At 44.1% G+C, this 71,661-nt stretch overlaps 2 protein-coding genes across 4 annotated transcripts; one reads left to right on the top strand and one right to left on the bottom strand.

The window, feature by feature from the left end:
* Positions 1-1,375: 1,375 nt before the first annotated feature.
* On the top strand, positions 1,376-15,823 carry Gusb (glucuronidase beta). The gene is made up of 12 exons (XM_059249600.1): positions 1,376-1,617; positions 3,535-3,720; positions 3,921-4,102; positions 4,598-4,740; positions 5,168-5,355; positions 6,101-6,244; positions 6,476-6,654; positions 6,739-6,885; positions 8,809-8,893; positions 11,291-11,467; positions 14,529-14,664; positions 15,156-15,823. The coding sequence occupies exons 1-12, from the start codon at positions 1,408-1,410 to the stop codon at positions 15,326-15,328; spliced, it is 1,950 nt and encodes a 649-aa protein (XP_059105583.1). The 5' UTR covers positions 1,376-1,407; the 3' UTR covers positions 15,329-15,823.
* A 7,139-nt stretch (positions 15,824-22,962) lies between these two features.
* Positions 22,963-66,514, bottom strand: Vkorc1l1 (vitamin K epoxide reductase complex subunit 1 like 1). 3 transcript variants are annotated; one of them, XM_059249766.1, is made up of 3 exons: positions 66,312-66,514; positions 27,432-27,541; positions 22,963-23,699 (listed from the first exon to the last, which is right to left on the bottom strand). In XM_059249766.1, exons 1-3 carry the CDS (start codon positions 66,503-66,505, stop codon positions 23,473-23,475), a joined length of 531 nt encoding a protein of 176 aa, XP_059105749.1. In that variant the 5' UTR covers positions 66,506-66,514; the 3' UTR covers positions 22,963-23,472. The 3 variants fall into 3 exon arrangements, with proteins under 3 accessions (XP_059105749.1, XP_059105750.1, XP_059105751.1); XM_059249767.1 differs by having other exon boundaries at positions 66,450-66,514; XM_059249768.1 differs by lacking the exon at positions 27,432-27,541.
* Positions 66,515-71,661: the final 5,147 nt, after the last annotated feature.

Raw genomic sequence — 71,661 nt, 5'->3', positions numbered from 1 at the left:
ATGTCCTCCTCTGGCTTTGCAGATGCATGTAAGCATATCTATGCACACACATAAAATACATTTTAAAAAGCATAAAAAGAAAAAAAATCATCTATAAGAGCACATAGATACTCCTTTCACCCCTTCGCTTTTTAAAAATTAATTAATGGCTTGGTCGTGATTATAATTATTTTTATAATGCATTTTTCATTAGGAAAATTCAAAAAATATGGGTAGCAAAATGACAGCAATCTCTAACTGCAATCATGTAGTTTTTTTTGTATATTTGTATATACTATATATACTTTTTTAAATTGTTTTGTTGTTTGGTTGCTTCTTGAGACAGGGTCTCATGGTACCCATAGCCTAGAACACGCTTTGTAGCCTAGGTGGACCTGGAATTCTGAGTAATCCTCCAGATTACTGGCGCCTGCGAGGCAAAAAGGGAACTTTAGGTTTCCGGGCAGAGTTGGAGTATCCACACCGAAGTTCAAGACGCTTGTAGAACTGACACCATCGGGCCTGAAAGAAATGTCTTCTGTGCCTGTGCCGTGTCATCGAGCGAAAGGTGCTGGTTGCGATGGGTGTTCCGCAGGTCACATGACCTGCAGAAGCTGTTCCCCTCTCACCCGGGTCCTCAGTGGTCTCCACACCGCCCCACCCCCATCCACACTCCAGTAGCTAACAGATTTTTCAAGTCCTCAGATTTCTCACTTGGGCGAATGAATATACATCTCAGCAGGTATTGATGGCCACACATCTTATTCCCCTCCCCTCGCCCACCCCTTCCCTGCCTTCTGCCTGGGCATCAGGAGAGCTTGGCTGCCAGCTTGTGCGGTGAGACCACCCCCTTCCTCAGGGACCTACAAGAAGGGACTCTCATTTCTGGCACTGGGACCCGAACTCTCTTGGGAGTCCCTACCTCGGGAGGTTGTCTATGTGTCGTTTCCAGGCCTTAAGACACCCCTTTCATAAACTCCTAACCCCCAACAATGCTTCTTAGTGTCTCCCTTGAGCCCTTCATCCGGGACCTTTCACAGGAGTGGTGAAGAAATGCTGGGGACCAGGACTTCAAGGAGTCTCCCGGAACTTAGCCTAGTGGTCCTGGGAGGCACAGCCCCAGAGAGTGGGGGGCTGCCAATGACTGTGAGACTGGCAGGGACCTCTGGCCTTCCTAGGGGAGGACGACTCGGGACTTCATGCCTTTGGGGAATATGAGAGTTTTCTCTCTCTCTTTCCAGAGATCCTAGCCCGGGGACCTTTGGATGGTCCTGCCCCAGCCTCTGGACAGGCACTTACTTGCCCTCAACCAAGTTGGCGCCGGCGGCTTCACTCAGGACCATGTGACGCTCCCAGAGCCCGCCCCCGCCCTCTCCGGGAAGGTCAGGCTAAAAGCCCAGCCGCTGGGCGGTGGGCAGCCAGGCCAGCATGTCCCCAAGGCTGAGCTCGTGCTGGGTGGCGCTGGGTCCGCTGCTGTGCAGCTGGGCGCTGGCGCTGCAGGGCGGGATGCTCTTCCCCCAGGACAGCCCGTCTCGGGAGCTCAAGGCGCTGGACGGACTGTGGCGCTTCCGCGCGGACTTCTCCGACAACCGGCTGCAGGGATTCGAACAGCAGTGGTACCGGCAGCCACTGCGGGAGGTGCCCGCTCCCGGGGTGGGGTGGGGGGAACCCCAGGTCTGGAAGTTTCTGCAAGCCAGGGGATGGGTGGAGGGGTGCCTGTACCTGGAGATCCCCTTCCCTTGCGCGGGTCTAGAAGAGGTTAATATGGGTTTGCAGGCTGGGGTGGGGAGCGGCCGGAGCAGGAAGTGGGGGGAACTTGCATGCCCAAGAACCACTTGAACTCCAGGGCTTCTGCCAGGCGAGCGCTGCCCCAGGCAATGGATTTTTTTTTTTTAAACTTTTCATTTTATTTCAAAATGCTGGGGGGTTGAACCCAGGACCCTGTGCGTGCATGTCAGTACTGAGCCTTTTGTTTTTGTTTTGAAACGAAAACAAAATTCTGTAATCCAGGCTGGCCTGGATATCCCGGTGAACTTTCTTTTTTGGTTTTTCGAGACAGGGTTTCTCTGTGTAGTTTTGGAGCCTGTCCTGGATCTCGCTCTGTAGACCAAGCCGGCCTCGAACTCACAGAGATGCGCCTGGCTCTGCCTCCCGCGTGCTGAGATTAAAGGCGTGGGCCACAGCGCCCCCCCCCCCCAAAAGAAACCCTCTTGCTCCAGTTTTCCCGAGCTAGAGTGCATGTTTGTGCACATTGCCTCCTGCATGCTCTTTCACATCTAGCGAGCAGCAGAACCCTAGCAGTGTACAGAGGGGATGCTGCCCACCACAAAGATTTCGGGGTGGGAGTAGAGGAGGGGACCATGCGGGGTTCGGCTCAACCAAGAGAAGGGCCTTGGGGTTGCAAGATTCAGATAAAGGACATGACAGCTAGCAGAGGTCTCCATCTCCGCTCTCCCTTCCTAACTGGGTAGGGTTGGTGCAGTAGCAGGGTGAAGAAAACCTGTGTGCTCACAGCCTCCGCCTCGCCCGGATTCATTCATTCATTCATCCATCCATTGTCCCTCACTTCCTCTTCCCCTCTTTCTCCCTTCTTTGTTTAACGTTTCTAACATTCATTTGTGTGTGCATGAGTGTGAGCACCCGTGTGCCACCCAGTGCACGTGGAGGTCAGAGGGCACCTCGCTGGTCTCTCCTCGGTCCCAGGGATCTAACTCGGGTCATCAGGCTTGGTGACTATGTAGTGCCTTAAACCCAGAGGCATCTCAGCAGCCCTGTGTGTGTGTGAGAGAGAGAGAGAGACAGACAGACAGACAGACAGACAGCTTCTCACTCGGGCCCACACTGGCCTCCACCCCGTAACAATCCTGCTCCCTTAACCTCACAGGTACCAGGGTTACAAGCTATGGGCCAGGGCCACCGCACCTGGTTTAGCCACTCAGCTTTCAGCCGCACTGCCCAGCATTCAGCCCAAGAGGAAGTGAGGAGGAGACAGCGCCTCACATGTCTTCTCTGTTTCCTCATCTCAGGGGCCCCTGGGCCCTGCTGTTGGCCTTCCCCCTGTGGCAGTGGCCATCTGCCTCTTTGTCAGGCTCTGGTTCTTCCTGTCTTAGGCGGGCTGGGCTGTGGCCCTTGGCTCACCCTTTCCATGGAAATCTCGATCCTGGTGCCATCTGTCCGGTGGAAGAATTGGGTTTCAACAGTCTTTTGTACAAACTGCCCAAGCAGCCAGTGTTTACCGAGTCCCTCCTCTGTGTCCCTGTGCTTCTGTGAGGCGCTGGGGTTGGGGTGCAGGCATGAAGCACAGCCCCGATTCTTGCCCTTTGGATAGAGTCTCATGTATCCCCAGTTATGCGGTAGAGCAGAGGATTTAGCCAGGGTGTGACCTTGAACTCTGATCTTCCTGGCTGCACCTCCCAGGTGCTGGGATTACTGGTGCACACCCCCATTGGTTTATGCCGTGCTGGAGTTGGAACCAGAGGTCCCATGCATGGTAGGCCAGCATGCTACCAGCCGAGCTACATCCCCAGTCCGTGACTCCAGCTCTTCTTTCCCCAGTCGGGCCCAACCTTGGACATGCCGGTCCCTTCCAGCTTCAATGACATCACCCAAGAGGCGCGGCTTCGGAACTTTATTGGCTGGGTGTGGTATGAACGGGAGGCGATCCTACCACAGCGATGGACCCAAGACCCCGAGATGAGAGTGGTGTTGAGGATCAACAGTGCCCATTACTATGCTGTTGTGGTCAGTGTAGGGAGTGGCTGGCCCAGGGGGAAAGCAGTTTAGGCTGTTGAGAAGGGGTCTGTGCCATGGGGTCGGAGAAAGGGTGGCTTCATGGGCTCCATTAGAACGCCATTCTTCCATCAGGCTTATGGCAGGACCCGCTTCTGGAAGGGGGTTCCCTTTGGCCCGTTGCCCTCCGCTCATATTTCCTGTGTCTACAGTGGGTGAATGGGATTCACGTGATGGAGCATGAAGGGGGTCACCTCCCCTTTGAAGCTGACATCAGCAAGCTGGTCCAGACTGGGCCGCTGACCACCTGCCGGATCACCATCGCCATCAACAACACACTGACTCCTCATACCCTGCCACCAGGGTCCATCGTCTACAAGGCCGATACCTCCATGTGAGCAGCATCCTCCCTCTTCCCTCCCCTCCCCTGTCCAGTGAATTTCCACACAGAGAGAGTGACTTTAGCCCTGGATCTGGGGAGACCAGGGGACACAAGCTAGTTAACCTGAAAGGAGGCAGAGGGCCGGGCAGATGGCTCAGTGGGTAAAATACTCACTGTGTAAGCATGAAATCATGAATTTGAAGTCCAGGCTCCCATGTAAGGATGGATGCAATAGGCTGGATCTGTAATCCCAGTGTTCTTGAGTGCTACTGTGTCAAGGTAAGAGGTGGAGATGGGATTCCTGGAAGTTCTCACGCCAGCTAGAACAAGGGACCCTGTCTGGAGGTAGAAGGCAAGAATCAGTACCCAAGGTTGTCCTATGATCTCCACATGTGCACTGTGGTGTACACACACACACACACACACACACACACACACACACACACACTGCATGCACAATTTAAAAAAAAAAAAGACACAGGAACAATCGACCTTCGTTTTTCTTAGGTATCCCAAGGGTTACTTTGTCCAGGATATAAGCTTTGACTTCTTCAACTATGCGGGACTGCATCGGTCCGTGGTCCTCTACACCACCCCCACCACCTACATCGACGATATCACTGTGACCACTGGTGTGGAGCAAGACATCGGTGAGGGCCCCTGGCGGGAGGTTCTGTGCTAGGCTGGGCCCAGTTTAGTCTCAGTTCCCAAGAGGAAATAATGCCGAAGGCAAAAGGCTTCGGGCGGTCTTGTAACTGTCACCTGCTTGATCACTCTCAGAAGACAAGACCCAGACTGCCGGAGCCAACAAGGGCTTCAGAACTCACCCATCTGGTGGACCTCACTTTGCGAGGAAGTGAGGACCAGTGGGAAGTGGGGTCTTGGCTCAAGATATTGAGTCACATGGCTCTTCCCCTATTGCCCCACCCCCAATCTCTCCTCCCTGAACAATAAGCTGAAAAAAAAAAAAAAATCAAGCAGCTGTTTGCTAGGGTCTGGGAGCCTGAGAGGACTTCCGAGAGAGTGGTATGATAAAGTCCTCTGTCTGTTTCTGTGCCCATCTCTCGTTTCCCACAGGGCTGGTGAATTACTGGATTTCCGTCCACGGCAATGATCATTTTGAGCTAGAAGTGCGTCTTTTGGATGAGGATGGCAAAGTCGTGGCCCAGGGAACAGGGCACCTGGGTCAACTTAAGGTGCCCGGTGCCAACCTCTGGTGGCCTTACCTGATGCATGAGCATCCAGCCTACCTGTACTCCTTGGAGGTAATGGGGAACTTGAGCTGGTGCCAAGGAAGGTCCTTTGCTGCCACCTGGTGACTGTAGTCTCAGCAGGCATTCCAGGACAGGTGTGGCTTGGCGGGCACTGTCCTAGATTCCTAGCTTTTCTGTCCCTCGGTGGAAAAGTCCTGAGAGTATGTTCTTCCTAGAGACAGAGACTGTAATTTTGGCATCTCCGCTGAAGCCTTGTGAGATACATAGGTCCTTTTTAGTCAGGCCCAAGGGGTATGGGATAATAGGACCAAATAAGTATAGAAGTTGATGTCAGCCTGGTCTACCTAGTGAATTCCAGGACAGCCAGAGCTACAAAAAAAAAAAAAGAAAACAAAACAAAAGAAAAGAAAAGAAAACAAAACAAACAAAAACCCCAAGCTAGCTAGGCATGGAGGTGCACACCTGCAATCTTAGCACTTGGGAGGTCTAGGCAGGAGAATCAGGAGTTCAAGGCCATCCTTAGCTACAAGTGAGTTTGAGGCCAGCCTAGGATATATGAGATCTGACTTAAAAAGAAAAGCTGGGCGGTGGTGGTGCACCTCAGCACTCAGGAGGCAGAGGCAGGTGGACCAGGCCAGCCTGGTCTACAGAGCAAATTTCAGGACAGCCAGGGCTACACAGAGAAACCCTGTCTTGGGGGAAAAAAAAAAAAAAAGCTCCTTCCTGTTGGGTGACTGGTGACATGGACGGGGCTCAGTCTACCTGGGTGCTCTTGCCTGGCACATTGGTCTCCTAGGTGAGGATGACAACAGCTGGGCCCGTGTCTGACTTCTACACCCTCCCTGTTGGGATTCGAACAGTGGCTGTCACCGAGAGCAAGTTCCTCATAAACGGGAAGCCTTTCTATTTCCATGGCGTCAACAAGCACGAGGACTCGGATGTGAGTTGTGGCTGTGGTATCCCCGGGGGTGGGAAGGGGATGTTGGGAGTCACTGGTCTCTCCTTCCCCTTCCTGAGTGCTCTGAAGAGGCCATCGTGGGCTGGGGTTTGTGAGTCAAGCCTAGGTGGGGAGTGGGGGGAGGGGGTGGCTCTGTAGGGGCTGGGGCTTCAGAAGAAAGTGGGTGTTCTCCAGCGACAAGGGCAGAGGCCACACAGCCCTGCTGTCCCCTAGATCCGAGGGAAGGGCTTCGACTGGCCACTGCTGATGAAGGATTTCAACCTGCTCTATTGGCTTGGTGCCAACTCCTTCCGTACCAGCCACTACCCCTACGCGGAGGAGGTGCTTCAGCTCTGCGATCGCTACGGAATTGTGGTCATCGATGAGTGCCCTGGTGTGGGCATCGTACTGCCGTGAGTGCCCTTGCCGCCCGCACTGCCCAACTTGCCCAGCTCTTCTCAGAACCTTTGGTGACCCTTTCCTTCCTGGCTCCGCAGCCAGAGTTTTGGCAACAAGTCTCTCCGGCACCACCTCGAGGTGATGGAGGAGCTGGTGCGCAGGGACAAAAATCACCCTGCGGTTGTGATGTGGTCTGTGGCCAATGAGCCGTCTTCTGCTATGAAACCTGCTGCTTATTACTTCAAGTGAGTACTACCCTTCCTCCCCTGGGCTGAGTCACACCTGTGGCCTTTAGTCCTTTGGCCTGCCTCAACCTCTATAGGCAGCCAGGAGTGTGGAGGTCAGCCTTGAGGGGGTGGACGTATGCTCTGAATGCCACTGTTCCCTCCTGGTCCATCACTTCTGGGAACCCAAATCAGCCCACCCAAATGGTGGTTTTTCCACCCATTGAGATCCTTCTAGTCATACCTGAAAGGAAATCCAGAGTTCCCTTTGATACATAGAACTTCAGATTTTTATATCACATTATCTGTCTATCTATCTATCTATCTATCTATCTATCTATCTATCTATCTATCTATCTATTTTGAGGCAGGGTTATCTATCTATCTATCTATCTATCTATCTATCTATCTATCTATCTATCTTGAGGCAGGGTCATCCATCATCCATCCATCCATCCATCCATCCATCCATCAATCTTAAGGCAGGGTCTTGCTATGTATTCCTGGCCGGCCTCAAACTGGCACTGATCCTCTTGACCCTGCCTTCTGAGTGCTGGGATTATAGGCATGATCCACCAAGCCTGACAATTTTTTGGTTTTAGATTTCTTTTTAATTCGTTTATTTCTGTGTGTGCTGTGGCATACACATGGAGGTCAGAGGACAGCTTGTAGGAATTGGTTCTCTCTTTCCACCTTGGAAGTCCTGGGGCTTGAACTTGAGTCACTGGGCTTGGCAATAGGTGCTTTTAACCACCGAGTCATTCTCCAGACCCTTTTCTGATTTTTTTTTTTTTTAAAAAAAAAACAAGGTTCCCAAATAGTGCATGCTGACCTCAAATTTGTTATATAGCCATAGCTGGTCTTGAATTCCTAATCCTTCTGTCTCTACTTTCTTCTTGGGGCAAGGATTACAGGTGTGCTCCATCACACCTGGCATTCATTCAGTCATTCATTCTAGACAGAAACATATGTGGAAACCACTTTGTGATGTTTTGGGTTCATCTTTATAAAACCAGTTTACCCAGGCATGTGAATATAAATGGGATTTTAAATTGTTTTGTGTGTCTGGGTATTTTGCCTGCATGTATGTGTATTTGCTGCCTTCAGAGGCCAGAAGGCATCAGATCCCCAATAATAACTGGAGTTACAGCTGGTGTAAGCCACCATGTGGGTGCTGGGAATTGAACTCCAGTCCTCCGGAAGACAGCAACCACTGGGCTCGCTCTCCAGCACCATAAAAGGGGATTTTTTTTAATGACACCGAAAGATGTTAAATGTACTTTCCAGTGTTGGGGATCCAATCCCAGGCCTTATCTATGCATGCTAGGCGAGTGCTCTACCATTGAGCTCTATCTCCAGGCCCATTCCTTTATCTGTCATGAGACTGTCACTTAGTCTTTAGGGTGAATTATACTGCTCATCATCTGTAATGAGATCTGGCACCCTCTTCTGGCCTGAAGGCATACATGCAGGCAGAACACTGTACACATAAATGAATAAACCTTAAAAAAAATTGCTTTAAAAAAAAAAGATATAAAAGAAAAAAAAGTCTTCAATGGTGAATGATAGTGATCTGTGCTGTGGAGGTCAGGAATAGGTCCCAGGTAACAAACCCTAGGCCCAAAACTAGTCCTTCCGTTCAGCTCTCTCCTCTCCATTCCTCATGAGTCAATGGGATTCACACAGCACAACAGTCATTACTTAAATTTAAATCATGCCCGCCCCCCTCCCCCCAACCGCCTCACAGGGTGCTACACTCCCCTTCATTTCTGCCGCCTCTTGGCATTTCAGTTTGTACTCACCTCTGCTCTTGTGGCTCCGTGCAGCCATGGCCTTAGCTGGGAGCCACCACTGATGGGGGAGCTGGGAAGGAAAGGGAGAGAGAGGTGTCTGAGAGCCCCTCCCCACCTGACAGCCTGCCTCCCTTCTGCCTTCCATGGACAGGACGCTGATCTCCCACACCAAAGCCCTGGACCCCACCCGTCCCGTGACCTTTGTGACCAACGCCAAATACAATGCAGACCTGGGGGTGAGCCTGGGGGCCGGGTGGTCCCCACACTGCCTCTGCTCTCCTGTGCTTGGTCTTTAGTCTTGTGCTTGCTCACATGAACCAGCAGTGGCCAGTCCGGCCATTTTCACGAGTGGTTAAAATGACTAACTTCCTGCTTATCCCCTAGGCAGTGTGGCTTCTAACCCCAAGAAGGCTGGGCTATAGTCAGGACAATGTACCTGTTTCATTGTAGACTTGGGCTTTTCTAAATTAGCATCATTCATATATATATATATATATATATATATATATATATATATATATATATATATATAGTAGCTTTATTTTACTATATTTTCCTATGTATAGTGTATTTTGATCATAGTTATACCCATTTCCCTCCCTTGCCCATCTCATACTCCCGCTTTTCCCAACGAGTCTCCCTTCGACTTTCATGGTTTTTGTTTGCTTCTTTGTTTTTAGACAGGATCCCACTATGTAGCCTATAGCCCAAGCTGGCCTAGAACTCAAAAATCCTCCTGAGCCCTAGGATTACAGGTGTGAGCCATCATGTTGGACAGACTCAGCCTCCCCACCCCCCATTTTTTTTTTTTTTTGTAAATTGTATGCCTTCAGTGCGTATCAGCAGGCAGGCATGGTACTGGAGCAGTAGCTGAGAGCTTACATCTTGAGACACAACCACATCTGCATTCTGCTCTGACCTTGAAGAGGCCCTGAATGTGAGAGGCAAACTCAGTTGGCTACTCTTGTCCCGGGCCCAGTATGTGGACTGATCTGGGTGAACAGCTACTTCTCTTAGTATCATGACTATGGGCATTTGGAGGTGATTCAGACACTTGGAGTGAAACCTCTAAGCCCACCCCCAATGACACACCTCCCCCACAAGGCCACACCTCCTTATCCTTCCCAAACTGTTCCACCAACTGTAGACCAAGAATTCCGACATAAGAGCCTATGGAAGCTTTTCTCATTCAAAGCACCACAGTATGAGCTCCTAGCCAGAGCCATCCCTTCAGCATCTATCTCCCCCTCTTATTTTTTGAGACAGGGTCTTGTTAAGATAGTCCTCATGGATAATAAAGCCTCATCAGGGGACTGGAGTGATGGTTTATTGGTTAAGAGCACTTGTTGCTCTTACAGAGGACCAGAGTTAGGTTCCCAGTACCCACATGGTGGTGGCTCATAACCATCTTGTTCCAGGGGATCTGATACCTCCTGATGCATATACAAATATAGAGGAAAAACACTCATTTATAAATTAAATACCTAAAAATAATTAACAACAAAAGTCTTCTTAGCCCTGGCTTCTCTATATCTCTAGAGCCCACCTTTCAAAAAAAAAAAACAAAAACAAAAAACAGAGTTTGCACTGAGGCCCAGGGAGGCCCAGGTGTGGGCCATTCCAATGCTTGCCCTATCTTCTGTGAGGACGGGGAAGACTTTGCTGGGTGCCCCATGCCTAGCCTCTTTACCTGGAGTGTGCTTTATGAAGTGACACTACGTGATCCTTCACAGCTTCCTGCAGCTTGCACTTTCCCGCCACCACAGCCTGGAGAGGGTCTGGGGTCCCTTGGGAAAGACCTCCTCATTCCAAGGGCAGCTTTGGAGCCGAGCAGTGTGACTAGAAAGAGACATGCCTGTGTGATTCTGGAGGCTAGCCAGCTAGACACAGAACTCTTTCCTGTTGGTTAGACGCATTCCTACCCCTGCTCCGTGGACACCTCATCACTGCCTAGGAAGAAATCTCGCCAGTCTATCACTCACAGCAATTGTGCCTTCCCAGTTGTGGATCAGAGGAGACCCTGTGAGAGGCTGGTGACGTGGCTCAGTGGTATAGCCTATGCTTAGCACATACAAGCCCTTGGGTTGCATTCCCAGCACCTCCCCTCACCAAAAAATGAGCAGGAGGTGTAGCTTAATAGTAAGAGTGTTTGCCTCAAATTCCTGAAACCCTGGACTTGATCCCCAGCAAGGCAGAAAACTAGGTATAAGTATACCTGCGATCCCAGCGCTTGGGAGGTGAAGGCAGGAGGATCATCAGTTCAAGGTCAGCCTTGGCTACATTGGGAGCTTGAAGCCAGCTTGGGCTACGTAAGTCTGTCTCAAAAACTGAACTGTGGAGAGAAAAAACATCCGCTCTTCAGGTTGGGTCCTATCTCCAGGCAAGGCCACAGGAGACCAGTGACAGGAATAGAAAGGAGTGAAGTCCAACAAGGTCAGGAACTGATGGCAGCCTGCTTTGCTTCCAGCCATGACCCAGTTGGGAGCCTCTGCCTAGCGTTACAGACTAGCCCCACTTGGCTTTCTTTCCCTTCATGTTGGGTGGGGTAGCCTACGTCATCTGCCTTCTCTTCTGACCTTGAAGAAGAGGTCCTCAGTGTTGGGGGTAAACTCACTTTACCGCTCTCGTCTTAGGCCCCCTACGTGGACGTGATCTGTGTGAACAGCTACTTCTCCTGGTATCATGACTACGGGCATCTCGAGGTCATTCAGCTGCAGCTCAAGAGCCAGTTTGAGAACTGGTATAAGACTCACCAGAAGCCGATTATCCAGAGTGAATATGGAGCAGACGCCATCATGGGGCTTCACGAGGTAAACAGTGTAGAATGTTTTATCGTCACTTACCACAGTGGTGACGTTATTTGTCTCTCTGGGCTTTCCCTGCCCTCAGTTGGACCAGTGACCCAGCCTTAGCTCTCAGGCACCTGCCCAACCCTACACACACTGTGGCCCCCGCACACAGGCCTCTGCTCGGCTTGTGTGGGTCCCAGAGGCAGCCCCACTTTTGTTGTCTCATCCTCCCATCCCCCCAACCTGCTATCCACATTGTTTTTTGTTTTTCTAAAGAAGATCTTTGTTTGATGCCCAGGCTGGCCTCATACTCACAATCTCCCTTAGCCTCTTGAGTGCTGGGATGACAGGTGTGTGCCTCTACACCTGGCCCTTTTTTTTTTTTTTTAAACGTTTTTCAAGAAAGGACTTTTCTGTGTAGCCTTGGTTGTCCTGGAACTCACTCTGTAGACTAGGCAGCCACCCTCGAACTCACAGAGATCTACTTGTCTCTGCCTCTCAAGTGTTGGGATTAAAGGCTTTTTAAAATTCTCAGCCTCTGGGCTGGAGAGATGGCTTAGTCGTTAAGAGGATGCATTTGCTGCCCTTCCAGAGGACCTGTTTGGTTCCCAGCACCCACATCAGTAGTTTACAAGTGCCTGTAACTCCAGTTCCAGAGGATCTGATAGCCTCCTTAGGCCTCCACATGAACCTGCGTGCCTGTACTGAACAGACACAATTCAAAAAATGAACAAATCTTTTCTAAAAGTTAATTTTCAGACCGGGCAGTGGTGACACACGCCTTTTTTTTTTTTTTTTTTTTAAAAGATTTATTTATTTATTTTGTATACAGCATGTATGACCAGAAGAGGGCACCAGATCTCATTACAGATGGTTGTGAGCCACCATGTGGTTGCTGGGAGTTGAACTCAGGACCTCTGGAAGAGCAGTCAGTGCTCTTAACCTCTGAGCCATCTCTCCAGCCCCGACACACGCCTTTAATCCCACCGTTCAGAAGGCAGAGGCAGGTGGATCACTATGAGTTCGAGGCCAGCCTGGTCTACCGAGTGAGTTCCAGGACAGAGAAACCCTGTCTCGAAAAACCAAAAACCAAACAAACAAAGTAACTTTCAGCCTGGGGGGAAGGTAGCTCAGCTGGCACAGTGCTTGTCCAGCACGCATAAAGCTCCACATGCTATGCCTGCACCAGACAGAGCAGGTGTGGCAATGCATGCCTGTAATACTTGCACTGGGAAGCGGGGGCCAAAGAATCTGAAGTTCGGGGTCATCCTTGCCTACATAAGGAGTGTGAGGCTAGTTTAGGATACAGAAAACCCTGTCTCAAACAAAAATTCTCCTGTCGAGTGTTCATAGCAACTAGCCATGTAACAGCTACTGAGATTGAGATGTGGATAGTAGACTACGTTGGTTTGGTGTTATCCTAATTTAAATGGCCACACGTGGCTGGAGCTGCTGTATTAGTGTGGGTCTGTTTCCATTAAAGTCATGGTGGGCAAGGTGTCCCAAGTCTGTTCCACCACTTGAGTTCAAGGCTAGCCTCAGCTATATATTGAGTTGCAGGCCAGCCTGGGCTACATGAGATGACTCAGATAAAGTGCTTACTACACAAGTGTGATGACCAGAGTTTAAATCCAAGGAACCCACATAATGCCAGGTGTGGTGGCACACATCTGTAATCCTAGTTCTACTGCAAGCCAAGACTCAGAAGCAGGACCCCTGCTAGCTGTCAGGCCACCTACCTGGTGTATACGGTGGTGAACAAGAGACCTTGTCTCAAACAAGGTGGAAGGCAAGGACTGACAGGCTGTCCTCTGAACTCTACATGCATGCACCCATGCACATACACATACATATACCTACATCATACACAAGATTTAAAAAAATTTTTTTTGATGATTCCTCCTTATTTTTTTTTATGTGCATTGGTGTTTTTGCTTGCATGTATGTCTGTGTGAGGATATCAGGTCCTCTGAAACTGGAGTTACAGACAGTTGTGAGCTCCCATGTGGGTGCTGGGAATTGAACCAGGATCCTCTGAAAGAGGCTCTTAACCTCTGAGCCATCTCTCCAGCTCCATGTACAAGATTTAAAAAAAATTTTTTTTAAATTAATGCGCATGTCTGTGTGTCAGGGTACCCACTGAGGCCAGAGGTGTCAGAGTCCCCTGGAGCTGGAGTCACAGGTGATTGTCAGCCACCTGATACAGGACTGAACTTGGGTCCTCTGCAGTAACAGCACACTCTTAACCACCATGCCATCTCTCTAGCCCCTTATACATATACTTTAAAATAACAACAACAAAGGTCAGTTTCACATGAAGGAGTTGCTAAGGCAGGGTGACTAGTAGTCTAGGCCCCAGCCAGGCTGTGTGGTAAGGCCCTACCTTGAAAACAAAAACAAAAGCCACAACAAATTTTTTAGAGTTGAGGTAAACATATTTTTTACTTCCTAAGTCCTTTGGCTTAAAGAACAGCTAGAGATGGGGGTGGTGGAAGTGGCTTCAGCAGGGAAAGCGCTTGTTCTGTAAGGAGCAAAATTCAGATCCCCACCACCCAGGCAGGCTCCAGGCTGGAGTGGCAGGCTTCCTGTAATCCTGGTACTCCAGTGGTAGAGATGAGATTCCCAGAGCAAGATTCCTAACCAGACTACCTTGAATGCAAGAGACCCTGACTCGATTTTCTAAGGTAAAATACAATGAAGGATCACCTGACTCCCAACACATGCAAATTGGAGAGAATGAATACACACTGCTCAGTTAACCTGAGCAGTCAGGGTGGTAACAGCCCAGATGTTTGGGAAGCTGAGGCAGGGTAGCAAGCTCAAGGCCAGCCTGAGCAGTTTAGAGAGACTCTGTCTCAAAATTGGATTGTTTTGTTTTTGTGAGTCAGTGTTTCTCTGTGTAGCCTTGGCTGTCCTGGAACTCCATTTGTAGACCAGGCTGACCTTGAACTCAGAGATCCACGTAACTCTGCCTCCCAAGTGCTGGGATTAAAGGCATTCATCATGGTCACCCTGCTGGATCTCTTATTTTTATCTAACACTTCAGTCCCAACTCTGACATTCCCTTTGCCTTGAATCCCAGGACCCACCTCTAATGTTCAGTGAGGAGTACCAGAAAGCTCTCCTGGAGAATTATCATTTGGTTTTCGATCAGAAACGAAAGGAATATGTGATCGGAGAACTCATCTGGAATTTTGCTGACTTTATGACCAACCAGAGTGAGTGTCTGTTAGGCGTATGGATTTTTCTCAGATTGGCTTTTCCAGTTCTGAGCTTTTGTAAGAATAGTGGAAACAGGGCTAGGGAGATGGCTTAGGTAGTATTTGCTTTGGTCTATTTTACAACAGTTAAAACTGGGTCAGTTTACACCCTCAACTTTTGATAGGGTCTCACTATGCAACTCTGGCTGGCCTGTAGACCAGGCTGTCCTGGCACTCAGTAATCCAGACTGCCTCTGCCTCCTGGGTGCTTGGATTAAAGGTGTGCTCCTCCATAGTATTTTAAACTTTATTACATTTTTATTGTGTGGGAGAGCGGGGTGTGTGTGCATGCCATAACACATAGGTAAAGGATAGACAGCTTTGGGAAGTCTGCTTGTTCCTTCCACTGTGAGGGTGTCTGTGATTGAACTTGGGGTGATTTGGTTTAACGGCAAGTTCCTTTACTTTGTGAGCCATCTTATCAGCCCCCCTTGTTTGTTTTTTTAAAGCACCACTGAGAGTAGTGGGGAACAAAAAAGGGATCTTCACTCGTCAGAGACGCCCCAAAAGTGCGGCATTTATTTTACGAGAGAGATACTGGAGGATTGCCAACGAAACCAGGCAGCATCACCATTCAGTGCCAAGAACCCAGTGTTTGGGAAGCAGACCATTCACATTCTAAAGCTAGAACTACCCCACTGCAGACGCGACCTCTGATGAAATGAAGGACGTTCTCAACAGAGCAGGTGTCCTCAGACAGTTCCTGGCACCAGAGTTTTTTGACTTTGGATTTTGTGATCTGCTAAAAGGGGACACTGAAAGTGACAATAAAGTTTTTCTTGTATGGGAATAATGACTTGCTATGAATATCTGAGCTTAAGCTGGGTAACATGTCGTGCTGAGAAGTGTTTGAGGTCCTTTCTGCCTCCTCGGTTTTTGGCCTAGCTTTGTGCACTCTTGAAAACCTGTGTGTGGACACTCACACTTCCTTAAGGGATACTGGTGAAGGGCTGGAGAAATGGCTCAGAGGTTAAGAGCACTGACTGCTCTTCTAGAGATTCCAAGTTCAAGTCCCAGTACCGACTTGGCCAACTGCCATCAGAATCTCCATTTCCTAGGTGATACCAACGCCCTCATTTGACCTCTGCAGGCACCACATGCACGTGGTGTATAGACAGACGGAAATTATTATGGGGAAAATAGCCATACATGTAAAATAATAAAAATTCAAATTGTTTTATTTATTTATTATTAGTTTTTCGAGACAGGGTTTCTCTGTGCAGCCCTGGCTGTCCTGGAACTCTCTCTGTAGACCAGGCTGGCCTCAGATTCAATAGAGATCCTCTTGCCTCTACCACCTGAGTGCTGCGATCAAAGGTGTATGCTATTACCCACCCAGCTAATTTTGTTTTAAAGTACTACAGGTGACAGATTGCTCACTGCCCCAAGACACCCACGCTTGGGCATCAAAACTGGCTAATCTTGACCCAGTAAGAGTCAAAAGACTCAGCTGGGCAGTGGTAGCATAGCATGCCTGTAATCCCAGCACTCGGGAGGCAGAGGCAGGAGGATCTCTGTGAGTTCGAGGCCAGCCTGGTCTACAAAGAGAGTCCCAGGACAGTGAAGGCTGTCTGCAAAAACAAAAAACAAAAAGAGTGAAAGACTCACTCATTAAACCCCAGAGGAGCTGGGTGTAGTGGCACATGGCACATGACTTTAATCCTGCACTGGGGAGGCAGAGGAGGCAGAGCTGTCTCAAAACAAACCCCCTACAGATTAGCCACAGACCCATGGGGATTCACATACATAGACAAGTCCTATATAGTGCAGCGGCTGACAGACCACTTTCCATGGTTGAGATGACATGTTAAGGTTCAAATACCGAGTCTCTGAATTGTGAACTCCCAACTCCAGCCTAGTCTTTGGGTTTATATGCATGCTCGTGGAGGCCAGAGAACCACCTCAGCAGCTATCCACCTTTGTTTTTGAGACAGGGTTTCAGATTAGGGGAGAATTCACCCAGTTTAGGCTGGTTGTCTCTGCCTGTCTCTACTTTCCCAGTGTTGAAATTATAAGCACATGCTATCAGTCCCAGACCAGCTCTTAAGTATGAGTTCTGAGGACTGAACCCAGGGTCCTTATGCATGTACCACAAGCACTTCTATAGTTCAAACTTGACAGGATAGTTTTGTGTAAAAGCCTAATGGTTCTCAGCAGTGCCACTGACTAGGACCTGCCTCTTTAAACAGGGCCTGTATAAACTAGTGTTCTGTGGCTGGTACCTCCAGAGTGATGACCTGTTGTCTTGCTAAATCTTTCCCTGGGGATTTGTCCCTGGATCCCTGGTCCAGACACTCCATTGAAGCAAGGGTATATACAGCCCGGTATTCTTCTGAAGATCAACACTGGTGTGGGGATGATGTTCTGAAAAGGGCTTCTGAGCCGTCCAGTCAGGTGGAAGACAAGGAGCCATGTGCCGTGCTGGAGACGAGTGGCCTCTTCTCAGGGTCAGGTGCATGCCTCTATACACATCCCTTTCCAGTCTTCCTTCCCTAGACCCACGGAAAGAAGAGAGCGCCTCTTCCTGCTAGCTTGAGATAATTTAAGACAGACTCTTGGGGGACCCTAGGATGACTGTGGCTTATAATAAGTTTTGGTTTTACTCAACTACTGGGCAAGTCTCAATCAAACGTTTCACTATTAGGATAAGAATTTATACTGTATCAAGCTGATAATAGAAAAATAAATAAATTTTAAAAAATAAAAATTAAAAAAAAAGTTATTTGTTCAAGTAGGAAGGGATTTTAGGAGAGCTGTATTTCATGTCACCATGGACCTCTTAAAAATTTCAAAATTTTTGTCTTAGCTTATTATAAATTTTATTAATATTTTAATAATTTACTTTCTGTGTATGAGTGTTTGGGTACCATGTGCATACCTGGCCTGGTGCTGGTGGAGGCCAGAATACATCAGATCCCCTGAAACTGGTGTTATAGGTAGTTGTGAGCCACTATGTGGATGCTGGGAATTGAACCCCAGTCCTTTGGAAGAATAGCTAATGTTATTAACCAATGAGCCATCTCTCCAGTCAGCCCCTAGTTTAAATAAAGTTTCTTAGGTGACAACATGCTAAATGGAAGATATGCAAATGTTTTACAAATTAGAGATGAGGTATGATTCATAAGTCCGAAAATGGTCTTTTTGCTTTGTTTTTTGAAACAGGATCTCATGTATTCCAAGTTAGTCTCTCTTTTTTGTGGTTTTGAGACAGGGTCTCTCTGTAATCCTAACTGTTCTGGAACTCGATACGTAGATCAGGCTGGCCTTGAACTCAAGAGATCTACATGCCTCTGCAAGGATTAAAGGAGTACACACCACACCTGGCTGGGCTAGTCTTTTAAGTTAGTATTTAGGAGAAAATGACCTTAAACTTTTAAAATTAATACAGTCCACGTGTGGATGTCAGAGGACAACTTGAAGTAGGTAATGTATGTTCTTCTTCAACTGTGTGGGTCCTGAGGATAAATCTCAGGCTGCCAGGATACGGCAAATGCCCTAACTCACTGAGCCTGTCACTGGTCCGACCTTGAATGCTTTGCCTCCTGCCTCCACTTCCAAAGTGCTGGGATTACAGGTTCTCAGTATCAGTCCCAGTTTATACCAACCTGGGGCCTTATACATCCATCCATGCAAGCTATCAACAGGACTATATCCCCAACCCAAGTCCTAAAGTTTCATGTAAACCATGTTTTACTCAGTGAAGGATGGTTAGATTTTAAACGGACTAATCTCCGTTTTAGTCTTTAGAGGGCTGTAGGAATGGACAATTCAAAGAAAACTATGGAAAGATATCTTAAGATACTCTATGTAACATCTATGGTCAGTCCTTCCCTCCCTTTTTAGGTGTATGGATGTTTGCCTCCATGTCTGTCTGTACACCACTGTATTTGCATGCCTGCCTGGTTCCTAGAGCATCAGATCCCCTAGAACTGGAGTTACAGATGGTTGTGAGACACCATGTGGGTGCTGGGATCCGAACCTAGGTCCTCTGCAACAGCAGCCAGTGCTCTTAACTACTGAGCCATCTCTCTAGCCCCTATCTTTTTGTTTTTGTTTTTTTTAAAGACAAGGTCTCACCAAGTAACTCTGGCTGTCCTAGAAATTCATTATATAAACCAGGCTGGCCTTGAACTCACAGAATTATGTCTGCCTCTGCTGTGATTAAAGGTCTAAGCTACTACAGCACCCAGCCTTGCCATGGATTCTCGACAATCACATATGTAACAAACCCACAGGAACCCAAGAACATCACCCCTAAGGAATCTGTATCATCTCTAAGTTACCTGGGATTTAAGAGAAAAGGCTCCAGATTAGTGCCTGTAGGGGCCGAGTTACAGTACCATGGATACGCACGTTCTTCCTGACTCTAGACTTCATCTCATCCACCTTCGTTTGAAGACTCCACACTGAAGTAAGAACAATGGCAGCACAATGTCCACAGGTAACGTCTACATTTATTTTATACCAAAAAAGTTATGTGCAACAAATAAACATTCTTACATATTTACATCGGTTTTTATTTACCAGTTAGCAAAATGGTATCCTAAATCTGATAAAGAATATTTCTATCTATATTAAAGAGGGAATCTTCCCAGTGAACTCCTTTTTACATGAATGTTTACTCAATAGCTTTCGAAGCATGAGTAATATTTTAGATGGAACAGACTTCACAGGTCATATACACCTATTATTTAGGCCATGCTCAATACAGCTTCATAACATTTCACCTCTTCCGGGCCAATTAGTTTAAAAAGGGGGTAGGGGGGTGTTTGATCAAGTTGCCTGGGATCCTACTCTGCCCCTTTGATTGTAGGGTTGTTCTCACACATTAGGATTCATAAATGTGCTGCCTAAAATGCTAAAAGGGGTAGAGGGGCAGGTTCACTGATGGATGCCGAAGGAAAACACAGGGGTGGTTCCTGGAAATGACAGTGGGGAGCTTTGCTGACATTTCTCTGACTTTTAAGGTAAAGCTACCACCTGTCAGTAGTCATCAGAACCAACTGCTAGTGCCAACTATAGCTTAGGAAGTCATTGCTGAGCAGTTTTTGTGTTTTTAATTTTGCTTTTGAGACAAGGTCTCATATAGCCGAGGTTGGCCTTGAACTTCTGGTCCTCCTGCCTCCACCTCCCAAGTGCTGGGATTCTAGGTGTGTGCTACCATGCCTGGCTGCACTTTACTGTAGTCTTTTGAAAATAATTATAAATAAAAACAAAAAAGCAGCAATATTAATTTATTGTTCTCTATCTTACCTCATAGGTAAAGGGTACTTTGTACCAAATGAAATACTTTTATATGTGCATGGGTGTTTTGCCTGCATGTATGTCTATGCACCATATGCAGTGCCCTTGGAAGCCAGAAGAGGGCATCGGATCCCCTGAACTGGAGTTACAGATGGTTGTTAAGTTGACATGTGGGTGATAGGAGCTAAACCCAGGTCCTCTCCAAGAGTGACGAGTGGGCTTTGTCTCTTTATATGAAAAAAGTCAATGTCTTTCAACATCCTTCCGTATAATGAATTTGAACCACTCATTCTAGCACTTGGGAGGCTAAGGCAGGAGGAATGCCAACTTTGAAGCCAGCCTGGGCTATGTACTGAGTTCTAGGATAGCCTAGCCTACAGAATGAGATCATCTGTCTCTTTAAAAAAAAAACAAAAACAAAAACAAAAGAACAACAACAAAAGAGTTGAAGGAGAGGCTACATATATGAAGCAAAAATAATTCCTGGAATGCAGCTAGTGCAACTTGTTAAACCTGAGTTGTTCCAGTTTACCCTCCCTGGTAGAAACCAGCTGTGGGGAAGGAGGACCAAGGGAACTCGCACAGGCCGACCACAGTCCCTGGAGCACGCCTCGCCAGAACTTCTCTTACTCCTTCAAATCTCATCACTACCAAGTGAAAGGCTTCACAGAACTACTGTAGGAGTCATTTCCCCCTAGTCTGCCCGTCCACAGTTACTGTTAGTCACGTTCAGTGTTTGCTGTTATTTTGTGGGGGGGCTTTTTGAGACATATATATTTATATTTATTTCACTATATAACCCTGGTTGGCCTGGAGCTTACTCTGTAGACCAGGCTGGCCTCCAACTCAGAGATCCACCTGCCCCTGCCTCCCAAGTGCTGGGATTCAAGGTGTGTGTCACCATGCCCAGCCAAACCCTGCTTCTTCAGTGTTTAAATATTCAGTCTGAAACAGTCATAACAATATTAGCAGTTTTATAACACAGTATTTTTCTCCCCCATTCTACTAGGTTTAATAGAATTTCCTCAGGGCAAAAACTACCAAATAAAACACAACAGGGTTGCTTACTGAGAATATATTTTAGCAAATGCTTTTTTCTTTTCTTTCTTTTTTTCTTTTTTCTTTTAAAGACAGGGTCTCCTGTAGGTAAGGCTGGTCTCCAATTTGCTATGTAGTCAAGGATGACCTTGAACTCCTGATCCTCCTCTTCCTACCTCCCAAGTGAGGGGACCACAGGCAAGTGTGAGCACAGACGCTCTTATTTCAGACAGCACCTGTTAACTCTCAGTGAGAAAGGGGTATACACTCTATTGGGTCACAGGAATGTAGTAAACAAAAAATCAATACAATCTATAATGGTGGTACTCCCAAGACTTAGGAAAGCAAAGGGAAGCTATGAAGGGTCTGGTGGATGGAATACTCTCACCTTTTCCTGGGTAAGTGTTGAAGACAGCTGTACTGTCAAGACACGCTTTAACGCCACTCTGCTGAGTGATAAAAGACACAAAAGTTCATTTGGAATTGGGATCCAAGGGACTTGTTTAGCACACCCTTGATATGTAAGTAGCAGAAGTCTTGGCTATTAGCCATTTCCACTGCCTCGGGAGACCTGGACGAAGGGCTACGAGATGACCTCACTGTACAGTTCTCTCATGAGGACTTGGTTGTCCTAAATACCATTCAGTACTTTCTAGAAGTTCTTTAACTACTTCAGAAGACAACAACAATGCATACATAGACAGTCATGGAAATGTTCACATTTGTGGGGCAAACACAACCTTTGATGAAATCAGAATTAAGCTTTTTTTTAAGAAACTGGTGAGAGAAAAAAAAAGAAAGAAACTGGTTAGAACCTACTAAAAGGGCATTACAATTCCTATTTTATACCTGCCCTGGGCCAGAAATCCTATGGTGCATAAGTTGTGACTGAAGGTCCTAAACCACTCAACGATTGCTGACCATCCACGTTCTTTACAAAGCAAAGCTTGTTTCCTCCCTCCAAAAGAAGGCAAATAAAAGCTCTCAGAATTTGCCATCTAGTTGCCTATTTTTAACATAATCATTAATCAAATCGTAAATCAGAACATTGCCACTACTTCTCAACCCAAGGAATAAAATGGCCGCACAGCCCCTTCTGGTAGAAAGCAAATTCTCTGTTTCATGGTAAGGAATGAAAGGAGGGATACTTTTGCCCCGGTTCAACACACAGAATGATTTGGTTTGAGATTGAAGACAGAAGGCACTTTGAACATCTCCTGTAAGATGCTAACCAGAGAAACACAGTAAACCATGCCATCGGGTTTATTCAGATCACCTCTGGGTTTCTTCTCACTGCTTCTGTGTGGCTACTGGAGTGGGAAAAAGTTTCCATGTTTCATTTCACTTCCAAGTCTTTCTATGTGTTGTGTTTCTTCTGAGTCAGCAAACTGGTCCTCGTGTCAGCCCTAAGGTTTACAAATTCAATATGTAATTGTGAAACACTTACTGACAATCCTTAGTGCAAGAAGAAACGAGAAAGGAAACACCATGGACCGACCTCGGAGCACAGGGTTATGCAGATTTCAGTCCTAATACTGTCGAGTTGACTGGCACCAGGATCAAGGGAACACATCTGTATTGAAAGGTCAGCTACTGGTTAAGAGGCTTTGCCCAAAAATGCCATAGTGGTTTGTTTACTCCAAAGACTACATCCATTTCCTACCATCAGTGTCCCAAGAGCCTTGGAATTACAGGTCTGGTCACATGACATCCTAAACCGTTAGGATTCATCCAGTTTTATGACTAGTCAAACTTGACTGGGATGTTCAGATCTCGCTTCTTCCTCTCAGAGGGGGAGGTGGAAGGGAACCAAGCCCCCTACTGTTTCTGCTGTCAACCCTGCACCAGGACTGTCAGCACGTTTCCCAAGATGATCTGTTGCTGTCTACTCTCTCCACTACTCACCAGTCACACTGAGCTGACAACTCTTCATTACTACACTTCAACTAAACTGTACAGTAAGTTCTGCAGGGGTGGATCCAATGTTTCTACCTTTATTTACAAATATCACACGAATGGACTCTAATTGAATCTACAGATTTAAATCCATCAGCTAAAAACATATTACATATTGTAAACATGGCAATATTTAATACAGTATCTATTCTAAAATATTTTCATGTTCATGATCACATTTTTTATACCTGAAATTGAATTTATACACATTAAAGAATTACTAGCAATGGCTGCTCACTTTACGGTTGAGGACCGGGGGCTAGGGCTACATTTTATTATCTCAGAAACATCTTCAAGGTAAAGTTAAAGCTTGTCTTTGATTGGCTCGGCGTATCCTTTTTTGTATCCGGATTTAAAATGAAGATTGACACAGAAAATAGCTAGGGCCCCTTCTAATTTACAGTATTTTAAAAAATCAGTTTAAGATTCTCAGGGAAAGTGTCTGTTGTGAATTAAAAAAAAAAAAACTTGCAAAATAAACTTAATGAAAGAAGTGTCTGAGACAGTTGGGTGGGAATCCGCCAGCCGTCAGTCTTCCTTAGGCTGCAGCTGTCGCTTCCAGGCCTCATTCAAGTAAACTAGTCGTTTGTAATTGATGATGAGGAGAATGAAGTTCAGCACGTATGTGGTGACGCAGATGATACAGAACTCCTTCAGCACAAAGTACAGAATGTAGGCCAGGTACAAAGAGCCCACCACGGACACGATGGAGGAGGTCATGAGGACAAGGGCCGCAACTGCACTGGCCGTCATGCCTGCAAGAGAGAGACACGGCTGGGTCAGGGCCTGGCCTGGACAGAACCTCTCAACTGACAAGTGACAGGCTGTAGCTAAAAGCAGTGTGGATCAATACTGACCTTACCTTCTTGACTCTGAAAACAGGGCAAAAGCCGCCCGTCTGTTTAACACTAAGCAGGCTGAGTTTCACTGGACGGGTTCAGAGCTGCCAGGTTTCTGACCTGTTACTATTTCACGAGGATGTGTGCACACGACTATGCAAGCTTACAATCACTTTAGGCAAAGATGCTGACAGTCTCCTAATGTGCAGAGGAACGAGGGCTGCAGCTTTCCTTCCAAGCCACACCTCCTGGGGTAAGACCCTCCCCTGGTGTTTCACTATAGGTTCCCTATCTGGGGAGAATGTTTTCATAGTTAGATCAAATTTACCAAAAACCCAAACCTGGTGATGCCCTCGCCAACACTGTGCTGAAGAGGAAAAAAAAAAAAACAAAATGCTGAAACACTTTAGGATGGCTAACTGGTGGATAAGGGCAACTAGAGCAGGCCAGTAGCCACATGTGCAGCAAAACAGATGAGGAAAACAGGCAGTCTGAGCCAGGTGTGGTGGCAACACGTCCATAATCCAGCACTCTGGGGCTGAGGCAGAAGGACTAAAGACTGAGCCTGTCTGGTTACAGTAAGACCCTGTCCCAAGGTGGGGGGAAAAGAAGTCAGGTATTAGAAGCCAGGGCTTAGGACAAAAGTGTGTCTGGAGTCTTGACTGCCTTCCCATGGACTGTTCTGTGATTCCCCAATGCCAGTGACACAAAGACTATATACACTCGTTTTCAAGGTCAGAAAAGGGCAGAGCTTCTTCAACTCTCTGCCTACCCAATGGCTAGTGGGCTAGCAAAGCCTAGACTGTGCTCAATGTAGTCAACTAGCACTGCCCTCACCGTGCTACCTACCTATGCTGAAAATCTAAGCCTGAATAATGAGTGCTGACACCTTAACCTCCTCATACAGTTGAAAACGATGCAAGAACCAGGCATCGCGGGCCACTCCAGAATCCCAGCACCCAGGAGGCTAAGGCAGGTGGTCATCTGTGCATCTAAGGACAGCCAAGGCTGAGTTCCAGCCTGGTCTGAGATATGTACATAAATAAATAAATATTTTGAGAAATGATACTGGTAGGCTAGAGATGAATTTCCGCAGCAGCTTTCTTGTCATCTAGATGTACAAGGGTTCTAGATGCATGGGTTCAATCCCCAGCGCTGCAAGCAAACAACCAGAAAAATAAAATGATATGTAAACTATCTACTGTGCTTTTCTCCTCTCAGATTTCACTAGCAGACAGTACACCAGCTACCTCCTCAGTCTGTTGTGAAGATTAAGTGAGCTTAGCTAAAGCTGGACTATCTGGGCTACAGTAAGGTGCTCAGAGTGCCCTGGAAGTGCTGCTACTGTATTAACGGTGGTGTATGCAGGTACTTGTGATTGGTGGGAAAACTGGATTTTATAATGGGCCATAACTCTAACAATAAAATATTTTATAGCTGTGAAAAAAAATAAAAACAATGTATCCACATAAAAAAATAAAAAAGCGCCGGGCAGTGGTGGTGCATGCCTTTAGTCCCGGCAGAGGCAAGCAGATCTCTATGAGTTCAAGGCCAGCCTGGTCTACAAAGAGAGTTCCAGGAAGGCCAGGGCTATTACATAGAGAAATCCTGTCTTGAAAAGCAAAATAAAACAAAACAAATAAACAAAAATATATATATAGAGATAATTAAGATAAATCATAGACCAGTCAAGCAAAAAATAAATAAATAAATAAAAAAGAATAAAAGGGGGAGAAAAGAGCGCTGTAGCACAGGGAACACAGCATTTACTTTTTGTGTTTTAAAAGAAAAGATTAGACCATTTGTTTGTATTTTTTATATATGCAAAAACACACCAGAACCATGAGCTGGTGGGGGTGGGGCAAAGAAGATAAAACGAACTGGAACTGAGGTAGGATTGCTTTTCACCACACAGTAGCTTGTTTTTTTAACATTTGAACTATGTTTAAAATGAACTATCATTTGAACTACCATTTAAAATGATGATGGTCACACAGTCTACCGAGGGAATGAGGTGACAAGCTCTGGATGTGTTAGCTGATTCAAAAGAACTGACATTACAAAAGCATGTGGAAACTAACAAGTCAGGAAATGTGAGTGGAAATAATACACACGATGAAATTATGCACATGAAATGGAACCAGTACATTAATATTATAAATGGAAACCTGTCTCACCTCGATTTCCCACATAAACATGGATGACTTTTCTCTAAGCACTTTCCTATGAAGGGGAAGGAGCTGCTCCTGAGTTGGAGTTTGTACTTTAGAAATCCCACAGAACCAATACACTCGAGATGAGCCTTCCCCTCCAACCACAGACCCCTCGCTATGCTTTCCCACGCACATACAAACATGACCACCCTAGACTTTAAGCCCCATTTTGCTTGTTCTTCTGGACAGCATCCTAATCTTCTCCCACTCACTTTTGCTTTAATGGCTATACGGAACTTTCCAATGTGGACACGCCCTTGTCAGTTCAGCCGTTACTGACAGCTGAACCCCCAGTGATAGCTCTGCTATTTTAAACTGCACTATCATTTCGTCTACACCTTCCTATTTCTGCAGGGTAAGTATGTACATTCAGAATTGGGCAAACCTGATCAAACTTTTTAGAAAAAAATCATATTCCAAATGTGAATCACAGCAAGTCAACTGCAGACTTAACCAGTCACTGCACAGAAGAGCTGACAAACAATGAATAAAACATTAGAAGTTGAACCGCAAAGCACTAGACCCCAAGCATAACCACAAAACCAACATTTCAAAGGATAAAAGAATTATCACAAATAAGCTTAGTGGGCAGTAAAAGGTCATTAAAATACAGTAAAATTACAAAGATGGCTACTGATACTTGATAACTAGAAAATCTGACAAAAAAAAAAAAAAGACACCCTTTTAAAATGAAGATTAGATGGAGACCAGACGACTGGGAGAGGGGAACAACAATTTGGCATAACTGTTAAAATCCATTAAAAAATATTTTTTGACTTATTAACCTCATACCCGGAAATTTATTTCAGGGAAATAATTCAAGGGAGGCAATACTTTAAAGAAAATGGATCCCCGTGGCATTATTCACATCATATAAAAATGTGAAACTGAGATGTCCACAGACACTTAGGACAATGATATTGAAAATACAAGGCCATAAGACTTTTTTCTTAAAAGCAAAAGGCAGGGCTAGGGATGGAGCTCAATTATACGATTCTGGGTTTGATCCCAGCACCACGGGGGACAAACAAAAGACCCACAAGACAGGGAAACAGTAGATACATAAAAGTGATGAAGTTATGGCAGCTTTCTGCTACTGTTTACTTAATATGTGCTATTTTAAGATAGCCAGAGTCTATAATATAATTGTAAAAAACAAGCTTACAAGGAAGACTGGAGTAATAATTTCCATGGATGGGGCTGGGTTTCTGGACATCATGACACACTGCTAGCATGACTAAAGGTCCACTGATACCAAGGTCAGCACATCATAAAAAGCAGTGAATCACATTTTCACAGGACAAAAATGTGCTGCCCCCTAGTGGTGCTCAATTATTAGCACGTGCTTTTCACTATGAAGATACACTTTAGGGCGAAGACACAAGCACTGAATGGGGTAACAAGCTTATTTCTGTATCTCTGTATAAATACTTACCAAGTAATAACTGTAGTATATAAAATATAAGTCCAAAGACACTGTTTGGCTGGTTTAATACACCATCTTTTCCAAAAATGGAACCCAAAAGACCAAATCCTCGACCCCATCTGTAAAATAAGGAAAACCAGTAACCCTATATTTGAGATTCCCTAAATTTTAAAATGTAAAATTATTTGAGAATGTTATCCAATTCCAAAACCAACTACGTTGACAAAACGCTTAAATATCTTTTGTTCCAAGGGTGATTTACGCACGCACAGGGGAAGGAAGGCCGATCACTAAAGTCCTGTATTGTGTCTGATTTAAAATGATGGTTTAATACAAACAACCCTAAAAGCTCTGTATCTCCATCTAAGACTCTCCACGCCACTTTCTCTTTTCCTTAGGTAGGCAAAGGTTTCTTTACTGACAGAACTCAAGAGAAAGGCTCTCTCAATTCAAGTCACCCTCTCAGACCTTTCCAACTAGCTAATTCTTTGACGTGTGGGCTGTTCTTGCATCCCAGTGTTTAACAAGATCCCTGGCCTCCACGCACTCCATTTCCCACTCTCAGCTGTGACCATTAACCAAAGCCTTCAGCCACTGCTAAGTGCCCCCAGATGAAAACTGGATGTGGTCCGTTCCACAGCTGTACTCAAAATCAACAGTAAGAATTGCTTACTGGAAATTTCACCAAGGTAAGCCTGAGGGATAGATACCTCGGGAACAGATCTTTGAATGCAGAGCAATACCGGAAACATAGGTCTCTTCTAGAATCCTGCTTCCAAAGTAAAAAACTGATACTTCACATTCCTTTATCTGTTTATTTAAAGTTTAACTTTAAAATTTGTATGTGACTTCACATTTTCAGAAGCTCTTAAAAGTAACTTTTATTGAGTTTGTTCTTGGACAATTTTATACATGTATAAAAGTTCATTCTGTCCACCTCCTTTAATATCTTTCCCACCTCTATCACCCACCCTAGAATCCTCTTATTTAAAAAAAAATCATTATTAAAATCAGGATTGAATAAGATAATACAAACAGACTAACAACTGGATAAAAACCTTAAGAGACTTCAGCTTGAACTCAGAAGGACAGTCTTTCTGAATACAAAAAGGAAATAACCATAGAGTTTAGTGGGGTACACTAGAACCACCACCTCAACTTTGCTGTAAAGACAAACATCTGAAAATGAGAATGAACGATCGAGTCACACTGATTTAAAGGAATTCATGCCCAAGCAAGAGAACAAAACCCCTTCACACTGATGTCAAAACAGTAACCGCCCCAATCTTGGAACTGGGAACTACCAAGGATTTTTATTACACAGACTTACACATTCCAAACCACAAAGCCAGTCCTGTTACACGCATGTATTCTCTTCATTCATCAACTGCTTACTGAGTAGTCCAGGCACTGAAGGACAGCACCCAAGAGACAGCACTGCCCTCATGGGACTTACATTCTAGTTATGGCCACAAAAATAAAAATAAAAATACACATAAGAATGGGTGAAACATTTCAGGTCAGCAATTGGTAAAATGAAGTCACCTCGTGGGGACTTGTCAAAATGCAGATTTTGCTTCAGTAGGCTGGCAGTGGGGCTAAGACTGCATTCAACAAAAGGAGCTGAGGCTGGGTGCATTCTGTAATTCCAGCACTCTGGAGGCTGAAGCAGAAGAATTATCATGAGTGTGAGGCTAACCTGAGCTACACAGTGAGTCCTAGGGCAGCCTGGGTTACAAAATAAGACCCTGTGTCAAAATAACAACAAAAATAATCAACTAGAAATAGACCTCCCATTGGACCCAGCTGTACCATTCCTAGTTATTAATGAGAATGGCTCCAAGCTTGCACATCGATGTTTCCTGCATGTTGTGGATATTGAGTTCAACCCCTGGAACTCACATAAAAGTGGAAGGAGAGAACCGACTCCACTATGTTGTCCTTTGACTTCCACATGTGCCGTGGCCATCCACCACCATCCCTGTCCACATCATGTATGCACATCTATATATAATAATAATAATAATAATAATAATAATACATTTTTTAAAATGTAGGGCCAGTGAGATAGCTCAGGGAGTAAAGGCCTTTGTCACGAAGCCTGATAACCTGAGTTCAATTCTCAGGACTTACTATGATGGACAGAACCAACCCCACAAGTTGTCTTCTGACTGGTTCACGCACGCCATTAAAATGCACACACACACCCATTAGTAATCTTGTGTGAAGAACAGCCAAGGAGCCAGTATGGATAGAACATACTGAGAAAATAATTTAAAACATTTTTTAAGGTCTCACTGTGTAACCCTGACTATCCTCGAACTCATTATGTAAACCAAGCTGGCCTTGAACTCAAAGACTTACCTCTGCCTCCTTAGTGCTGGGATTAAAGGCGTGAGATACCATGCTTGGCTTTACCCCAGTGTATATTATAAAAAGATTATTTTGAAATGGGTATGGAACTTAAGTAAAACATAGCTCTCTGAATAGATAGGTCTCTTCTGTATCCCAGAATCTAATCAATATTTATATGTATAACTCAGCTATCATTTGGCTTAAAAGGGCTTATTGGGAAATGTTATCATTTATACTATTTTCTACAGAGAAAATATTTTACTGTTTAAAATAACCCTGAACTTTTAAATTAAATTATAACCTGTTTTTATGTTCAGGCTATCTGAGTATTATTTCTCCTGCAGTTGTACATAAAATGTTTTCGCATTTAAAAAAAGGACAAATACTATAGAATTGTATTACATGAAATATATGGAATATACAAATTTATAGAGACAGAAAGATTAGATGTTATCTCAAGACAGAGAATAAAGGAATATAGAGCAATGATTTCATAAGTAAAGAATCTCTGTTTTGTGTGTCCACAAACGAACAGTAGTATCGACATAATATCATGAATGTAATAAATCAATTCAATTAATGAATATCATAAATATAATTATTGAGTGAAAAAAAAGAAATGGGTATGGTTGTATATCTCTATAATCTCAGGACTTGAGAGGCTGAGGCAGGAGGAGGATGAGAAACTGAGGCCAGCCTGGGCTACAAAGCAATATTCTGTGTCCAAAAAAAACAAAAACAAAATCATTCTAGAGGGCTGAAAGATGACTCAGCAGTTAAGAGCACACACTGCTCTTGAAGAGGACCTGTGTTCAGATCCCAGACCCATGTCTGGTGGCTCACAACTGTTTGTAACTAAAACTCCAGGTGATCTGACACCTTCTCTGGCCTCCTTGAGTGTTGAACTAACATGAACACCTACACACACACACACACACACACACACACACACACACACACACACGCGCAAACACACACTAAAATAAAAATAAGCTGGAGGCAGAAGAAATGGCTCACTGGTTAGGAGTGCTGGCTGCTCTTCCAGAGGACCTGGTTTGTGTCCCAGTGAAACACAGCATCTCACAACTGTCTATGGCTCCAGTCAGAGGATCTGACTCAACTCCCTCTTCTGGCCTCCTCAAACACCAGGCATGCATGTGGTTCACAGACATACAGGTAGGCAAAATAGCCATACACACAAAAACACATAAAATAAAAAATGTTTTAAATAAAATAAAAATAAGCCAAGAGTAGTGATGCATGTCCTTAATCCCAGCACTCAGGAGGCAGAGGCAGGTAGATCTCTGTGAGTGTGAGGCCAGCCTGGTCTACATAGCAATCATGAAGACAGACAGAACTACAATAGGGAAACCTGTTTTAAAAAAATAAGTAAATAAACAGATAAAATATTTTAAAAATTTGTTTAAAAAGGCATTCTAAGCCGAGGAGTGGTGGTGCATGACTTCAATCCCAGCATTGGAAAGGCAGAGGCAGGCGGATCTCTGTGAATTGGAGACCATCCTGGTCTACAAAAGTGAGTTCCAGAACAGCCAGGACTGCTACACAGAGTTGTCTCCAAACACAAAACAAAATAAACAAACAAACAAACAAAAATAAATAATAAAAATAAAAAGGCATTTTAGCCATGTTGGCCAAATGCTGAGATATGCTAGATCCAGGCTATTTGGAGGGTGCAGCTCCCAGAACTTGCACACACACGGAACATACATGAAGTATGACACAAAGAAATGATGCAACACTGAGGACTTTGACTTGAGCAGTGGGGAAGAGAAGCTGCTCAAGTCTTCTGAGCTAGGAAGGCTATGATCAGAAACTGAGCTTTGGACCAGGTTTATACTGCCTTTATGCATCTACATAAGGTGACAGATAAGCAACGAGATGTATGAACTTGCAGTGTAAGCTAGAGATAAATTTGGTGGCAGTCAGGGTATGATGACATCAACAACAACCTTTGATAAATTAATGGCATCAGAGATGGAAGGGTGAACATGTGGCTGAGGACTTTGGTGACTTATGCTTGTGTTTACACGAAGCACAACTGTTCGTTTCAGTTGTCAATCCTGTGCCTTCAGATAGTCTCAGATGCTACAGTTCAGTAAAACACCACCCGGCCAACATTAAAACACTCGAAGTTTCCTCAACTAATTCCAGATTTGGTGGCCTAAGTTTCCTCAACTAATTCCAGATTTGGTGGCTTTCCCTTTAACTGTCCTTGAAATGGAGGCCAGAGATGTCTCGTCAAAATGTGGCTGAAGGGATGAGGAGATGGCTGATTTGGTAAAGTGTTTGCTATATAAGCAAGGAGATCCAAGTTCAAGCCCCAGAACTTATGTAAAATGTTAGGTGTGATGGCATCTGTAATCCCAGCCAGGGGATGGGGAACAGGCAAGTGAATACCTGGGATTTGCTGGCTAGCCAGCCTAGCCAGATCAGGATGTCCCCGACCAGTGAGAGACCTTGTCTATCCAGATGGCTCAGTGGGTAAAGGCCCTTGCTGCCAAGCCTGACAACCTGAGTTCAATCTTCAAGACCCACATACATGGTGGATGGAGAGAAATGGTTACTGCAAGTTGTCCCCAACCTCCAAATAATTCTGTGGTGTATATACAAAAACACACATAAATAAATAAAATAACTAAAAAATAATAAGAAGGAAAAGGAAATCAAGGAAGTCATTCAACACTGACCTGCCTCCACATGCACTGGGTACACACACACACACACACACACACACACACACAAAATCTGGCTGAGAAGCATTCTGTGGACTCATCTGAGGTCATTCCACTCATTTCTATGGACTTTACCTTTTTTTCTTTAAGGTTTTGATACCAGATCTCTCATTCTGTAACCTATACTGGCCTAGAACTATGTAGCTCAGGCTGGCCTAACATGTGACAATCTTCCTGCCTCAGCCTCCCAAGCATGATTGCAGCCGTGAGCCACTATTCCTGGCTGAGTTTTACTCAGCCGTAAGCACCAGAAAGCTGTCTTTGGACAACACTGTCTTGTTTGTTTTTCAAGACAGGGTTTCTCTGTGTAGCCCTGGCTGTCCTGGAACTCACTCTATAGACCAGGCTGGCCCCAAACTCAAAAGATTTACCTGCCTCTGCCTCCCAAGTGCAGGAATTAAAGGCATGCGCCACCACCACCCAGCTGCACTGTCTTTTACATACAACTGCTTCTTGTCTTTTTTTGTTTGTTTGTTTTTTGTTTTTCGAGACAGGGTTTCTCTGTGTAGCTTTGCGCCTTTTCCTGGAACTCACTTGGTAGCCCAGGTTGGCCTTGAACTCACAGAGATCCACCTGGCTCTGCCTCCCGAGTGCTGGGATTACAGGCGTGCGCCACCACCGCCCGGCTTGATATCATGTCTTAACAACTACTAAAGGGAACATGCTTATGAATACTTCATTTGCTAAAGGAATGTTGCCAAAACACCTACAGCTATATATTTTTATGTTACACTTTAAAGGAGATTAATAACTGATGGAGAGAGACGGCTTTGCCCTCTCATTTTTAAAAAGAGATCTAGCATCAACTAGCATCAACTCACTTAGGATAGCTTTGAACTAGTGGTAATCTCCTGCCTCAGCCACTCAAGTACTAGGACTACCGGCATGGTACCTCACCTAGCTTTAATATTTTCTTTTCAGGTAGCCAGTCGGCTAAGCACGGTGAAGCAAGCCCATAATCCCAACACTCCAGAAGTGAGGCAGAGCATAAAGTCTAAGGTGAGTATATAAGGTATATAAGGTTTGATTCTATGTTTTTACTGTCTTCATAAAAAGCAAAATTATAGTGCTAGGAGAGAACCCAACTATAGTTTCCTCTAGAAGGCTTGTAGGCAGATTCCTGGGATTCCAGGCACACACCACCATGGCCCACCATTTGATCTTTTGAGACAAAGTCTCTCAGGGATCCCTCACCTCTAACACTTCATGTGGGTGCGAAGGGTCTGAACTCAGCTCCTCACATTCGCACAGCAAGCCCGTTGCTCACTAAGCTATCCCCAGCCCTACTGGAATTCTTGTTGTCAAAAATATAGGAAATAAAACAAGTTGGGAGTAAAAGACCTCACCATGTACTTTCTGTTTGGTTTTTGAAACAGGGGCTCACTATGTAGCCCTTGCTGGCCATAAACTCTTTATGTGGACTAGACTGGGTTCAAACTCAAGAGCTCTGCCTGCCTCTGCCTCCCAAGTGCTGGGATTAAAGCAGTGCATCACCACATCCAGCAGATTTATGTTTTTTAGCAATTGTATACATTTTTCTTTTCAAAGACAGGATCTTGCTACATAGCCTTGGCTAGCCTGGTACTTGTTATACTAATGGCAATCTTTGCATCAACCTCTTGAGTGGTAGGATTACAGGTATGTGCCATTATGCCCAACTTAATTTATAACTTAACACTAGTTAAGATAGAGAAATAAAATCTACATATGGACAAACAAGCACTGGCATACTACACCAGCAAACCAAAGGAGGCTGAAAGAAGCATCCTAGCAATGAAGACCAAGAAGTGTCATCGTCAGAAAAATTCAGCCTCAGTGCCAAAACTGACAATAGAGTGTGCTACCTGCTGAGGCAGCAAAACTGAAATGTGTGTGTACATAGGGGGAATAGTTCAATTGGTAAAGTGCTCGCTATGCAAGCATGAGGACCTGGGTTTGGTTATCAGCACCCCTGCAAAGAGCCGGGAATGGTGTCAGAAACCTGCAATCCCAGCACTGGGGAGGCACAAGAAAATTCCTGGGATTTGCTGGCTAGCTACCCTAACCTTCTTGGTCAATTCAGGCCTGTCTCAAAAAATAAAGCGGATTATGCCAGAACAGCCAAGGTTGTCATTGAGGCTGAATTTTTAAAAAGTCAGTTCTACCAGGTGCAGTGGTAAGCATCATTTATTTATTTTTAATCTTTGGTTATTTTTATTTTATGTGTATTTGAGTATTTTGGTCTGTGTATCACATACATGCAGTGCCTGTGGAGGCCAGAAGAGGGCGTTGTATTCCTCAGAACTGGAGTTAGCCACCATGTGGTTGGTATTGGGAACTGAACTCAGGGTCTCTGGAAGAACATTCAGTGCTCTTAACCACCCAGCCATCTCTCCATTGCACATGCGCGCACACACACAACCAACCAACACACACACACACACATACACACACTTTTTAATGGAAGGGCTAGGTACAGAACTCAAGAGTGCTCAATTTCTGAGCTCCACTCCTAACTTTCTTTACCTAATACTCTTTATTTATTTATTTTTAATATTTATTTATTTTTCATGTAGTGTTCTACCTGTATATGTCTTTGCTGGCCAGAAAATGGCACTACACTCATTACAGGTGGTTGTGAGCCATCATGCGGTTGCTGGGAATTGAACTCAGGGCCTTTGGAAGAGCAGTTAGTGCTCTTTAACCGCTGAGCCATCTCTCCAGCACCCTAATACTCTTTAAAAGAATTGCGTTTTGAAGTTTTTTTGTTGTTGTTGTTGTTGTTGTTCTTTTTTGGTGGGAGGAGGTTGGTTTTTTGAGACAGGGCTTCTCTTCTTGCCCTGGCTATCCTGGGCTCACTCTGTAGACCAGGCTGGCCTCAAATTCACAGAGATCTGCCATCCTCTACCTCCCTAGTGCTGGGATTAAAGGCCTGCACCACCACCACCCAGTGAGATCATAATACTTTCTTGTCAGTGGCAGACAAGTTTAAAGAGTGAAAACAAGGGACCTTCACAATGGCTCAGCAAGTATTACGGCTGGTTTTGACGTCAACTGGCCAGAAATCATGAGCTGAGTAGGAAGCCTCTCCTGAGAGCTGTCCCAACGATAACAGTGCAGATCCAAAGGGAGTGGCTGAAGGTGATTGCTCACCTTTTGCTCGCTTGACCTTCTCTCTTGCCAAGCAGTTGATTTGCCCTGTTGCTGCTGCCGATTCCTTCGCTGATATCAGAACCAGTATTTCCAGGCTTCCCTCGTGGACTAAAGGCCAGTGGCTCTCCAGGAACCTTTCAGATTTCCCACAGCAAACTGTAATTCCTCAGGCACCTAGCCTTGTGGACTAGGCAACCACTGGGCTGTCAGCCTGAGGCGTGAGACAGCTCCTGCAGGACTGCTCTGGGTGCTGAGTCACTCAACCTCAAAAATGAACAAGCCCGGTGTGGTGGTCCACGCTCTTAAGGCCAGCACTCAGGAGGCAGAGGCAGATGGATCTCTGTGAGTTGGAGGTCAGCCTGGAACAATGAGTTCCAGGACAGCCAGGACGGTGTAGAGATCTGGTCTCAACAAAACAAAATAAAAACAGACAAAAAACCTGAGCAACTAACAGGTTCTCAGCCTCTGGGGTGTGAGTCAATGGTTGTTGTTTTAATGCAAGCTGACTTAAATTCTTAATACATACATATGTACATACGTAATATATATTCATCCCATTTAATCCAACAGTCCTCTAGAGAATCATAAATAAAACAAGTAAAGGCAACTGCCACCCATCCAGATAACTTGAGTTTGATTCCCAGGACACACATGCTGGAAGAGAACTGACTCTAGAAAGTTAAGACTTCTTCTGACCTCCACATGAATGCCATGGCACACGGTGCCTCCTGACTACCCCCCCCCCAATATAAAATAAAAAGGTAAGGGGAAAAAATGTTTTTAAATCTTGAAAACAAAAGTTGGGAACTTCAAGGGGAAGAAAAAGCAGCTTTGAGAAATGCTTTTCATTGATTATCTTAGCCTTATAAATTAACAAAAAATTCAAACTTGACTTTCCAACCAAATGAGACCTACTTAAAGAAAATATAACAGAACTAAATCTAATCCTTTCATGTAAAGTTATTTTAATTACTCAACATAAAATCTATGAATTGGCTACTATATAAAGATGAAGATGCACTGGAAGCTATATATTACTTCATTTTGTATAAAATTCAGCATGAATGCTCTGAATAGGATCAAACTGTTCAAGGTCTTTTCTAATCCTATAAACAGAACATTGGAACAGTGATTTTGTACTTTGGGGGATTCTTAATGTATTGCAAAGTTCAGGAGTCATCCAAGAGTGGTACCGCTCTGAGGTAATCAACTAGAGGACTACATGGGAACTTTTGGAGGGAGGAAAGGGAAGGGAGAAATGATATAATTATAGTAGCAAAAATAAACTATTTTTAAAAAGCTTTTAACTGTTGATGAAATAGTATTTGTTAGTACAAAGTACTGCTCTCCTGTAGTTTTCTTTATTATTTCAACTGCAAAATAACTATGCATCTGACTCTATGTCCAGTTTTTATAATTCCTTATCCTGTTCTACTTAAGTATTGAAATGTCAGTTGATTAAACCATTTGAACTTGTATTTTGTATATCTGATTTCACTGTTTTAGTGATACATTTTACAAACATATCAGTTCACAACGGATTGGAAATTAGTATTTGTGTGTGGGTTCGTGTGTGTCCATGTTGAGAGGTGCACACACATGCGCTTGTGTGTGTAGGTCAGAGATCAACGTCAGATTTTACTCCTCAAAAGCTGTCCACCTTACTTTTGCGTCTCTCACTGATGTAAAATATTAGTTTAAGATATGTTCCATTTGTTTATGTGGTGGAATATTTGTTTAGTGATGCAAAGTTGTGTTGCATTCTTTTATGTTGCATTTGTTTAACTCTGTGAAGCTGGGTTACTTTGCCTGTCTAAATCACCTGATTGGTCTAATAAAGCGCTGAATGGCCAATAGCAAGGCAGGAGAAAGGATAGGCGGAGCTGGCAGGCAGAGAGAATAAATAGGAGGAGAAAAAGAGCAAAGAGGAAGAAGGAATGAGAAAAGGAGGAGGACATCAGGGGCCAGCCACCCAGCTACACAGCAAGTCATGGAGTAAGGAGTAAAATAAGGTAGATAGAATAGAGAAAGATAAAAGCCCAGAGGCAAAAGGTAGACAGGATAATTTAAGTTAATAAAACTTGCCTAGAAACAAGCCAAGCCAAGGCCAGACATTCATAAGAAAGAGTAAGTCTTCAGTGTGTATTTATTTGAAAGCTGGGTGGTAGGCCCCCCAAATGAGCAAAGAACAAAAAGTAAGGAGTAAAAAACAACCAACTACATCTCACTAGAACCTGACAATGACTATGTTAGGCTGGCTAGTCAGAGAATCACAGGAATTCTCTGGTCTTTGACTTCCTAGCACTGAGATGACAAAGCTCACCATTACAGCAGCCTTTTTATGTGGGTGCTGGGGAACTGAACTCAGGAATTCACGCTTGCCTGGCAAACACTACACCATCTGAGCCATCCCCAACCCCACCCAGCCTCTGGACTGGAAATTAAAATTTTTAATTAATTTTTTGTACATGAGTGTTTTGCCTGTATGTATGTCTGTGCACCACATGTGTGCCTGGTGCCAGAGAGGATCAGAAGAGGGTGCTGGATCCCCTAAAACTGCAGTTAGATGACTGTGAACCACAAGTGAGTGCTGGGAACTGGACCTGTGTCCTCTGCTCTTAACTGCTGAGCCATTTCTTCAGCCCCTGAATTGGGAATTTTACAAACTCTTCACCACTGGGAAAACTAGGCTAGCCTTAGGAAGTTACATGTGTCTTTAGCTTGGTCAGTAGATTATATATGGATGAAATTCTGAATAAGTCTCTGTTGCTTTGAGATTCTGTTAATACTTCAAGTAATTAAAAATTTTAATACTTAAAAGAAATTTGAAGCACACAGGAACATATTTTTTTTTTCTTTTCTTTTTTTTTTTTGGTTTTTCGAGACAGGGTTTCTCTGTGTAGCTTTGCGCCTCTCCTGGAACTCACTTGGTAGCCCAGGCTGGCCTCGAACTCACAGAGATTCGCCTGGCTCTGCCTCCCGAGTGCTGGGATTAAAGGCGTGCGCCACCACCGCCCGGCTAGGAACATATTTTTAACACGTCAATATTAACATGTTCAGCTTTCACAAACCAACAAATTATCAGATCTCACACACGACTTCCCTGTTTCCACAGCTAAGTAATAAAAGCCAGAACCAGGGCATGGTGGTTCCTGTTAATCTAGCATCCTGTCCAGAGATTGTTAAGAAAAGACTGGTAGAAAACTCTCTGAAATAACTGAAACCTCTACGTGCATGTGGAGGCTAGAGGTTGATGTGAGTTGTCTTCCTCCACGACTTCTCTACCTTTATTTTTTGGAGACAGGGTCTTTCACTAAACCTGGAGCTCAGATTGGCTAGATTGGATGACTAGCAAGTCCCAAGAATCCTTCCCAGTGCTGGGTTTATAGACATGCCTCACCCAGCCACTTCTATAGCAAGCACTTTGCAAATGGAGCCACCTTCCCAATCCTCCCCTAAACAAAACCTAACTATTTCAGTCTAACAAATAACAAACTGTCTTTAGAGATACCAGAATGTTCTGTTAAGCCTAGACTCCCCACAGTTTAAGTACATTTTAATTCAAACAACAATTAAACATCCAGCTCAAAGGTCTGAGGATGGTTAGCCCAGCTAGAAGCAGTGAAAATATGAGATCTTCCAGCTGTGTGGTGGTGATGTTTTTTTGTCTGTTATTTATTTGTTTGTTTGTTTTTTAACTTTATGTGCATTGGTGTGAAGGTTATCAGATCCCCTGGAACTAAAGTTACAGTTGTGAACTGCCATGTGGGTGCTGGGAACTGAACCTGGGTTCTCTGGAAGAGCAGCCAGTTCTCTTAACTGCTGAGCCATCTCTCCTGCCCCAGTGGTGTAAGCCTTTAATCCCGGCACTCGGGAGGCAGAGGCAGGCAGATCTCTGAGTTTGAGGCCAGCCTGGGCTACAGAGTGAGTTCCAGAACAGCCAGGTCTACAAAGAGAAACCCTGTTTTGGATAGACAGACAAATAGATAAATAGAAAATAACAAAATCTTTTTCTTAGAGAGTAAGACAAAACAATAGTAGTGTTTATTTGGTGGCATTTGCAAGTAACTAAATGCCAGGAGTCTACTGAGGCTGAGAGAGAAAGCAGGTCTACAGGTTCTTCCAAACTAACTACCAGGAAAAGGCTATCAGAAATATTGTCACTATGAGTAAGTTTTCAGGCATGAGGAAGGAAATCAAAAGCTGGCTTGAATGATGAATTTTATGTTTAAGGTAGGGAACATTGAGATCTCAGAAAGTCATCTACCTAGACTGAGGCTTAGGGTGGAGCACTTCTCTGTTACTCCCACTCTCCTTCAAAGCATTTACTGTGAGTAAACACACCAGTTCAATTTTACACTCACACCTACATAGGAACTCTACTAAGCATTACTGGAGGTGTTGGGGTATGAATATGAATGAGAATGTACTTAGTATCAAGTCTTCTACCTTACATTAAGCACTTCTTGGTAATCTTCCTCTTGGGGGTAGGAGGCTGAGGCGGGGCCTTGCTAGTCCAGTCGGGCTCAAACTAATAATGTAGTGCAAGTTGCCCTTCAACTCTCACAGCAGTCCCCCTGCTTCAGCCTCTCTACGGTTGGGATTACAAGTGTGTGCCACCCAACCCAGTTCTAATTTATTTTTACTCATGAATGAAAATTCCCTATTACTCCAAAACAAAATCCTAAATTTCCATTCTTTATAAAATTCCTTCTAGCTCCTTACCAGAAAAATTCAGGCTAGGGGCTGGAAAGATGTAGTTAAGAGTGCATTCTGAGCCGGGCAGTGGTGGTGCACACCTTTATTCCCAGCACTCGGGAGGCAGAGCCAGGTGGATCTCTTGTGAGGCCAGCCTGGGCTACCAAGTGAGATCCAGGACAGGCACCAAAACTACACAGAGAAACCCTGTCTGGAAAAATAAAAAAATAAAAATAAATAAAAATAAAAGAGTACATACTACTGCTCTTGCAGAGGATCCAAGTTTGATTCCCAATACCCTTGTCAGGTGGCTTACAACTGCCTATAACTGCAGTTTTAGGGGATCTGACACCTTCTTCTGGCCTCTGCAGGCACCAGGTATTCACATACATTTACACAGAAAAAACATTTATACTTGAAAAATGTTTTAATAAGTCTCAGAAAATAAAATGAATGATTTTAAGACATTTTCCTATCTGTAGATCATCATGAAGTGAGACAATAACTGAGTAATCTGAGAAAAGACTTTAGAGATGAAAGAATTTCAACTATGTCTATAGTCCTAGGCATTTGGGAGGCTGAGGTGGGATCAGGGATTAAGCCAACAAATTCAAGGCCAGGTTAGGAAACACAAAGTGAAATCTCTTTAAAAAACATCAGACATAAAAAGCAAATCTTGCCAGTTGGGCAGCAGTGGCACACACCTTTAATCCCAGCACTCAGGAGGAGGAGGCAGGAAGATCTCTATGAGTTGGAGGCGAGCCTGGTCTCCAGAGTGAGTTCCAGGTTAGTCAGGGCTATGCAGAGAAACCCTGTCTTGAAAAGAAAAGAAGACAGCACATCTTGTGAAATTTAGAACAGCAACAGAATCAGTAAAGAGCAAATACAAACCTAAAGAAATGAATGCCCCCGTAGTGGAGTGCTTGCTGGCTTCGTCTTGGTGTGGTCACCTCTCTGCTGAGCTTCTTGTAATCTGTGCATTTCTAATTTTCTTGGCATCACTTACACATGTTTGCATCTTCCTCTCACGTTCTGTTTTTTTTTAAACTGTTGCCCCTAGTATAGTGACTGATGACTTATTAATATCTCCATTTTTTTTTACCTTTTATTTTTGCTTAAATTGTTACATTTTCAAGTTCGCTAAGTTATAGGTGCCTCATCTGTGTGTACTTTTCTTTTCCACTTCTAAATGGTTTGGTGTTTGTTTTGTTTGTTTTTCAAGACAGGATTTCTCTGTATAGCCCTGACTGTCCTATAATTTACTCTGTAGACCAGGCTAGCTTCAAACTCGTAGAGCTCCACCTGCCTCTGCCTCCCAAGTGATGGGATTTAAAGCGTGAGCCACCACCACCTGGCTAAATGTTTTATTTGAATAAAATACATATTTTTATCTCCACTGTGTTATACATTTCTTTTACCTTCTCAAACAAACAAGCAAACAAACAAAAAATCAGTATTTGTTTCAATGTCTTTCTTAATATGTGTTATCTCTGAGACTGATTTTCCTCCTGATTTTAAGGCACATTTTCCTGGTTCTTTCCATGCTTGGTAATTTTTTTAACGATAAGACACTGTTTTTTCTTTTCAGTGCCAGGTTTTTGTTTTGGCAGTGTTAAGTTTCTTGGGATTAGCCTCCAAAATTACTTCTGCACTGAGAGGGTGGGTGTAATGGAGCCTTTAATTAGAGCAGATTTAGCCTTATTTCCAGGACCATACCCTTTGATGGCCTGCAAAGGCTAGTAGGAACAGACTCCATCCAGCACAATGCCTGGATCACTCTCCCTAGGGCTTTCCATGGGCTGAGTAGCCCCCTCTCACCAAAGTACAGATCAGTGCTCACCAGACTAATAGTGACACACTGCCTGTCTAGAGCTCTCTTTATCTTCCCCCAATGTAATCTGCCTCCAAATTTTTCCTCCTCCTCTTCTACTCTATCCAACTTTTATGTCTAGCTTCTCAACCAAGTTAAGACCACCAAACCTGCCGAGTGGTGGCACACACCTTTAATCCCAGCACCCTGGAGACAGAGGCAGGCAGATCTCTAAGTTCGAGGCCAGCCTGGTTTACAAAGCAAGTTCCAGGACAGCCAGGGCTACACAAAGAAACCCTGTCTCAAAAAACAGTGGAAGACCACCAAACTTTATTTAAGCTCCTTACTCTCTATTCTGCAGCCTGCAAACTTCTATATGAACTGGGGTAACCAGAGAGCTCAGGTTTGCCTCCTTTCTCTAAGAGATCACGGGCTAATGTAGGTACTCCCAGTACCTACAAACTGCTATCTTACACGATGTTTAACAGCTTTCCAGTTTCTTTTTCTTTTAATGTTGAGGACAGGACTAAGGTCTTTGCAGTGGGCTAGGCAGCACACTGTACCACTGATCAAGTTTTCTGGAGATTGTGTTTTTGAGACAGGGTCTTGCTATGTGGCTCTGGCCTGATGGGAACTCACGACATTAAACCCTGCTGGATTCAAAGGTGTGGTGATGCTCCAGCCTCACCCTTACAACTGTTTACCACAACACCTGACTTGTTCTTTGAGACAGTCTCCAATTTGAGAGGCTCTTCCTCTCTTACCCTTCCAAGTGCTGGCATTACAGAAGGCCCCTATGCCCAGCCAGTTTTCTGGTTTCATTTCTTTCCTATTTACTATTTATTTATGGGGAGGGGCACAGGTAGGGAGGTCAGAGAACAATCTGCAGAAGTCAGTTCTCTACTCTGACCATGTGGGTCCCAGGAATTGAACTTAGGTCATCAGGAACCTTCACCCACTGAGCCATGATAATAATAAATGTCTGATTATTAGTATGGTCAATGTCACAGGATTTAGAATCACCTGGAAGATGACCCTCTGGGCATGCCTGTGAGGATCATCTTGACTATGTTGACTGGTGTGAGAAGATCCATCTTAATTGTAGGTGGGATCAGTCCCTGGGCTGTATGGAATGGAAAGACTAAGCTGAGCACAGGCATCCATTGTTCTGACTGCAGATAAAACAGGGCCAGCTGCTTCAAGCCCCTGCAGACTAAAGCTAAAATAAACCCTTTCTCACTTAAGTCACCTTTGTCGGGTTATTTTGTCACAGCAACAGGGGATTAAATCCAGCCCTTGTTTTCATACTATTGCTGGACAGACTACTGTAAACCAAACAGTAATGCCTTCATTTCACATCTAAAGCCTTTGTCTTACTCAACACCTCCTCTTTGTAATCTCTAACCCATGACTTTCCTCCTTTTTCCTTGACATTTCTCCTGCCTCTCCTTTATAGTGCCATAGTCATAGTGCCTTGGATTTCTTCACTTAGCAACAACCCAGAGGCGAAAAACTTTAGAATGTAATCTACTATGTTTTAAAATCAGTCTATCCTTTTTAATGCATGTATAAACAGAAAAAAAAAAAAAAAAAAAACAGAAGTTAATTCCATTCCAATGTTAAGAAAGATGACCCAACTGGGAGGTAGTGGCTTACACCTTTAATTCCAGCATTCAGGAGGATCTGAGTTCCAGGTCAGCCTGGTCTACAGGCAAGTTTTAGGACAGCCTGGGTACACAGGGAAACCCTGTCTTGAAAAACAAAGACAAAAAATACCTGCTCTGGGTATTTTTTAATGGCAATCTTTTTTCCATATTCTTATAATACAAACGTAACACAAAGAAAATGAGATGTATATGTGGTAGAGAGAGAAACAGAGAGAGAGAGAGAGAGAGAGAGAGAGAGAGAGAGAGAGAGAGAGAGAGAGAGAGAGAGTGTTTATGTGGAAACCACGAAGACCAGCCAGGCTGGTCTAAAGCTGCAGCAGGATCTCCCTACCTCAGCCTCCTGAGCACAGTGTAGACATCAACCACAGCTCACAGTTGTAGCTGGTTTTGCAAACCATTCTCTCTAACTGACATTTTTGAAACCGTCACCTACCTTCAACCTACAGCCTTCCTGCCCTCCTCCATTCTAATGATGCACAGCCCTCCAATAAGCCTCAATCATTTCAACTCTCTCCTTTGTTCCCACATCAACTCAAAAATCCTACTGTAGCCAGGTTTGGTGGCTGAGGCAGGAAGATCACAATCTGAGCCCAGAGGGGACCGTATCTCATGAAAGGCAAAAATTAAAAAGGTAACAAAAGCCCAAACTTCCCATTAACAATTCCCAGTAAAGAGTAAACACTGCAGAGAGGGCTAGAAGAGTGGTCTCAGAGTAGCACTGAAAAGCCGCTTTTTCCAGGTCAGAGACTCAAGAGAAATCATCATATATGAAGCAATGACCCTGGTGTACAAGACTGTGTGGGGAGAAAGAGGTAGTGGATATTGAGGACAGTGCCAATGCTGAATAAGCCCAGAGGAAAAACTATTGAGCAGGGTTGAGAGGCTGGGCACACACAAGCCTGCATTTCTGTGTGGTGCCTACTGATAAAGGAAAAATGCACAATGAAATCAGGCTTAAAACAGCATTCTGACACAAAGCTATTTTGACAAACATCTTGACAATCAATATTAGTTGAGCTGAATAATGAACACCAGCTACCAACTTTTTACCTCATGGTTGGCCCAGCTCTGAATGATGATGTCTTTTTATGTTATTTTAAAAAGAAGTAATAAAGGAACAAAGTACAGAATTCAAACATTGTGAAATAGTATGGATGAAGTCTGAGGCACTGTGTAAAGTAAACTATTCAGCCGGATGTGGTACACATGCATATAATCTCAGCACTCCAAAGGCAGGAAGATCAGGAGACAGAGGCTAGCCTGGGCTGCATGAGACCTTCTTTCAAAACACAACAAAACAAAAACTACTCACAAAAAGACAAACTGGTTGGTAGTGGCGAATGCCTTTAATCCCAGCACTCAGAAGGCTGAAGCAGGTGGATCTTTTTGAGTGCAAGGTCTAGTGAGCGAGTTCCAGGACAGCCAGGACTACACAGACAAACCCTGTCTCAAATCCCCACCCCAAAAGAAAGGCAATTACTAAGTAAGCTTTGCTGTATATATTTTACCTCTACTTTTAACTTTTTCACAATTCCATTTTTCATGTTTTATTTTATTACTTAAGTTGTTTTTTTTTTTTTTAAACTTGGGTTTTTTTAGACAGCCACAAGTATCCCAGGTCGTCCTTTAACTATGTAGCAATCCTGATTTTAACTATGTGAAATCCTGATTCTCCAACATTTACCTCCCAAATCCAAGTAGACTCTATATACAACTTAAAGCTTTATTCTCATTAATTTTGTCTTTTTTCCTCCTTCTGTTTGTCTTTTTGAAACAGGGCATAATTCCACAACACAGACTGGCCTCAAATATGTAATGATCCTCCTGCCTCAGCCTCTTGAGTGCCGGGATTAAAGGCATGAGCTGCAACAAAGGTTTTTGTTTGTTTTTCAAGACAGGGTTTCTCTGTGTAGTTTTGGTGCCTGTCCTGGATCTTGCTCTGTAGACCAGGCTAGCCTCAACTCACAGAGATCTGCCTGGCTCTGCCTCCTGAGTGCTAGGATTAAAGGCGTGCGCCGCCGCCGCCGCCGCCGCCGCCGCCGCCGCCGCCGCCGCCGCCACCACCACCACCACCACCGCCCGGCTGAGCTACAACAAAGTTTTAAAGCCACAAAATACTATACATAAGTCTGTCATGGTGGCACACATCTTTAATCCCAGCACTGGGGAAGCATAGGCAGGCGGATTTCTGTGAGTTCCAGGACAGCCTGGTCTACAAGGTAAGGCCACACAGAGAAACCCTGTCTCAAAAAACAAAACAACAACAAAAATACTATACAGAGAAAGTATCTTTCAATTATGCCTACCAGCCAGTTCCAGAAACCTTTCTATAATACATTCTACTCCCTCAAAGATCATCTAGATATGCTTGCAAACATTTTCAAAGACGAGTGAATGTAATTTAAGAAAAAGTAAGAACTCCCATGAGTATGAGGTCCCACGGGAGAAAAAGAATACCTCACGTCTTTTAAATAAATCTACATAGTAGTATATGGCTTATTAATAGCATATATATGTACATATTGCTCATGTACTTTCATCTTTTCATTTAATGTATCTTAGAGACTTCTGTTTTTTGTTTTGTTTTTTTTTTTTGGTTTTTCGAGACAGGGTTTCTCTGTGTAGCTTTGTGCCTTTCCTGGAACTCGCTTTGGAGACCAGGCTGGCCTCGAACTCACAGAGATCCGCCTGCCTCTGCCTCCCGAGTGCTGGGATTAAAGGCGTGCGCCACCACCGCCCGGCCTCTTAGAGACTTCTGAATTAATTCATATAGGATTACCACCCTCATTCTAAAAGCTAATTCAGCATATGACTATATCATTTTCTTGGTGTTTTACTGACAGGAATTAGGTTTTGTCCCAACTTTTATGATTATCAATACAGCATTAAATATCAGAATACTATTTAACCCCTACAAACATTGTACATGTGCCTACAATGGAATTACTGAAACAAAAAGTAGATGTATTCATGTTATTGTATTCTTGAGCAGCATTTTTCAAATATAATTTTTACTAGTGTATAGGTGGCCCTTATAAGTTCAGCATCTGCATCAACTGTGGATGAAACACTCAGGAAAAAAAAAGGGGGGTTGGGGGGCTTAATCATCTTTAAGTGGCTATAATCCTAGATCCTTGGAAGACTGAAGCAGGAGGATCACAAGCTCAAGGCCTGCCTGGGCCAAAAATTAGTTCATGGCCCTAGGCAACTTAATAAGACTCTGCTTCAAAATAAAAGCTAAAAAAAGAAGGCTGAAGATGAGGCTTAATTAGTACACTTGCCTAGCACGTATGAGGCCTTAGGTTTAATATCTGGTACCATGGTCATGGTCTTTATCACAGTAAAGAAACAAACTAGGACCCTATGTATATTACTTTGACTTGGAAGATTCTCTGAAATGGTCTCAGGAACCCTGTCTCACACTTTGAGAACTCTTTAAATAGAGTACTTAAGAACATAAAACATAGGCCCAATTTAAAAAAGAATGAAATTACAAAAAGAATAAATGTCCAGATATATCCTTGGTTATAAATTTACCTGATTTATGACAAAAATGGCTCTACAGAGCAAGACTAATGATTTTCTTAATAAATTGTACAATATCAATAATGACAATATAGAAAAAAAACAGTTGACTATCTCACACCAATAACAAGATTTCCACTTGTCTTAAAAGGGGGAAAAAAAAGAAAAGGAAAAGAAAAGCCAGGTGTGGTGGCACATGCCCTTAATCCTAGCAGTCAGGAGGCAAAGGCAAGCAGATCTCTGAGTTCAAGGCCAACCTTGTGTACATGCTGAGTTCCAGAACAGTGGGGCTATGTAGACAGAGAGACCCTGTCTCAAAATAAATAAACAATAAATAAAAAGAAGCCAAGAATACACATGTAATCCTGGCACTGAACTCAGGAGGCCACCACAGGAGGACTGTTTGAGTTCAGGGTTAACCTGAGCCATACAGTAAGAGGCATCTTTTTTTTTTTTTTTTTTTTTTTTTTTTTTTTTTTTTTTGAGACAGGGTTTCTCTGTGTAGCTTTGCGCCTGTCCTGGAACTCACTCTGTAGACCAGGCTGGCCTCGAACTCACAGAGATCCGCCTGCCTCTGCCTCCCGAGTGCTGGGATTAAAGGCGTGCGCCGCCGCCGCCGCCGCCGCCGCCGCCGCCGCCGCCGCCGCCGCCACCACCACCCGGCCAAGAGGCATCTTTAAAAAGGGGGCAGGAGGAAGGCTAATGAGATAGTTCAAAGGTTAAGAGCACTTACTGCTCTTCTAGAGGACCCATGTTTGGTTCCCGCACCCACATTATCGGCTCACAACCATCTGTAACTCTACCTCCAAGGGATCTAACACCTTGGCCTCCTTGGCACCTGCACTCATGTGCACGTACCCATACCCACAAGCAGACATATGCACACCTACACATATTAAAAAAATTTTTTTAAATTCTCTTAACAAAAAAAAAGTCTTTTTAAAAGGGGAAATAAATCCTATAAATTGTAACCTAGATGCAAACAGTAAGACAGAAAATAATATGGAGTATCTTCACATAAGAAGCTAAAAACTCTTCATTTCAAAGGGGAATGTTGATAATACAAGAATGAATTCGTTGGATGTGACAGCCCAGTCCTGCAATTTCAGTACTCAGAAGCCTAAGCTATATAGTAAGACTATCTCAAAAACAATAAAAAATAAGCCATCTTACAATATTAAGAATTTCTAGCTGGGGACCAGCAAGACGGCTCAGTAGATAGAAAGGCATATGCAAACAGACCAGACAACTTTGGTTGGATCCCTGAGTCCTAAAAGGTAACTCAAGAGAAGTGACTCCCAGAGTTGTCCTCTAACCTCTACAAGTACACAGTGGCAACATACACAAACACACGGGCACACATAAAAGCAAAGCTGTCATCCCAGCACATGGCGGGGGAGGCAGGAAATCAAAAACAAGGTCATCCTCTACTAAATAGCAGCTTCAAGGCCAACCTGGGCTAAATGAGACCCTCTTCTAAAAAGACCCGGTGGCACAAGCCTATAATCCCAGTCACTTGGGAGGAGGACTGCAAATTCAAGGCCTGCCTGGGCTACAGTAAGTTCCAAACCAGCCTGAGCAACTTGCTGAGCTCATCTCAAAGTAAAAAGAGGGCTGGGAATGTAGTTCAGTTGTAAAGCACTTGCTTAGCACTGGGTGAAGCCCAGTTCAATCCCTAGAGCTGCAGGGAGTGGGTGTCTTTTTCAGAAGGTTATCTTCAAGAATAAAGAAAAAGCAAAGCCATATAAGGGGAGTGAGTATGTGAATGTGTGGGGTGCTTATATGCATGTCTCTGTATCTCCTACACGGAAGTGAAACAATGACAGAATACCTGCTAGAAAAATAAGCAAAGGATTTTAATGAGTCTTTCAAAAAGAAGTTATCCAAAGAGCCAAAGCCCATGTGGAAGGCTGCTCAATTTCTTTAGTAATCAGGGAAACGCAAATTAAAACCAAAAAAAAAGTGCTAAATAGTACAATCACTTTGGGAAATTGTTCTATAGTTTCTCACGAACACTCACTCTCTGACCCAGAAAACCACTCCTAAAGACATACCCAAGAGAAATGAGAAGGTATGTAAAAAGATTTGCACGTGATTGTTAACAGCAGCTTAGTTCACAACAGCCAAACTCTTAGAGCCAGCACTCAATAAAAAGGAAGTATAATTACAAGAGAACTCAACTCAGCACTAGTAATAATGATTTTAAAAACTGATACAGCCAACAAGTTAGAAAAGTCATTATACTGGGTGAACAATGCCAAACAGCGAAGAGTAAATGCATTCATGACCCCATTCATAAGAAGTTCAAAATACAGAATGAATTAACAGTGCTGAAGTTTGCCTGGGCCTGGAAAGATGGCTTAGAGGTTAAGAACACATACTGCTCTTGCGGATGATCTGAGTTTGCTTCCCAGCACCCACACTGGGTGGCTCACAATCTCTGTAACTTTAGCTCCAGAGGGATCTGACACTTCTGGCCTCTGAGGGCACTACATTCACAAGAGATCATGTGAGGGAGGATACAAGCATGCATGCACACCCACATGAACACACACCTAAATTTTATAAAATGAAATACATCTGTAAAAATGCAACAGTTTCAAGGGTTTGTAGGAACAAACAGGAGTTCCCTCCAACATATTATTGGTAGAAATCTATTGAAAGCAACCACTTGGTTACTTGGTCTGACGTTACCAACTAACAGTGAACATACACAAAAATGTTCATACAAGCAGTGTTCATAACTGCTGTGAAATGGGAGCAACTGAACTATCCATCAAATAAATAAATAAATAATGTATGAGGGGCTAGAGATGGCTCAGCTGGGCGGTGGTGGCGCACGCCTTTAATCCCAGCACTCGGGAGGCAGAGCCAGGCAGATCTCTGTGAGTTCCAGGACAGGCTGGGCTACAGAGTGAGTTCCAGGACAGGCTCCAAAGCTACACAGAGAAACCCTGTCTCAAAAAAAGAAAAGAGAGAGAGACAGAGCGCTTAGCAGTTAAGAGCACTGGATGCTCTTCTGGAGGACTAAGTTTGAGTCCCAGCACCTACTTGGTGACTCACAACTGTCTGTAACTTTGGTCCTAGGAGTCACCACTCTCTTCCAGCCTCTGTGGGAACCAGGCATGCATGTGGTGCACAGACATACATGGAAACAAAATACCCATACACATACAACAAAAAATTAACAGAATTTTATCCGGCAATGACTAATGAACAAGTATGTAAACACAAAATCTCACAAAGACTGACTGAGTGAGCCGAGCATGGTGATAAACACCTTACATCTCAGCACTCAGCAGATCTGAGTTCAAAGCCAGCCTGGTCTACATAGTGTTTCAGGCCAGTCAGGGCTACATAGTGAGACCATGTCTGTCTGTCTGTTGTCTAACATTCTCTCTCTCTCTTAAAAAAAGTCACTGAGGGAAGGCAGAGAATAAAAAAAAAAAAAATTAAAGTTTCCATTAATAAAATTCAAATGATCGAGGCGTGGTGATACACACCTATAACCCTGGAACTTGAGAGCCTCAAGATGAAGAGGGAAGACCTCATGTTCAAGACAAACCTGGGCTCCTCTGTGAGACCATCTCAGAAATTAAACTTTTGCCCTTCAGCCGAGCAGCCATCTTCCAGAAATGCACCAGAATGACAAACACGTAGAGAAAGAGGACAGTCGCCTATTCGATGTTCTCTAGGCCTTCAGGAAACCTGGAGGTGCTCCTTTGGCCACATGTATCTGAACACACAAGAGTAACGCTATACACATCCAGGGAATGGGTGTTGTTCAAAAGGAATGTTCCCTAACTGTGTACATATAAACGGAGTCAACAGTGTCCCTCACCATGCTGTGGGCTCGCAAGTTAAGGGCACCATTCTTTTTTTTTTTTGGATGTACAATGATTAGTGTTTTGCCTGCATGTATGTCTGTGTGAGGGTGTTGGACCCCATGGAACTTGAGTTACAGATAGTTGTGAGCTGCCATGTGGGTGCTGGGAATTGAACTCAGGTCCTCTGCAAGAGCAATCAGTGCTCTCTTAACCGCTGAGCCATCTCTCCAGCCCCCAAGGGCACAATTCTTGTCAAGAGACTTCATGTGTGGACTGAGCAAATAAAACACTCTGAGGGCAGGGACAGCCTTCTGACAGGTCAAAGAAAATGAGGAAATGATCTCAGAGAAAAAAGGGGGAGGGGTTAAAGAAAAAGGCACCAGGTTCAACTGAAGCACCAGGCTCTCCATCCAGAAAAGCATTTTGTGAGAACCAGTGGAAAATAGCCTAAATGCTGGGGCCATTACCTATGAATTCATGGCTTAATGTACAAAAAGAAATAAAAGACCTAGGCTGTGAAAAACAATGAACAGAAGCTGAGTGTGGTGGCACACTCCTTTAATCACAGCACCAGGGAGGCAGAGGCAGGAGGATCTCTGTGAGTTCGAGGCCAGCCTGGTCTACAAAGGGAGTTCCAGAACAGTCAGGACCATTACTCCGAGAAACCTTGTCCCGAAAAACAAAAATAAAAACAAACAAACAGGGCAGTGGTGGTGCACATCGATCAGGAGGCAGAGGCAGGTGGATCTCTGTGAATTCAAGGCCAGCTTGGTCTACATTTTGAGTTCCAGGACAGCTAGAGTAGAGAGGATCTATCCCAATAAAACAAAAAAACAACAAAACAAAAAGCAAGTAAGCAAAAAACAACAGAAGAAAAAAAGCACCAGATTTTCAAGTTCAGATGACTCTTGGCTAAAAAGAAAAGTAGTTCTCACAAAAATTAAGACAGATACCATTTTGAGCTAGAGGTCAGTTGATCAGAAGATAGCCTTGCACTTACTGATCTGACTGTTGGTTATAGGATAATTATGCTTTATGAATATAGGAAAAGATGCATAGCTCAATGACTTTTACAATCTATTGGGCCTTCTGACTCAACTACACTCGCTATGGGAGGGAAAGAGTCACAGACAAGCAAAAAGGCTTCTGACTTGTGCAACAGCCTGCGAAGTGACGCCCTTCACTGATAGCATTTTCAGAAGAAGAATGTGAACTAATCTTGGGCATGCTGAATTTAAAGTACTTTTTAAAAAACAGGCAGAAATGTCCAGTAAGAAAATGGACATGCAGATCGGTGCTCAGAGGAGAGGCCACAGGTGGAAACACAACCTTCAGATTCCTCTCTAAGTGAACCTGTTAGAAACAAACCCATAGAGAGATGACTGTCAAGAGAAAACAGTCACTGGAGGGCCCAGAACTAATTCACACCAACATTTATGGCCAGAGCCAGAGCAGGCCAATAAGAAAAGAAGGGAAGGGACCAAGTGGCAGGAGAAAATTAAGGAGCACATCATGAACTATTAAGCAAGATAACATGGCAAGAGAAAGCCACTCTTCAGGTTGATGCTTACTTAAAGAGGATGCAGATTACAGATAATATTCAGCAAGCCAGTTTCTACTCCACCCTTTCAGGTTGACTCAAGACAAGCAGCATCCCACCAGGAAACAGCTGCTTCTGAGAATGGATACAAGAAGTTCTGAGTTGCTCTGCTCTGACTGGCAAGGAGGGAGAGGGCAGACTTCTGAGCACCAAGTCTGTGCCACTGGGCAGTGTCACCATTAAAAGGTCAGCATGCAGGGAAGGGCTCACCTTTCTGCTCCTTCCATGTGTCTGAACTGGCAGGAGAAGGTTCAACACCCACCCCCCACATTCTTCTCCGGGGGACACCCAGGGCCAAGGCTATGACTTGTACAGAATAGGCTGGGGGCAGGTGGCCAACACAGGTCAGCAGTCAGGCAAGGCAAATGGGCTCCTCTGGTTACATGCCCCAGGGTAGGTGACAGGACCTAGTGAAATCAGGCTTTGCTCAGATCTCCAGGGAAGATCTAGTTATATTTGAAAATTAGAGATAGTTCACCTCACGGTATTTTAGTAGTTTGAATAATTTAAGTTTAACTTAGAGTCTAAAAAATACCATTTCTACATGTACCAGCTGAGCTCATGCCAGTCTTCTGTCCTAAAGTTTGTGCCAAAGTCTTAGTTAAGAATAAAACAGGGGGTGGGGCTGGGGGCAGGGCGGGGATGGGGGAAGCTGGAGAGATAGCTCAGCAGTTTAGAGTACTTGCTGCTCTAGTACAGAACACAGATTCAGTACCCAGCACCCACACAGTGGTTCAAAATATCTGTAACTCCAGCTCTAGGAGATCTGACCTTTTCCTGGCCTCAAAGGGCGCAGGGCATGTACATGGTTCACATATACACATGCAAGCAAAATATTTATATACATAAAATTTTTAAAAATCAAACAAAGCAGGATTAGTGAGATGGCAGGGGGATTATAAATCTGAGACCAGCCTGGGCTATACAGCAAGTTCCAGGCTACCCTGAACTATAAAGCAAAACCCTGTCTCAAAATATAATAACATCACAAAACACAATTGATCCATCAGCACATGAATTCATAATTTTTGTTGTTGTTGCTTTTGTTTTTAGAGACAGGGTTTCTCTGTATAGCCCTGGTTGTCCTGGAACTCTCTGTGGACCAGGCTGGACTTGAACCCGGATTTCCCTGCCTCTGCCTCTCTAGTGATGGGATTACTATGCCCAGCAGAACTCATAATCCTTAATGACACGAGTTTGGGGAATCAGTCTCTCTCTCTCTCTCTCTCTCTCTCTCTCTCTCTCTCTCTCTCTCTCTCTCTCTCTCTCTCTCTCTCTCTCTTCCTGAGATGGGGTTTCTCTATACAGTCCCGGAACTGGAACTCACTCTGTAGATCAAGCCTCAAACTCAAGAGATCCACCTGCTTCTGCATCCTGAGTGCTGGGATTAAAGCCATGTGCCATCACTGCTCAGCTTTTTCTTTTCTTTTTTAAAACAGAGTCCCACTATGTTCTGCAAGTTCTAAGACCTTCCGGCCTCAGCACAAGTAAGTAGAACTAAAGTCACACACCACCACACCTGCCCTGGCACTTCTTCAGTAAACTTTTACAAAACTTCACAAATAGTACAGATGATCGAAACACATGGAAAGGAGTACAAGGGGAGGCGTGGGGGCTGAATTTGGAAATCGACATCACCTCTTCAGCAGTGGCACCCTCTTCCTTACATGCTGCCACAGTGTGCACTGCTCACATCACAGGTTACCTAAAGACTCTTCTTTCTTTTCTGTTTTTTGAGATGTTTTCTCTTCTAGGACAGTTTAAAATAAAGTCCAGTTTGTAAGCGCAATATTACTTTACACTGTCAAAACTGGAAGTGAGGCTATGGAGATGATGGGTCAGTAGACAGAGGACTTGCAGTGCTTTATCTGCTAAGTCTGGATCCCTAGAACACAGGTAAAGCTAGGCAAGGATGGTGGTCCCTGCAATCCCAGCAGCAGGAGTCTGTTGGGACTAGTCTAGCCAGAGTGGCAGGCTCCAGACTCGGTTGTCCTGCCTGAATAAATAAAGTAGAGAGCAATTAAGAAAGAAACAACATGAACTTTGGGCCTCCACCCACATATGTGAACACACATTACATGCACGTATCCCACACATACACATGCAAAAACATACACAAAAACCTGGAAGTATCCTTAATATCCAACAAAAAAAGGTATGAGTTCAGTTATCAACTTGATGAAATAGTCCTAATCATTATATGAATGACATTAAGAAAGAGATCACAGTGGTGCACACCTTTAATGTTCTGGAACTCACTCTGTAGAACAGGCTGGCCTCAAACCCAGAGATCGCCTGCCTCTGCCTCCTGAGTACCAGGATTAAAGGCACCCCTACCACCACCACCACCACCCGCCCCTGCCCGGCAATAGCTATCTTTTTAATACATTTACTTAAGAATGAAGTAAAACCATAAAGGGAATCTAGATTAAAAAGGCATCAAATAAGCAACTTAAGAATAGGAAGATGCACTCTAAGGAAGGATTGGTTAGAAAAAAAGGAGAAAATTGACTCTTTCCGAAGTCATCTAAAAAGCCAGTACATTTCTAACCAAAATCCCCAAAGGGACACTTTTAGAACCCAGATCTAAGATTCCCATGACAATATATGCATGCAAATAGCTCAGAAAATACTGAAAACAAATTACACTATTAGATACCAAATTGACTATGTACAGTCACAGGGGTCCAAGAAACTGTGAAAATTGAATAAATATACATGAAACATTTTTTCTGGAACAAGAGGTCTTATCAAGGAAAGTCTGTGCCATGTCAAACACAGGCAAATCTGTACAGTATGGTGGTATGTGCATATAATCCCAACACTTGGCAAGTTAAGGAGAGAATCTCTGGTTTGAGGCCAATCTGGACTACACAGAAAGACTGTCTTGAGAGAGAGAGAGACAAACAGAGAGAAAATAAATGGGAGTTAGGCAAAAGCCTATCTATTTAGAAGAAAATAAGCCAGATCTCTACTTAACACTAAACACAAAATAAAATTCCACACAAGATAAAATTATGAACATTTTTTTCTCTTTTGGTTTTTCAAGACAGTTTCTCTGCGTAGCCCTGGATGTCTTGGAACTTGACCTATAGACCAGGCTGGCCTCAAACTCAGACATCTGCTTGTCTCTGCCTCCCCTGTGCTGGGATTAAAAGGGAGTGCTACCACAACAAATCCATATAGTTACTGGGTGTAGTGGCATAAGCATTTAATCCTAGTACTCAGGAAGCAGAGGCAAGTGGACCTCTGTGAGTTCAAGACCAGCCTGGTCTACATAGTAAGTTCCAGTCCAGCTAAAGCTACATAGTGGGGCCACGTCATTAAAAAATAAATATAATAAAATAAAAATAAAAAATTAACTACAATGATACCTTAAAAAATGAACTACAAAAACAGTGAAACATTCAAACCCTTTAAATATCTACAGGAGGTCCAAATCAATACAAAAATTCTAAGATCTAAACAAGCCATATTCACAAACAAACAAAAAACTATAAAAACCTGTAAAATACAATTAATAAAAATGTTTTTTAAAAAAGTCATCAAGCTGGAGGCAGAGGCAGGTAGATCTCTGTGAGTCTGAGGCCAGCATGGTCTACAAAGTGAGCTCCAGGACAGCCAGAGCTTGTTACACAGAGAAACTGTCTCAAAAAACAAAACTCGTTAAGCTGGGCTCATGTGGCAGAGTACTTGCCTAAGCATGGGCTCCATCCCCAGTACAGCCTAAAATGGCCTGCTAGTATAAGCTGTACCACAGCATTCAGGAGTTAGAAGCAGAAGGACTATCAAGGTTATCCTCAAGTACATATCAAGTTCCAGGCCAGCCTGTACAATATGACAATTTGTCATAGGCCCCATGTTCAGTTCCTAGCCACCCAAGGAAGCTCACAACCATCAGTTACTGCAGTTCCAGAAAATCCGGCACCCTCTTCTGGCACCACACAGTTGGATATGCATACTCGAAAGCAAAACAGATACATAAAATTAAAAAATAGACTTAAAAACATCATTAAGCATTATAGATCTTTGGGGAGGGAGAAATGCCAATCAAAATAATAAAGTAACATTTTTCATGCATCAAATTGGCAAAGAACTAAAAAGTGAGACTGCCCAATACTGGCAAGAGTACAAGGTTCCTGACAGTCTCTTACATTACGGTGTGATTTTTCTTGACAAGGGAAAATAGCTGTGGTGTGTTAGTGAGAGGAAAACCATTAAATGCACATACGACTCAACTATGCTCTAAAATAATTATAACAAGGGCTTTATGCAGGCATTGTCCTTAGACATTTTACATATACTAACTAGTGCCCTTCACAGTCCCAACAATTCCATGAGATAACACTCTCATTTCCCTCATGGAGTAAAGGAGGAAACAGAAACACGGTGAGGAAGTGATAAAGCCAAGATTTCAACCCTGGTTGACTTGTACTGACACTCTATTACATGCACAATGTACAGAAATAAATCAAATTATTTTTGTTTGTTTTTTGAGACAGGGTCTCACTATGTAGCTCTGGCTGTACCAGAACTCTCTCTGTAAACCAGTCTGGCCTCAGAGCTCAGAGATCCACCTGCCTATGCCTCCTGAGTGCTGGGATTAAAGGCATGCACCATCATGCTCCACTAGAAATAAATCAAATTCTAAACACAGTGATGTTGACTTACTATCCAACTTAATTATATTGTCATAGATTTTCTACTATTTTACTTCTCAAATACAATAATGTTTTGGTTGACAAAAACAAACAAACAAACAAACAAAACTCACAAGACAGCAACAATGTGTTCCTGGAATTCCAGTAGAGAAACTAATACAAAAGGAAGTTTACAGGCCAGGAATGGTGGAGCTCACCTGTTAGTCCTTGCATAGGAAGACTGAGGCAGAATGGTGGAGATTAAGGCTAACCTGGGCTAGGCTCCTGTCTCAAAATAAAAACAAACACAAAGCCCGGTGGTGGTGGTGGTGGTGGTGGTGGTGGTGGTGGTGAACGCCTTTAATCCCAACACTCGGGAGGCAGAGCCAGGCGGATCTCTGTGAGTTCGAGGCCAGCCTGGTCTACAAAGTGAGTTCCAGGAAAGGTGCAAAGCTACACAGAGAAACCCTGTCTCGAAAAACCAAAAGCAACCACCAAACACAAAAATGAAACAAAAAATTTCTAAGTGAAATTTTATGTCGATTGTGAATCTATGAGAAACAAAGCAGGTTTTATTTTAATTTCATCTTAAATTTTAAAATACACTTATTTATTTATGTGGAGGAGTATATGTATGTGTGTAGAGATCAGAGGACAACACCAATGAATCTGTTCTCTAATTGCACCATGTAGGTCCCAAGGACCAAACCCAGGTCATCAGATTTGATAGCAAGTTCCTTAATCCATAAGCCATCTTTTTTTGTTTGTTTGTTTTTGTTTTTGTTTTTTTTTGTTTTGTTTTGTTTTTCGAGACAGGGTTTCTCTGTGTAGCTTTGCGCCTTTCCTGGAACTCGCTTTGGAGACCAGGCTGGCCTCGAACTCACAAAGATCCTCCTGGCTCTGCCTCCCGAGTGCTGGGATTAAAGGCATGCGCCACCACCGCCCGGCCCATAAGCCATCTTGCTGGCCCTATCTTTTATCTTTTTTTAAAATCAGTATACTTGATAAGTCCAAATCTGTAACATTTACAGTGAGAGCAAAAAAGTTCTCCTGATGGGGGAAAAAAAAACCACCTAAATTATGATGATTGAGGCAGTCTATGTCAAATCTGTTTTAATCATATCCCATGAAGACAAATCTGATTCAACCAGGCGAGGTGGCCCACATCTTTAGTCTCAGCACTGGGGAGGCAGAGGCAGACAGATCTCTGTGAGTCTGAAGTTAGCCTAGTCTACAGAAAGAGTTCCAGAACAGCCAGGGCTACAAAGAGAAACCCTGTCTCAAAAAATATATAAATAAATAATTCACCAGAGACAAACGGTAAGTATTCTGTTCTTTTTTAAAAAACAAAAACAGTGCATTAAGGCTAAATTTATTTAATAGACTATAAAATACATCTCCAAATTAAATGTGAACATTATTTAAAATATGAATACTTGCTAATTGCAAATGTTTTAGTACAAACAAATATGTGGTAATCATGATAAAAAGACATACGTATAAGGTAGTTATATGTTCATGTCATTGCACAATCAATGACTGAATTAGTCCTGAATTGACTTATGTAACTTCACATGAACAAACAACTACAAGCACGACTCTTCTGTGTGTGTGACAAAGAGATAAGAGTCTACCTAGGTGGTTCAGGCTGGCCTTATGATCCTCTTGCCCCAACCTCCCCAAATGCTGGGATTATAATAAGGCTGTGCCACCGCTCCTGTCCGGCCCAAATTGTTAAACTACTACCATAAAGCCAGTCCTTACAGCAAAAACTAATTCTAGGATATGAACTAACTTACAAACTATTCCTAAGATGCCTATCCTGAGCATTACAGATAATTTAAATTTCTTCCTTTTGCTTATTTTTATTTTCCCTCCAAATATTCTAAATATATTGCATTACTTTTTCAAAATTTTGTAATTATAGACTACAGGAACTTATGAAAAAGAAGAACAATTCTGGAAGCACTCTTCAGCCAAGCTCCTTGATGATGTAAGTAGTTCACTATCACAACCAGGCACTTGACCTTGATGTGATGCAGTGTTCAGGTGCAACTCTTATCACAGTTATACCTTTGTGCAATCACAGCTGATACGAGAGCTAGTTCTGCCCCTCAAGACCCTTCATGCTACTTCAGACCCACACCACCTCTTGGCTTCCATTACGAACTCCTTGCAGCAACTAACCCTCCTTCATCTCTAGTTTTGTCATTTCAGTGTTACATAAATGCTTTCATAAGACATGACATGCACTCTCTGAAGACTGGTGCTATCCCAAACTCGGTATAAGTCTATTGAGATAACCTGGCAGTACAAATCAGTGGTTCCCAATACGTCAAAAGGCTAGCATGATAATGCATTTGAGCCTATATAAATGCCTACAGTGTTTAAGGTTAAAACACTAAAACTGGAATCAAACACTTGTGAAGTTCTGACACCGAACAAGGACTCTGAGGAATGAATTTTAGATAGATATCGGTCTAGCAGTCTTGCCCAAGTATTTTATAGAGAAAAACTGAAGGCTCAGTGCTCAAGTTTGTTACTAGAACATGGTAGAAAAAATGTCTGGTTTTCGGAGCTCTAGATCTCAGTCCTTACCTAACTGAAGTAGGTCTGTCAATTCAAAGACAACACATGCTGTTTATTCTTTAATGGCCTTTCCCAATGCCATTTTCTGGAGTTGTTTCTAATCACACAGAAACAACTGCATGTGAAGTCTTAGTTCTACCTAGTGATTTAGCCTGCTCAACCAAGGCCCAATCCTGTCTCTGTGTTCACAAGACTCATCCCTGAGAAAATAGTTCTCAACCTAGGGGTCGAAACCCCCAAAGACTATCAGAAAACAGATATTCACACTACGATTCGTAACAGTAGCAAAATTACAGTTATGAAGTAGCAATGAATATAATTTTATGGTTGGGGGTCACCACAACATGAGGAACTGTATTAAAGGGTCACAGCATTAGGAAGGTTGAGAACTACTGGATTACCCCAACACAGATTCAAACCTTCCCCTTCCCTGCAGGTGCCTTGATTCCTTTCTCTCTCTTCACTAGGTTAACCTCCTAAGTCCTCAGGAGTATCGTTAACCACTGGGTGTGACGAATGGCAGGCCTTCACAGATCTAGGCTGAGAGGGCAAACACTCCAGGAACTTACTTCTTGAACACCACACCTTCTTAGTAATGTCCTTGTTTTTCCAAAATGACTGCTGTAGACAGGTAAAAAGGTATACTAAAACCCTGGGCATTTCTCCATGCGTTTCTATGACAAAATGTCAACACTTCCCATAAATGTTTTTAGTTTTGCTAATATGGGCGCCACTATAAATCAGTATCCCATCTACATGGAATTTAAAGTCATAGTAAAAGGCTAGGCATGGTGGCACACCCCTGTAAACCAGTACCCTGAGAATGAAGCAGGAAGATTGTAAGGTTAGGTCAGTCAAGGTTATATAGTGAGACCCTATCTCAGAAAATAAAAATAAACAGAGGTAAAAGCATTAACCTGGCCAGTGAGATGGATAAAAGCTGTTGCTGAACAAGCCTCACAACCTGGGCTTGATCCCTAGAACCCCTGTAAAGGTGGAAAGAGAAAAGCTGCCACAAAGTTGCCCTCTAACCTCCACATAAATAATAATAAAGGATTTAAAAATAGTAAAGTGCTTGGAGTCCTGAGCCAGGTTGCCTGCATTAGTCAGGCCTCTGCTATTCCACTCTCTGGAATGAGTTTCATTCACACCGTGTGCCTCAGTTTCTCATCTGTAAAGCAATGATGAGTTACTGAACTCAAAAGACTGTTACAAGGATAATACATGTAAAGTTTAGATACTGCCCAGCATAGAGCAAGCACTCCCTGTAAATACTGACATCTTCACTACATGGTGGCCACCCACATTCACTCTGTGAGTCTTTCTATCCCTCTTTTTGCTTAAGCTCCTTCTGAGATTTGTTACAAGACACAATGGCAACACAGCAATCTGTTTCTTAAATTCATCCGAATTCATTAAATTAGGAAGTTTTCTCACATACTAGCAGTTACTCATGTTTCACTGATATAAATACAAACACTTAAAGTACAGAGTGGTAGAAATAACGCTTAGCGAAAAACAAGAGGTGGGTCAGAATATATGATGAAAACTTGTTTAAATTTGTTAAGTAGTTGGACTGGGCATGCTAGTACACAGCCACTCCTAGGGAAACAGAGGCAGGAGATCAATGATGAGTTCATGGCCAGCCTGGGCCATAGGGAGAACCTGTCTCCAGAAGAAAGGGGTGAAGTGGGAGGCTCTAAACTGGTACTCTAGAAGCCATGCTTCTGATCTTAACCTACCACTACCATGATCCTCATCATGTTTAAAACTCTGACAAAGAAACAGAACATTTCTATGTCCTTTCTCTGTGGTACTGGAGATTAAATGCTTAATGTACACATTTCAATAAAAGGTAAATAATTCAACGTAAAGATCTGTTACTTTAAGAGTCTACTCTTTCAAAAGGCATAAATACCGGAAAACAAACCAATGATGGTGACAGACAGTAGCATAACTATTTTCTGTTTATTGAGACAAGATCTTTCTAGGTACCTTGGCTGTCCTGGAGCTTGCTATATAGACCAGGCTGGCCTTGAACTCACAGAGATTCCCCCTGCCTTGACCTCATGAATGCTGAAACTAAAGGTGCGTGCCACCATGCCTGGTTCTATTGCTATTGCTGTTATTGGCAATTCTGCTGCCTCTGAACTTTGGGGGCAATGTCTCTTTTGAAATCCAAAAGCTTGGCACTACTCTGTTATGTAATTATACTTCTCAAAACACTAGAGGCCTTAGACACAGAGACCTCAAGACTGTCTAATATTAATGCCTACTTTATTCTATTTCAGTTGAGAAATGAGAATAAAGTGGATTTAAGCAATTCATATGAGTTAACATGGTCCTAGGAATAACTCTGCTCAGGAATTTTCTCTTCTGTTAATTTCCTTTACCATCCATTCTACTAACTCTTGGGCTCAAGCTTTTGTCTGCTAAAATAACATTGTCTTTTAATACTACTGCTATCTGGCACTCAGTTTTCAAACCAAAGGAACTAATGTGAAGTCTCTAATAGTGCCTCATTTAAGGGCTTTCCCATACTGTCAAGAGCATCTTGTAGATGTTTATACTACCCAATTCCAAAAGAAAATCAGTCTCTAAAGCAAACAGTCTAAATTCCCTTATCTTCATTAAACACTTACACTCACACGAACGCGCACACACACCCCTCAAGATAGTAAAAGGCTAATTCTTGAAAATAGTTTTATATATGGGATATATTTAGTCCCATTAGAATGCCTTCTTACCTATCCTTTGGTAAGCACCAAATTTAAAAATATTAAAGTCTTTATTTTTAATTATGTGTATGTGTTTATGTGGTATGTACACATATGTGCAGGTGTCCTCAGAGGCCAGAAGAGGGTCTGGAGTTGGCTCAGCAATTAAGAGCACATATTTTTGCAAAGACTTTGGTTTCATTCCCAGCACCCACATGAGCTGCTCAAAAATGCCTGTAACTCCAGTCCAGGGACCAAACGCTCTCTACTGACCTCGTAGATACCAGGCATGCATGCAGTGTATATATGTATATACAGGCAAAAGACTCTTTTTAAAAAAAAGAAAGAAGGGCCGGGCGGTGGTGGCGCACGCCTTTAATCCCAGCACTTGGGAGGCAGAGGCAGGCGGACTTCTGTGAGTTCGAGGCCAGCCTGGGCTACCAAGTGAGTCCCAGGAAAGGCGCAAAGCTACACAGAGAAACCCTGTCTCGAAAAACCCAAAAAAAGAAAAAAGAAAGAAAGAAAAGAAAAAGAAGAAAAGAAAAAAGAGGACACTGAATTCCTCAGAGCTGCAGTTACAGGTGGTTATGAACCACTCACTATGGGTGCTGGGAATTGGATTCATCCTCTGGAAGAGCAGTATATGCTCTCAACTAGTAAGCCATCTCTCCAACGCAAATTTAAGATATTTGAATACATCACTATATAACTAAACATCAGCCACAACATACTATAGTCACAGTTTATATATTATAGAGATATAGAAGCTAGGTATGATGATGCATACCTGTAATCTCAGAATATTAGTAGTGGAGGATCTCAGTTCAAAGCCAGCTTCAACTTGTGCTGCAACATAGCAAGTTTGAGGCTAACTTGGGTTACATGAAACCCATCTTAAGAAACAATGCTGGGCATGGTGGCATAAAGCTTTAATCTCAGCACTTAGGATGCAGAAGCAAACAGATCTCTGAATTCCAAGCCAGTCAACGCTACATAGTAAGTTTGCCTAATATTGGTCAGGCCCTGTGTTCAATCTCTAGTACCTCTGAGATAGACACAGAGAGATTTTTAGTCTAATATACTTTAAAATAATGTTCATTCATTAACTGATGTTACTAAATATCATTTAATCATGTCTTATTAAAAAACAAAACAAGGACAGGACAAATGTTTATGGAAGGCTATAATCCCAGTACTCAGGAGGCTGAGACAGGACAGCTCTCGGTTCTAGGTTGGCCAGAACTACAAAGCTAGATCCTGTCTCAAAAAACAAAAAGTATGAAAATTTTTTTCTTGTGGTGCATTATTAACTATAAGAATATCTAGTGTATAGTTATTAAATGGTTCAGAGACAGTCTCTTAAAGAAAAGCCCATTTTAAGAACTCAAGCATACAGTAAACTACTTTTTATATGACCAAATAATAAAAGGCCCAAAAAGTTTTATATAGACTTATAAAAAAAATTTTTAAGTTGGTATAATTATAACTAAATTTCATATTAGCCTATTATCCAGTCACTTTTATTTCATGGTTTGTAAGTACTGGAAATATGCTGCTGTATATTTGTATTCTGTATTTATCCATTCAACAAATTTTGGGTGTTATTTAAGTTTAAAAACCCTTTCCAAAAGTGCAAAGAACATTAAAAAAAAAAATGTGTGCATAAAATATACTCAGTGGGACCAGTGAGATGGCTCAGCTGGTAAAGATGCTTGCCACCAAGCCTGATGTTCTGAGTTCAATCCCTAGGACCCATATGATGGAAAACTGACTCCTACACGTTGTCCACCAACCTCCACAACTGGGTGTGTTCCTGCTCAACATAAATACAGGCAATAAAAGCAAGATATACTCAGTGGTTCTCAAAGTGTCTGAAATAAGTCTAAGAAGACTTAACCTGGATGAAAATAAACTCCTGTGAGCTCTTTGTCACACTGATATATTCTATAATGTAAATTGGTGGCTACATCCTCAATGCATTTTTTAAATGTTTAAAGAGCTGGGCATGATGATGCGCCCCTTTAATCCTAGCAGAGGCAGGAGGATCTCTGAATTCAAGGCCAGCCTGATCTACAAAATGAGTTCCAGGATCTCCAGGGCTACACAGAGAAACCCTGTCTCAAAATACAAAAAAAAAAAAAAAACCAAATGTTTAATGAGGCCATAATGACAACCATTTTTCAAGTAAAAAGGTACAGGAATTCCATTTAAGAGCAAATGAGACAGCCTACCTGGTTCGTGAAAAGGGCTAAGTGGAAAAGATAAACAGCCTTAAGTTTGCAAATAAATACAAGAGAAACTCCAACCATAGCTTGTTCAAATACTCCTCCACCAATATGGAGGGCAAAATAAACTTGTAAGCTGTATATTTCTGTCTCCCTAGCAATTTAACAAAAGGAGAGAAAGAAATGTAGTGAAATGTAAGCACTCTTAACAACAATCAAATACTAGGGGTAGGAAGTCTCTACTAAAATTACAAACTATCAATTTTGCAATAATTCTTTTCACTTTTGCTGTTTTTGATGACTGCTACCCTTTAAAAAAAAAAAAAGCCTTTTTAAAAAGTGTAAAATAATGTTCCCAAGTCATTTGCTTGGAAATATACTAGGAAAAAAAAAATGCACTAAATAAAATGTAACAGAAAAAAATATCAATTGTATTTTCAAGAAACAAAAACTGTTCAAACAAACCAGCCTGGCAAAATTGTGCTTATTTAATCTTTTGCGGATTATCCCGTTAATACTAATCAGCAACACTTAAAAGTCATTCTAAGTCACGCATGGTGGGTGGTGCGTGCTTGTATTTCCCGACATTCATGAGACTGAGGCAGGAGAATAGCTTCGGTGGTTACAGTCAGACGAGTTCCAGGACAATGTGCATCTCAAAATAAAAGAAAAGTCATCGTAGTAGGTGCCTCAAACATCTTCACTACACACAACATACTCATCTTTTACACAAAACTTAAAGTAGAACCAAACTCTGGCCATTTTTTCCCCCTGCTGGGCACACTTCATCAAATCCACGAGGGAGAAAAACCCAAGAAATCAGATAGGTTAAGTGCTGGTACCTTCCTCTTCCACAGTAGGGTCAAATGCGTGTCTACCCGCAAATGTCACTGTCGCCTCCAGAAGGCTGCCAATTCTCTGTAACTCTACGGAGTACAAAGAGGCCTGAGCACCGAAAACACCTGTCCTGAACAACCGGAGGGTGGTAGGGAAAGCCATCCCCGAGAGCGTACATCCGGCCACACTGCCCCGGGGCAGCAGAGGTCCGAGGACCCCGGGGATGGACACTGGCTTCGCCGATCCCTGCACCGGGGTCTTCACGCGCCTCGCACGGCGACAACGGGGAGACAAGTCACGCCGGCCAGGACGCGCCCGCGCCCTCCCGGCTGCACCGTGCCACCTCATCCCGGCGGCCTGCCCTCGGCCGCCGCCCCCCCCCCCCGGCCCCCCGCCCCGGTCGCCGCCGTCCGTGTCGCGGCCCGGGCCCTGCTCCCTCAGGCCGGAGCTCCCCGCGCGCTCCCCGCCCCCCGCCGCCGCCCGCGTCGCGCTCCCCTCACTCAAGCCGGGCTACCTGGAGGCCAGGGCGGCGGAGCACTTCACCCAGGGCCCCAGGTCGCAAAGGGCCCGGTACTCCGGGTCCCTCTCCTTCTCCCGCTCCACGTGGTAGGCGTAGATGGAGAGCAGGATCCCGGCGGCGCACACTGCATACCGGGCCACCCGTTCCCACCGCGGCACCGACACTCTCAGCAGGACGGGCGCCGCCATCTTCCCCCCTCCGCCGCCGCCGCCGCCGCCGCCGCTGCCGCCGCCGCCGCCGCCGCCTCCCTCCGCCTCCACCTCAGACGCCGCCGCCCGTCGGGGCCCGACCCAGCCGCCGCCGCTGCCGCCGCCGCCTCCGCCGCCGCCGCCGCCGCCACCGCCACCGCCGCGCCCCATTGGCTCGGTCGCCTCCTCCGGGCCCCGCCCCCACAGGCGCGCGGCCCAACCGCCCCGAGAGGAGTGAGGCGGACTGGGCGGGGAGGGCGCGCGCGCGGGCACGGAGGGAGGGGCGGAGCGCGCAACCGCCAGGGAGGCGGTGCGGCGCATGCGGAGGGCGGGGTCTGAGGGGAGGGGCGGGCTTGGGGAGGGGCGGGGCTTGGCCGGCATTGGGGCGGGGCGAGGAAAGCGCACCTAAGTGTGGAGGGAGGAGGCGGAGCGCGCCACAGCTGGGAGGCGGCGCGGCGCGGGCGAGAGGCGGGGCTGGGGCAGTGGGCGTGGTTTAACTTAAAAGGGGCGGTGTGGGGCGGAAGCGCGCGCGGGCGGGGAAGAGGCGGAGGTCTCAACCAGCCAGGGCCGCGTGGCGCAAGTGGAGGGCGGGACTGAGGCAGGGTTCATCAGACTGGAGGGAGCGGTCAAAGAAGAGGCGGGGTAAAGTAGGGCGGAGAAGGCGGGAGCGGAGGGGAGGGGCGGAGCGCAAAACCTCTGGTGTGTTGTTGGAAGCGGGCCGAGACGCGACCAGGGGAGTTGAGGGGTGTGGCCGGGGGAAGGGGTGAGGCGCGAGGGGGCTTGGCTTAGCCCTAGGAGGCTGTTGCAAGGGATCGATTTCAAAGATGCTCTTACTGTGCATGACTGGGCAAGCCCTTGGCCCCTGGTAGCAGTCGGTTGCCCTTTTCCCCCTCTTTTTCGTCGTTATCACTTGATATTTCTTATCCAATCCAAATTATCCCTGACCAATGGCTCCAGAGCTCCAGAGACACGTTTGCATGACATGATCTTCCCCAGGCACCACCTCCAGTCATCTTGCGTTCAACATGTGAAAAACTTTTCTTAAATATACGAAACTATTTTTACATTTAAAAAAAACTATTTTTAAATGGGTTCATGAATACTTCTCTATAATTTGGATTTGATATGGCTTTAACATAATTCATACAAAAAGGATAAAAATAAACAAAAAAAATCAAGACATGGAAAAGGGCAAATCAGAAGAAAACGAAAGGGGAGATGTGAGAAGACAGATAAGCAGGTCATAGGGGCTTGCACAATTGTTAAAATTGAGCCATAACTGACTCTGAGTTTCCTGGTAGCCAAAACTGAAAAGGAAAAACAAAATATAAGGGCATCTGTGTCTATGAAGAAACAAGCTGCTTCTGGAGATTGCTAGCTTTTACCCCAGTGCTGCTCTCAGGCTTTGTGTGTGGGGGGGGGGTTTACAAAGTGATTTTGATGAGTAAGCAATCTTTTTCAATTAATTATACGTTAGGTAACAAATCACCCCAATCTTTTGCAGCTTTAAGCAAGCAATAAACTTTTTTTTTTTTTTTCCAGTTTCTCTGGGTCAGGAATCTGGATGCAATTTAGCGCGATCCTTCAGCGGAGAAACCTTTCCCTCTCTTCTTTTTCTTCCTCTCCTCCTCTGCCTTGGATCAAATTAAGATATGAGGCAGGGCTGTAGTTATCTCAAACCCTGAGAGTCCTCTTTCAGGTTTACTCCATGGCAGTTAGCAGGCTGCAGGCCCTCTCTGGCTGCTGGGCAGTAGCAACAGTTCCAATTTGCACCTCCAAAAAATGCCTCTGGCTTCCTCCCGCATAGTAAGGGCTTAAAGAGAAGGGAGCCATAGTTTTTAACATTCGAGCACTTTCAGAGTGTATGTGTGAGCCTCTGGGTTGAACCTCCAGTAAACAGGGAGAGAGGGAAGGGACGAGATGAGACTTTTTTTTTTTTAGACCAGGCTGGTCTCAAACTCACAGAGATCTGACTGGCTCTGCCTCTCGAGTGCTGAGATTAAAGGCGTGCGCCACTGCCTCCCGGCTGAGATGAGACTCTTTAAAAATGATACAATTGATTGGTGTGTGTGTTCACATATGCGTGGGTACGAAGAAGATCATTGAGTGTAATCCATTATGAATGGCTCTCCAGCTTACTTCCATGAGGCAGTCTCCCACTGAAGCTGGAATCTGTGGCTGGCCAAGCTCTGAGGATCCATCTGTCTCTGCCAGTCCCCACCTCCAGTGCCAGGGTTACGAGTCGGTGCAGCCATACACAACCACATTAGAGAGGTGCCAGAGGTTTGAACTCAGGTCCTCAAGCTTGGGCAGCAAGCATTTTTTTTTTTTTTTTTTTTTTTTTTTTTACCAACAGAGCCATCTCTCCACCCTGAGTCTTTTGTTGTGACATGATCTGAGAAACGATATTTCATACATTGTGACTTAGAAACAAGGTAGTCTCGCTAGGTGTTGGAGGGTGTGCCTCAAGGCAAACACCTGAAGATGCCTGTGACTCCAGCTTTGAGGAATCCAATGCCCTCTTCTGACCTCCATGAACAATAAATATGTTTACCCAGATATATATGTATGTAAACAGTCTCTCTGTCTCTGTCTGTCTGTCTGTCTGTCTGTCTCTCTCTCTCTTTCACACACACACACACACACACACACACACACACACTTTATACACACACACACACACACACACACACACTTTATACACACACACACACACACACACACACACACATATATATATATGAGGAAATATTTGGAATAAAGGAGAGAGTATCATAGGACTTAAATTCATCTGCTTGCTACTTGAAAGCCAATACTTAAAAGGAAATTGGTTGAAAGAAGTCAGGTTTAAGAGCAGAGGATAGACATACTAGTCTACAGATCGAGTTCCTGGACAGCCAGGGCTATGCAGAGAACCTGTCTTGAAAAAACCAACCGACCTAACAACAACAAAAGAGCAGAAGATAAGAAGGCCCTGTCCCCCGAAAATATCATCTGAAGGGACTCAGGTACGCGAAGAGGAGGGGAAGGGTCAGGGGGCAGAAAAGCTACAAGATAGTGGGGTGTCCCTCTTGCTGGGCACTCTCCCACTCCATGCCATCCGGAGAAGCTGTAGGCAGAGACGCTGCTTTTCAACAGGTTACATTCTATGAAGGACCGGCCAGTTCCTCTACAGATCAAGAAAGCGCCATTTCAAAAGCAGGGACAGCCAAAGAGACAAAGCAGGAGACCTTGGGGGGGGGGGGGCGGGGAGGTGGCAGTCAGCAGTAAAGTGCTTAACTAGCAGGCAGAAGGGTAGAATTACAGGTATGCACCACCACACCTGACTCACTACTGCTTCCAAGGTCCCTCCGCTCTTCTTTCTTCTTCTTCTTCTTCTTCTTCTTCTTCTTCTTCTTCTTCTTCTTCTTCTTCTTCTTCTTCTTTTTTTCTTTTCTTTTAAAGTCAGGTCTCATGTGTCCTAAGTCTGGCCTCGAACTCACCATATAGCTGATGATGACCTTGAACTTCTGACTGTCCGCCTCCACCTCTCTAGTGCTGGGCTTACAGATATGCACTTCTGTACCCAGTTTATATAACACTGGGGATTAAAGCAAGGGCTTCCTGCATGCTAAGAAAGCATTCTACAAACAGCCTCATTCCAAGCCCCCGGTTCCCTGTTTCGCTGACCCTGGGGGATGTGCAGTGTTTTCTGACAAACTCAGCTTTATATTTGAGTTGTCTTCTTCTCCTTAGAATACTCTATCCAATATCCCTGTCTTTGTACAAAGAAAGAGATTGTTGCTGCCAGCTCAACTCCCTGCTCCAGAAAGTTTCCTGCAAGCTTCTTCAATGACCTCAGACTTGATTTGCTGAATTAGAATTCCGTGCTTTTCCCTCAAAGCTTTGGAGATAACCCCAGCAAGGATTGAGCAGGAACCCTGAGGTGTAACAGTAGCTGGGCTAGAAAGCTCTAGAATGGGCTAGAGTCTTGAATGTAACAATAGCTAGGCTAGAGTCTGAATGTCCAAGGCCTCCCAGGTCCCATCGGGAAACAGCCTATGGATAGGAAACCAGTGTTATTTTCTTTGAGAGATAATGGGTTCTGTTATTATTTCATTGATGTGAATACAGTCCATAAGTCATAGTTAAACTCAAGAGAGATAAAACAGGAAGCTTTCAATTTCAGTGCCAGCCTGGGCTACACTAAGAGACTCTGTTTCCCAAACAAACCTTGAAACCCCTGTGCCATGATCTAATATACATAGAGAATTAGGCTGGGTGGTGGTGGCGGCGAATGCCTTTGATCCCAGCACTCAAGGGGCAGAGGCAGGCGGATCTCTGTGAGTTTAAGGCCAGCCTGGTCTACAGAGCAAATTCCAGGACAGCCTAGGCTACACACGGAAACCTTGTCTCCAAAAAAAAAAAAAAAAAAAAAGACAGAATGAATAAATGAATATAACCAAATACCTATTATACTTATTTATCTTGGTTTTTTTTTCTCCTATATCTCCCCCCTATATATTAAGTCCCCCAGATGGGCATTCTTTCTCTATTTTCATTAATTACTATATAGGTCAGTAAGACAGGATCTGGCCAAAGGGTAGGGACCTAGTAAGTAGATTTTGAATGAATGAATGATTAAATGAATGATTCCTTTAAAAGGTTAGCTTCTGTGCAGATAATAGTTGAAGAACTGAATACAGTGGTTCACCACTGTAATCCCAGAGAGTGTCCTATTGCTTAAGAGCACAGATTGGGATCCCTACATTTCACTAGCTGTGTGTCTGGCAGGCTTCTTGCTCCCTCTACCCATTGTCTTCATCAATAAATTAGGAGGGCTGTACCACCGACCTAGAGGGCTTAAGGAGGATTAGGTGCATGGCACCTGGCATATGGGAGTGTTCAGTAAATGCTCCCTATTGTTACCTTAATCCTCTCCACGGGTGAAAATGAAACACAGCACTGGGTGAGATTAAAAAATCTTCCAGAACCAATGGCCTAAAATAAACACTCAAAACTTAACTGATCTGTATTTCAACAACTATGAAATATATAATTTAAAACGTAATTCCTAAGGGAGAGGCCTAGGAATGTGTGTTTTTTGTTTTTGTTTTTGTTTTTGTTTTGTTTTTCAAGACAGGGTTTCTTTGTGTAGCTTTGCGCCTTTCCTGGAA

Source organism: Peromyscus eremicus, chromosome 23, assembly GCF_949786415.1.
Source record: "Peromyscus eremicus chromosome 23, PerEre_H2_v1, whole genome shotgun sequence".
Taxonomy (NCBI): Eukaryota; Metazoa; Chordata; class Mammalia; order Rodentia; family Cricetidae; genus Peromyscus; species Peromyscus eremicus.
The sequence above is the reverse complement of the archived record's forward strand: the minus strand, read 5'-3'. Positions and strand labels throughout refer to the sequence as shown.

Coding starts and splice junctions, on each gene's coding strand:
- Gusb (XM_059249600.1), top strand. CDS start 1,408: ATGTCCCCAAGGCTGAGCTCGTGCTGGGTGGCGCTGGGTCCGCTGCTG. Junction 4,741..5,167: donor TGGTGTGGAGCAAGACATCG/GTGAGGGCCCCT, acceptor CGTTTCCCACAG/GGCTGGTGAATTACTGGATT. Junction 8,894..11,290: donor AATACAATGCAGACCTGGGG/GTGAGCCTGGGG, acceptor CTCTCGTCTTAG/GCCCCCTACGTGGACGTGAT.
- Vkorc1l1 (XM_059249766.1), bottom strand. CDS start 66,505: ATGGCGGCGCCCGTCCTGCTGAGAGTGTCGGTGCCGCGGTGGGAACGG. Junction 27,542..66,311: donor TCCGCCGCCCTGGCCTCCAG/GTAGCCCGGCTT, acceptor CTTATTTTACAG/ATGGGGTCGAGGATTTGGTC. Junction 23,700..27,431: donor TATACTACAGTTATTACTTG/GTAAGTATTTAT, acceptor TCTCTCTTGCAG/GCATGACGGCCAGTGCAGTT.